The 72,089-nt window shown below is 39.9% G+C and overlaps 2 long non-coding RNA genes and 1 pseudogene across 4 annotated transcripts; 2 read left to right on the top strand and 1 right to left on the bottom strand.

The window, feature by feature from the left end:
• The first annotated feature begins 50,175 nt into the window (after positions 1–50,175).
• LOC145109713 (lignin-forming anionic peroxidase pseudogene) lies at positions 50,176–51,389 on the top strand (annotated as a pseudogene).
• A 7,258-nt stretch (positions 51,390–58,647) lies between these two features.
• On the top strand, positions 58,648–60,630 carry LOC145109712 (uncharacterized). Of its 3 annotated transcripts, none has more exons than XR_013709166.1 (5): positions 58,648–59,195; positions 59,283–59,456; positions 59,780–59,885; positions 60,051–60,087; positions 60,238–60,630. It is a non-coding gene; the product is annotated as an uncharacterized LOC145109712 (long non-coding RNA). The 3 variants fall into 3 exon arrangements; XR_013709167.1 differs by having other exon boundaries at positions 58,649–59,195; positions 59,393–59,456; XR_013709165.1 differs by having other exon boundaries at positions 58,650–59,195; positions 59,351–59,456.
• Positions 60,631–62,834: 2,204 nt separating this feature from the next.
• Positions 62,835–65,135, bottom strand: LOC145109711 (uncharacterized). The gene is made up of 3 exons (XR_013709164.1): positions 64,497–65,135; positions 63,494–63,551; positions 62,835–62,967 (listed from the first exon to the last, which is right to left on the bottom strand). It is a non-coding gene; the product is annotated as an uncharacterized LOC145109711 (long non-coding RNA).
• Between the last annotated feature and the right edge of the window lie 6,954 nt (positions 65,136–72,089).

Raw genomic sequence — 72,089 nt, 5'->3', positions numbered from 1 at the left:
AAGACATAATTCCATTTTATATTAAATTATTTATATTTTGCTGCAAAAATGAAATGATATGTGCTAAAAAGCGTACCAAAGAAAGGAGAGCTATAATATTTTTTCTATTAAGGCTATGTTTGGTGCGTTAGCTGAAAAGCTAGCTGGTAGTTGAAAAGCTAGCTGATAACTGAAAAACTAGCTGATAGTTAAAAAGCTAGCTGCTAGCTGATAAGCTAACCGATAAAAAAAGTGTTTGGTAAAAACTAGTTGATAAGGTAGCTGAAAGATATAAAATTACATAAAATGGTAGTTTCCAAAATAAGTTTTCTATAATTAATTAAGGGTATATTTGGGAAGTTTGTAAAAAAGCTTCTGAAAAGCTACTCCAATTAGCTTTTTAAAAGCTAGCTTATAAGCTAGTTTTTTGGCTTACCAAACACGACAACTCAAAAAAGATCGAAAAATAAGCTAGCTTTTCAGCTAGCTGTGGTGCGCCAAACACAGCCTAAGCTGTGAATACGACCAAAAAAATATCATTGAATTGGATGTTAGTCCGGCGAGGTCCGATGGAGGTCCGACGACAAGTGGCAACTAGTTGTATACTAGGAAATTGAAAAGTTTGCTAAATATAATATAAATATTGCATCTGTAAAAAATGCCTTTAATGAAAGTATTAAAAAAAATTCCTAGAGTTCTTAACCTCTTGGGCTCTCTCTCTCTCTCTCTCTCTCTCTCTCTCTCTCTCTCTCTCTCTCTCTCTCTCTCTCTCTCTCTCTATGTTTGCTTCTTTAATTTATGCATAAGATTAAATGCTCTTTCAATTTACCTACATATTAATGTATATAAAACACATAAACCTGTATCACAAACACACATAAAAACAACAAAATGGATCGTGGTAAATTTGGATGTAACAACTAAAAAAATCTATGTTTGACATTTTAACAAACACATGGTGGGCATAATACAGTGAGATGAAAATGGATAATCTTAATCACTTTGTCCAATTTGTATTGCAATATACGAAGAACAAGATATATATATATATATATATATATATATATATATATATACACACACATACATACATACACACACAGAGAGAGAGAGAGAGAGAGAAATAAAGAAAGAGAGTTGGATATGGGATTGTATCCAACAATCTGTCATACTTAAATTCGTGTGAATCGAGCACCATGTACACCTCAAGAAAATTAGACCCACCTTTTCACCTTGAAAGATCGAGACTGAAATGTTATTTTTTCCTATCCGCCTTTCTTCTCATCTGTACAGATTCAAGTCATAACGTCTTCTTCCTTCCTTATTTGTACCAATGGGTAACTTTAAAAATGTATTCTTCCCCGACGACACTTCGGTTCATCATATTTGGTTTTCTGTAGTTGCGCTGGATTATTCTCTGACATGATCTGTAACATCCCGTTTATTAAATAAATAAATAGATGGGGGTTGATATGAATAGAACCCCTAAAATCATTAATGATTTAGCAAGGTGTTGGTTTCGAGGAGTTAACCGCCATAATTTTAGAAGTTTGGGGGTTAAAAGTGTAAGTCCCAGATTGGTTTTGTAAATATTTATGAAGACAGGGGTTGCATGGTAATTATTGGGACTTAATTTGAAAATATTTTGGAGGCTAAAGGGCTGGCTGGTGATATATGGACTGCAGTTGAAAATAATTTATAGAGAAGGGGCTGATTGGTAATTATTTGGGTTTATTATGAAGAAAATTATAGGAATGGGGGTATAAAGGGTAAATTATGGGATTCATTTGAAAAGGTTCTATGGGGAGGGACTGGTCTTGTAATTGTGCAATAGATGTTGAAATGGTCGGGGTTTATAACCCGCCACCCTTACCATACTAACGCTAACCCTAAAGTGCACCAGCCGCCACTTACAGCTCCAGCCGCCACCATCTATGCCGTCGCCGGACGTCGGGTATTGTCAGGGAGAACCACCGAGGCGATGCTATTATCGGGGAGGACCGATAAAGGATGCTAAGTCGGGTATCGTCGCTGCCATCGACGCCATGCGGCTGTATCATCGAGTGTTGCTGCCGCCACCACCATTGTAGATGACACAAACCAATCACCGGGGATCGCTACGAATCCGACGACGGACAAGACTGATTCCACGGCTGTTGTTGATGTTCTAATCGCCATTATTCTTCTTCTTCTATTCATTCTGCCGCCTGCCGCCTCGTGGGTTTATGAGCTCGTGACGTTTCAGTTATCACCGGAGAATGGTGGCACGGTTCCGGGCTTGCGATGTGGATGCGCTTGCGTGTGAGCGTTCAGTCGATTTGGAGTCGTGAAGAACCATCATGGCAGCCGGCCATGGTGGCTGCCGCCGTCAACACCGCTATTAGCCGCTGCTGCCCGCCATCTCGCGCCATCGCCGCCGCCATACGCCACCAGGTGGGTGGCTGGGTCCTTTGAGCAAACTGGAACATGTGTGTGTGTGTTTATTGCAAGTGAAGCGATGTTTGAGGGTTTATTCAGCCGGAAAGCCACCACCACCGTGAGGTGGTGGCTGCCGCCCTCTACCACTTCCGGCCACCACAAGGGTGACTGTGTGGGTGTGTTTATCCTTTTGTGTGTGGGTTATTTCGAGTTATTGCATGATGTAATTGTAATTAGTGACTAGTTTAATCAAAGAAACTCTTAACCACCACCGTGAAGTGGTGGCTGTCGCCTCATGCCGCTGTGTTGGGTGGTGGTGTGCTTATGCTTGTGGTTAGCTTATTTTTGGATGCTTGGACATAGTGGGGCCAGAATCATAACCAGCACCGTGAGGTGGTGGCCGTCGCTGTGACCCGCCGTTGACCACCACTACCCGAGGTGGTAGTGGGTGGTGCCTGCCTAATGAAACCCTAATTTTAGAATGGGCCTTGAGTTGGGCCTTCTTGTTGGAATTTGGCGATTGGGATATTGTTGGGCCATCCAAGAATAACCATATGGAATAGAATATCTAGATGGGCTTTAGGGTAAGACCCATATGAGGGGTTGGGCCCAATTTGGAAAATTAGGCCATAGATGGGCCATAATTTGGGCCTTGATGATTATGAGATATTAGGCCATAGTGGGCCATTAGTGGACCTTTGTGGACCCTTTTGGTCTTGGGCCTTGGTGGGCTCAATGAGTTGGGTCAGTAGTGGGCCTGGCTTGATGGGCCATCTATAAAGCATAATGTTAAGATATAACCTGGTATAGCTTCTGATTATAGTGTTGGGTTGTTTTGGCTCAGTTCAGGAGTCAGTGAGCTGCAACAGTGACAGTGTAGGGTTTCTCGCATATAAGTCGAGGTGAGTCTTCTCACTGTACTTATCTGTGTGGTAATTTATGTGTGACCATAGGGTCTTGTTCATATTATTGACCGGAAGGTCTTATTTACACTATTGACCGGAAGGTCTTAGTACATTATGGACCGGAGGGTCTCAATACATTATTGACCGGAGGGTCGTATCTATTTATAATGTGATATGTGTTATCGTGCGTACTGTCTTTGTGACTTATGCTGTTATAGTAATCTGTGTATATGTTGATCTTATGTGCTTATACTGAGATATGTGATATCATGCATTCTGTTTTGTAATTTATGCTGTGTATTATCCTTTGCATTATTGGGATAGGACCAGAGGGTCCACCCGAGTTGTGGAACCAGAGGGTTCCAATGAGACACATTGACCGGAGGGTCTTATTCGAGATATAGCCATGAGAGGCTAATTGAGATGTGTGTGGTACTTTGGGGAACTCACTAAGATTCGTGCTTACTATGTTATGTGTTATGTGTTTCAGGTACTTGGTGGGATGTCAAGTCCAACAAGCAAATTACACCCTTTGTTTGCAACTAAAACGTAATATCATGGTAAAAAGGGGTATCGATCCTCGGGGAAATAGTTGTATTCAATCACCAATGCAATCTAATAGAACTAGTGTAAATAAACTAACTAGCTACAATTAAACTAAAAGGGGGGGTGTTGTGATTGCTTGATTACTAAAAGACTTGAATAACTAAAAAGCTTGAAATTAAGCAAGATGATGAGATGCTCAAATATTGGAGAGAATTGGTTAACCAAGGCAATTCAACAAAATGAACATTTGTGTGTTTATCATTAGGATTCAACATGAAGCTTATCATTCATCCCAAATTGGTTATAGCAATAATGAAGCATGATATGCCAAGATTCCTCATAGGTAGTATGGAGGTTGGGGAAGCCCACAACACACCTTCTTAATCAAAATCAAAGATCCAATTGAAGCAATTGAACCCAAGAAGTTGATTAGCCTTAAGAATGAAGGAATCCCCAATTCCTAGAGGATGTCAATGCTTACACATCCATAAAGGAGTTATGATTCATAATCTAGAGATGATTTCTACCATCATAAAGCCCTTGTTATAAGTAAATTCAATGATTCAATGCTAAACCAAAGAAATAAACCAACAATTGCTTATTCAAGTACCAAGCTCATGATCAAAGCATTAAACAAGCATAAGAAATATGAACTAGAATCATAGACATAAGATAAATGATAAATAAACATGAATCCTTCAAAAACCCACAAAAATTCAAAGGTTTTAGCCAAGGCTAACCAAAATAGAGAGTTTAGCCACTCATGGCAATAGAATAACAATCACAAAAGTCTAATTGCATAAAGAAACTACCAATAACTTGAAAAGATGAAAAGAAATGAGTCTCAAGCTCCAAAATCGCCTTATTCTGGTCTCCAATGGTGTAAAATCAAAGTGATAGCTGAAAGATCCAACCCCCAAGGTAAATGGCAAGCCAAAAGACCAAAATGCCCAAAACTGGGCAATTGCGCGGGTACCCGCGCGACGGAAATTCCACCCGCGCAAGTGCTGCTGGAATGCTATTGGCTCATTTTTCCTCCACTAACCATCCCACTACCAAAGATTCCCTTGGTCCCCTCCATATCCCACATGATTCAAATTAGCCAATCATCTTTTAGCTTCAAAAATGGATGCTCCAAGCCCAAATTAACAATCCATGATCCATCTTCACAAGCCCACTTCATCCAAGCCTTTATCTTTTTAAGCACAAATCTCCTTTGGTGGATCCGCCAAGCCCAATAATGCATCGAAAAGCCCACTAAGCCCAACTCTAGTCAAACCGCAACCACAATGAGCTCCAAAACCCTGCAAAATTCCTCATGCAAAATAAAAAGTCCCCGATACGATCCATGATAAAGAAAATAAAGAATATACAATGCAATACTAATAAAAAGAGCTAAAAATCTAAAATAAACTAATAAAAATAAGGAAATAAAATAAGCTATCAGTACTTCTCAGGATCACGGAAAGGCGCCGGCTTGATTGTACACACGAAATGGAGTCCTGTTTCTAAGGATCCTGAATTTTATTCAAACCACTATGAACATGCGTTTTGATAATTTGATATTTTGGTTATTTTGTGACATGTGTTGATGAGATTTATGTGATTTTAAAATGAAAATTTTGCTTGAAAATTTACGGTGTTACAAGTTGGTATCAGAGCCTTGGTTTGAGGGATTCAGATGTGCTCTCGGGTATGTCTGAACTCAAACTGAGGGTTTGAGAAAAAATTTCTAAAAAGAAATGATTTTTCTAAAACGAGTAAGAGTTTTAAGGAGAAAATTAGATGGAGCAGTGTGTACAATCAGCCAGAGCCCGAACGGTGATTTCCCAAAATACCATTATTTGTTTGTATTATGAGATATTTATGAGATATTTATGAGATATTAGAGCTGCATGCTAGATGATAGGCTACATATTTCAGAAATTAGGGCTAGAGTTGCCTGATTCATGATGCCTTAGCCTAGGGGATGCTATTAATTGATATTATCTGCTATTTACTCTGTATGTGCTGAGTAGAAGTACCTAGCAGGAATCTTTTAGAGGGAATTTTAAGTAGAGGAATAATCTAGGAGAGATACCTAGACGAGCATTTGAGGAATCTACTGAGAGAGTAGCTAGAGATCCACGAGAGGTAAGATTTCCTGAGTTCGATGATGCCTTTTGGGTTATGAGAAGAGCGAGTGGAGTGGTATGCTAGAGTGGTTTCATGTGATGGTTATTCGATGCCCGAATGATGTGTGCTTTGTGCTTTATGGAACTCTCGAATCATGGGAGTCAGCTACTAAGCGAATATGACGATATTCAGGAGGTAGATGGCTGGCATCACGAGGAGTTCTTCAGCAGCTGATGGCAGAGAAGGGTGAGAACCTAGAGAGTAATCCTAGTCCGATGAGTACGCTGCTTAGAGGTAAGTATTCGCTAGAGAGCGAGCATTTGTAATAGGAATGGTGATCAAGAAGGTTGAGCAGTTACTTAGAAAATCTGGGACGCTCCGTGTGGAAAGTATGGGTAGATGTGGAAGGTAGTATGGGCCCGTACTACTGAAAGCAGAGGATCCATACTCGAAACAGGGAGAATTCTGGAGGTTCTTGAAGGGTTTTAAGCATTCGAACACTCCTAAAGTGTACATGAAACCCTAGAAACCTTGGATCTATGTGTTACTAAGATACATGCAAATTTGTTTTTCCAAGGTTCTTAACCTAACTAGCATGACATTGGGAACTTTGAAACATAAAAGCTATTAGAAAGAACATACCTTTTTGTTGCTTGGATTCCTTGAGAACTTTGTGAGCCTAGCACCTCAAGTGTGATGCCTCAAATGCTTCACACAACACCACAACACTTGGAATAACTTTGAGACAAGTCCACACTTACGCAAAATCAGCTAGCCCTCTTGTTCTACACATAGTACCGATTTTGGTAGCCTATGGGGTCCTTTTATAGTTGTGTCACAAGTAGGGTTACACCATGTAAACCCTAATTGACATGGCTTTTCATATTCCATGATCCATGGGTTTTAGCCTCCATGGAGCATCCATGGAGCACCTTATGGATTTAGCCTAATCTAATAAACCATGGATCATTAGCCCACTATAAAAGAATGGATGATTTACACAATCAATCCCATATATTTAATTAGACTCCTTTTTTATCACCAAATTAATTCTAAATTAATTCTTGATCAAAACTAATTAAATAATATTATTAATATATTAGAACTTATAATATATTAATAAACCATAAGTGTCTTTTCTCTCATTTAGTCTATCCAAATGTTGCAATGCCATGCAACCCAAATGGACCATGTCAACCGGGTCAAGTACATTCCCAAAATAGTTATGAACTTAGACACCTAATCCAACAGTCTCCCACTTGGATAAGTCTAATAACTATAGCTGCAAGAATGACTTCAGGAACCGATCAGCAATCGTAGCTCTTTCAAAGTCTCGCAGAACTGAGATGATAATGATACAGCATTTAAGATAAGTGATCATATAATCCTCTGTTCTAGATGTCAACCGGACAAATACATGGAACAATGTCGTACTTATTGTCCAGCAGTTTGTTTCCCGATTTCCGATTTGTTTGACATAGAACTTAATTGAACACATCAATTTAGTTCTGAACGGGCCCGTTACATAGGTCACAACAAAATCATCGAGGGGCCCAGATATCGCCTCTAATCCAAGAAGGAACAGATAAACTTCAACTCATATGCTTGTTCTACTACTTGTTGAATTATACACAAAGGCACGTTTTATAACATCGAGTTACCAATGAGTTTTCGTACAATCAATGTATAACCAACTCATAGTCAACAACTCATATCTCTAGGTTTGAAGACTTATATGATATTACCGTCTCACGGTCACTCGAGATAAATTCCATGAAGTGATACAAGTGAGCGTGGGTTGAATCCAATACTCAGAACTTATGAGCACTCATGAATATTGTAGCAACTCTTGCTATGTCCAATACTATAGACATCTACAAGCCAGCTTCATGACAGTCTTGATTCATATCTACTTCCAACATATGACCGACTGTGGAGAATTTGAATAATATGATATGCCATAACATAATTATTCTGGAAGTCAAAACATGCAAAATGAAATGATAGTAAACGATTGACAGAAGATAGCAACACTTTACTTATAAATAAACAACAACTTTTATTTATCATCAAATGTCAATTACACTTTACAAATTTCAAAGCTATCTAATTTCTAAAACTAATATCATCCTTTAGCCCTATGCGCCTCGCATGCTGAAGATGCTTAACCCTGCCCAGTCTCTTCGTGAGGGGATCTGCTGGGTTCTCATCCGATGATACCCTATTTGCCACGAGGAGCCCTTCTTCTATTCGATGTCTGATGAAATGGTATTTTCTGTCGATGTGTATGGATCTTCCGTGATCCCTTGGTTCCTTGGCTAAGGCAACTGCACTTTCACTATCACAGAAAATCTCCATAGGCTCCTTTATAGCTGGTACAACTCCAAGGTCTCCAATAAAGTTCTTTATCCATATAGCCTCCTTTGCTGCCTCGCTTGCCGCTATATACTCTGATTCGCAAGTTGAATCAGCCACTGTCTCCTGCTTGGAACTTTTCCAAGTAATTGCTCCTCCGTTTAAGGTAAAGACCCAGCCTGACTGAGAGCAGAAATTATCCCTATCAGTTTGAAAGCTAGCATCACTATACCCTACTAATCTCAAGTCATCACTCCCACCGAGGGTAAGGACCCAGTCCTTAGTCCTCCGCAGGTACTTGAGAATGCTCTTTACCGCAGTCCAGTGAGCCTTGCCAGGGTTCCCCTAATATATGCTGACCATGCTCAAGACAAAGGCCACATCAGGACGAGTACAAGTCATAGCATACATGATCGAGCCTACAGCGGAAGAATACGGTACTCGACTCATCTCAGTTATCTTAGCCTCTGTACTCGGGCTCTGAGTCTTACTCAATCTGGCGTTACTATGGATCGGTAACTCTCCTTTCTTGGAATTTTGCATGCTTAACCTATTCAGCACCTTATCCATGTAGGTACTCTGACTAAGTCCAATTAGTATCTTACTCTTGTCTCTCAAAATCCTTATCCCTAGGATATAGGCAGCTTCTCCAAGGTCCTTCATAGCGAAACACTTCCCAAGCCAGGACTTCACTTCCTACAGAGTTGGGATGTCATTTCCTATGAGTAGTATGTCATCCACATATAATACCAAAAAGCTAACTATACTCCCACTAGGCTTGAAATATACACAAGATTCATCTTCGCTCCTCGAAAAACCAAACTCTTTGACTTTCTCATCGAAACAAAGATTCCATCTACGAGGTGCTTGTTTCAATCCATAGATGGATTTCTCAAGCTTACACACTCTCTTAGGGTACTCTGTACTGACAAAACCCTCTGGCTGACTCATGTAAACATCCTCAGCCAACCTTCCATTAAGGAAAGCGGTTTTGACATCCATTTTCCATATTTCATAATCATGAAATGCAGCAATAACTAACATAACCCGAATAGACTTAATCTTTGCTACTGGTGAAAAGGTCTCATCATAATCAACTCCCGGAGTTTGAGAAAAGCCCTTTGCAACCAGTCGCGCCTTATAAGTGTGTACATTACCATCCATGTCGGTCTTCTTCTTGAAGATCCATTTGCACCCGACTGTCTTACGACCTGGTACATTGTCAACCAAACTTGATTGTCATACATGGAATGTATTGTTGGGTTATGAGCATTCTAACACTCCTAAGTGTACATGCAACCCTAAATACCTTGGATCTATGTTTTCTCTATTATACATACAATTATTAACATCCAAGGTATTATCCTAATCTAGCATACAAAATAATAAATATAACAAGATAAAATACATACCTCTTTGATGTAGAATGTCTTCATGAAGCTTGAGTGCCTAGTGGCCCAAGTGTGACACCTCAAATGGTTCACACAACACCAAATACACTTGGAATAACTTGAGAGAAACTTGAACACTCCATGAAATCGTCTAGCCCTCACACTCACACATTAGTGCACGATTTCTTAAGCCATGGGATTCTTTTATATGGTGGCTATTAGGGTTACACCATGTAACTCATAACTTTACCCATTCCTTATGCTCCATGAATTTTAACCTCCATGGAGTATCCATGGGTCACCCCATGGACTTAGTCCAACATAAGGAATCTTGGATCACAAGCCCACATATATAAGAATGAATGATTTACACAATCAACCCATATATTTAATTAGTCTCCTTTTGATCACTTAATTAATTCCAAATTAATTCTTGATCAATACTAATTAAATAACCTTATTAATATATTAGAACTTATAATATATTAACCAACCTTAAGTGTTATTTCTCTCATTATAGTCTATCCAAATGCATGATGCCATGCAACCCAAATGGACCATGCCGGGTCGGGTCAAGTCTTACCAATTATAGTTATGGACTTAGACATTAATCCAACAGTCTCCCACTTGGATAAGTCTAAAACTATTATTGCGTATGACTTTAGGAACCGATCAGCAATCGTAGCTCTCAAAAGCTTCTGTCGAACTCTGACCTTGTTGATGAACTCTGACCTTTGTCAATGACTTGTCCATTAGATAAGGGATCATATATTCCTCCATTCTAGATATCATATGGACTGAGACATGGATTATCAATCATTCTCTCTGTCCATTTGTTGTTTCCCGATTTCCGATTCATGATGACTGACTGATTGAACAAATCAAATCAGTCCTGGCTTAGCCAAGCACTCACATGTATCATCTTTAAATCATCGAGGGGCCCACAGATATCGCTTTTATCCCGATGGTAAAAGGAATGGATAAACTTCGACTCATATGGCTTGTTCTACTACTTGTTGAATCATACACAAAGGCACGTTTTATAACATCGAGTTACCAATGCGTTTTCGTGCAATCAATGTATAACCAACTCATAGTAACAACTCATATCTCTAGGTTTGAAGAATATAAGATATTATCGTCTCATGATCACTCGTGATAAAATCCATGAAGTGATTCAAATGAGCGCGGGTTGAATCCAATACTCAGAACTTATAAGCACTCATGAGTGTTGTAGCACCACTTTGTCCACCAACTTGGACCTCTACAAACCAACCCATGATAGTCTTGATTCATATCTACTTCCAACATATGACCGACTGTGGATGGTTTGAATAACTTAATCATTCAGGAAGAGCGACTTAGTTATTCTGGAAGTCAAAACATGCAAAGTGAAACACAAGAATAAATGAATCAAATATGGTATCAAACCCTATGAATATAAATAAACACTTTTATTTATCACCATACTGATTACTCATTATTCATTGTTTCGGTTTTATCAACTTTATACTTGAATTTAAAACAATAGTTGTCCCATGCTCCAAGCATGTACACTATGTTTTCTAAACACTAGTCATGCCATACACCAAGTATGCATACTATGTTTGTCTATGATCTTTACTTTGTAAAATAGATCAATTGAACATCACTCCAATGATCCTCTTTTCACAGTCCCAAATCCTTACTGCAAATGCAAGAATTCCAAATTCATGCCATTTACTGAAATCTGTTAGATTCTAAACTTATATGCATTGATCCTCTTAATGATTATGCACGAAGTCAGAAAGACTTGACAACAATCATTACAGAGCATTCCAAAGGAGATCAGCTCCTTGGAAACATCCTTCTTTCATTAAGTTTCCTAATCTTACACAGATTGAATAATTTCTAACTTTGAAACATTTCCATATTCCATTTTGACTATCACTTCTGAACAAGAGTTGCCTCCTTACAGATTATGTCAATATGGTCCTTCCAGAATTAACATTATACTTCCAACTGTCCTTGAGCAACCAATCTTTGGTAAACCTTAGATTGTCCTCGACAATTGCTTAATCATTTTAGTCATATCCAATTCTAGACCTTTTCCCTTCATAATGCCCCAGGCATTTGGAAAATTTTAGAAAGGATGAATATAGCACATGTAATCGATCCTATATCCGAAGCATATGGGACACGATTCATGATGTCTCACATAAAGACTAAACCAGTCTTTTGCTATAATATTTCCATGTCAATTTGCCAAGTTCTCAAAATTCAGATTATGAAAAGGGATGCCGTAATCATAATCGAATTTTAGAATGCAAATAATGGACCCATATATAGAATTTCCTTATGTTTAGCCATTCCAACATGAAATTCATATATATATCCTTGATTAAATACGATTAAAATCTCAATCTAAGCTTTTAGAATTGAAATGAAGTATAATTTCCTCTCCCTTAATTATAGCAAAACAACTTTTTCAACCCCTGCAACCTCACGAATTGAAACTTTTGTTTTCTATAATTAACATTGCTAACTTGCAACCTTTGTCATAATTATCATGCTCCCACTAACATGATGATTATTAGCATAACACTTATGCTCCCACTAGCTTTTACATGTACTCAGAAATCAGCTGACTTTCTTACCAAAGTTCAGATTTCTGATACTAGATTGTTTTGATAAAACTTTATCAAAATCATACACCTCTCTTAGATAGCTCACATGTGTGTCTAAACAATTTTAGAACTATGAAAAGGGATGTCGTAATCATAGTCTCAATTGTTTAGACCTTTACCACATCTCACAAGTCCATGTTAGTGTGCCGGTAAACCACACACGCTCCACTAACGACTTTGAGAATGCAAATATCACAATTGCTATCTAGCTAAAATCTACTTAGTGAAAGTGTTTCCTCACCATCATTTTCATGAATCGGAGAGAAACCTTATGACACTTAGATTTAATAGTGTATGTGTTCTTATCCATGTGAATTTGTCAAAACCATAATCACAAGACAAGGTTAGTGACAAATCCAAACTCATATTGATTAAACTTGTGCAATCTTAAATTTTTGCCATTTGGCAGCTCAGGTGCCTGCCATTGCTTCCAAGTAGTTGTGCAACCAATTGAGAACTCTCAGAACTCCTATGCAAAGCCAACTTGAATAGGCACAAAAATTTCAACACGATAGGTTATAAACCTCAAGTCGTGTGCTAGTGAAGGACTTTAGGTTTTATTCTTGATTAAGTCTTGAAACTTTCAAGAGCTTTAAGACTCCCACTGTCCTCTTGACATATAAGACTCCCTTGTGAAATATTCAAGAGATAGTGCGGATTCTTTATCAAGACTAACACTTTACACAATTGGCCTAAGTTGGTCTCTGTTTTATCCAAAACATCACAACTTACCAATTTCAAATGTACAAGAGTAGATAACCTTTTACTCTTACATTTGACTAGTGTTAACAAACCCTCTTTAAGATATGTCACTCAAGTTACAATCTTGGAGTATGACTCTAAGAATTGTTTTGGAACGAAGTATGACTCATCTTTTTGATTTAACCATTTCAACAATTCATGACTCCTCTTCTTAGTCATAAGAATGCACTAAGATGACTTTAGAGGACCAATTGTGATATGATATCTTAATCATTAAGATGATCATAAACATGATACTAAAGTACTCTCCCATCTTTTCAGATTTGAGAAACTTTTATCTTTCTGCCATACTTTGATTCTTCTTATTCGTTCTGTCTCACATTGAAACTTCTCTAATGCTACAGACTTATACTTAAACTTATAAGTATAACCATATTTACTGAACTTAAGTAAATCATGACGAATAGTCTTCTTGATCTTTTGTGGTGGACTTGACCAGTGCACAAGAATGTGTACTCGATCCCTTAGTCCTTTCCTTATTCACATAAGGAATTAGTCTTAATTTTCCAAGCTGAAAGTTCTCATTCATCATACTATACAACTTGCATGATTCCAAGTTTCGGTCCAATTGAACCTTGGGTGATGAGAATCTTTCCTTATTTGGTAATATTAGACACTACCACAACCGAAAGAATCAAATCCATTTTTCCAATATTGCTATCAATGGAATCTTATAAGCAACAACTTTTCACAAATGCCATTGTAAGGATACTTAAAATAAATAAAATTAAAACATTTTTCTTTTATTTTAAAACTTTGCGGAAAAACTTATCCTTACAATCCATATGAAAACCTTGTTGTTATCTATTCCTAAGCAATATAAATATCATAACTCTTAAGTAATAGCCCAAAATTCTGATCACCGAACAATGCGATTGAAATCCATCTTCGCGATCAGAATCAGCATGTACTTAATAGAGTTAGACAATGGACTTTACCTGAAGTAGAGCCAAACTTATTGACTTTAACATCCTTAGGTAAATTTGGCAGCTTCGTAACCAATTCCCCTTCCTTTGGCAATAGTTACCTATGGATCCTTGATAATGGGACTATCTCAGACTTCGCCTCTCTCTTTACCATTGGGTCAACAGAGTTGACTATGGCCGATCCCTTTCCATTGGGAAGAGAGAGCTTTACTGGATATCCAATGGCATCATTGTCAATGTCCATAGCGTTTTAGGAAGTTGATCTTAGCAAATAAATAAGATCATTAAGGGTCTTGTCTTAGTCTGTTTCATAGGATTCCCAAAAGAACTCACTATGTGACTTAGAAAGTAGTTGAGCCACCAACTTTCTCAAGACTTTGACACCCAACTCTCCCGGCTTGTCAATATGTGACTACATCTCCAAGATGTGATCACACCTAGACCTTGCCTTGCCAATAGGGCTTGAGTGACCTTAAACTTTTTAGGAACTTGTGGGTTAGGGAGAATAATTGGAGGAGGTGAAAGAAGTATGATATCCATGGGACATCATCTTCATTTAGGAAAGCTTGTTTCAAGAGATTTGGGAAGATCATAAATGTCTAGACCAGACATCTTTTTGGGAGATATTCAAGATAGTTGATTTAAAGTCCTTAATATGACACCCAATATGAAATATTAAGGCTAGGACCCAACAAACTATTTTATAACTTAGAAGAGGGATGCCGTAATCCAAGCTATAAAATATTTGAAGGTAGGTGAATGACGATTCACCAATTTCCACCATGAGAAACGAAATAATTTATTAGGTTTTAATTTGATTTGAAAGTCCTAGATCTTTGAGATTCATTGAACTGTTCAAAGGCATGTTTCAATCTCGAGTGTGCCCTTCAGGTTTTGTGACTGGGATGCCGAGGATCACAAAACAAGGTGTGAATAACCATGCAAATATACTTGGTACCCTTAATATTTACCCCTTAATCAGTGTGCCGGTTAACCACACACGCTCCACCGATACTATGATAAATATTAAGTTACCCTTTGCCTACCTTGTTAAGTCCAGGTTAGTGTGCCGGTTAACCACACACGCTCCACTAACGACTTAAGCAAAGTGCAAAGTGTAATTTCATGGGTTAGCACCAAATTCACATTTTCCTAAGTAACTAAGATTGGGTATTAATAAGAGTTTAGTTACTTAGTATTTATCATTAATACTTTTAATGAAAGGAGAATTATAGTCCTTGTCCTACCCATTCGGCTAACGACCCTCCACCAGTCAAGGAAGCGGTGGGTGAGAGTGGACACCCATTAAACTGCCATTTTATAGGCAGTAACCTTATACCTCCCTTATAGACCGGCTTCGTGAATGAGGCGTACTAACGGTAAGACTGACTTTACTCTTATACATATATATAAATATTATTAACTTATAATATTATAAAGTATAAGGGTTGAATTTTAACTTTTAAAATTCTAAGGGCTAACTTGGAATTAAAGTATTCATAAGTGAAAACTTTTCAAATTCCAAAACTTGAGGGCAAGTTTTGAAACTATTCAAAACTAATTAATTCCATAACTTATGAGTTTAAAGTAGTTTTAATTAAAAAAAAAAAAAAAAAAAAAAAAAAAAAAAAAAAAAACTCTTCAAGTTCCATAACTTGAGGACAAGTTATGGAAGACTTTAAACTAATTAATAAAAAAAATAACTTTTTTTTATTGTAACTTATGGAACTAATTAAGGTTACACTTTTTTTTTAATTTAATGAAGAGACTCTTGAACCTCCATAACTTGAGGACAAGTTATGGAGTCATAAAACAATTTAATTAGAACTAGACTCTTCATTTTGTAACCTTTGCCAACTTTTATGAGTTTTATGATTCTTAAATGTGACTTTTCATATAACTTGAGGACAAGTTACAAAAACACACTTTGGAATCAACTCTTAGATTAAAATGGATTGAAAACAACTATTTCACACAACTTTTCTATTAATCTAAGAACCTCATAAGAACAAGATAATTCAAATCATCAATCTTCAAGAAATTAGCATGAACATACAAACTAATACAAATCTTGAAATTATGACAATTATCTTAGAAATTGGATTAGCATGAACATTACCACATCAAAAACAATATTATAAGTCCAAAAACATCTTAGGGTAATGTTCCTAGTCCAATTCCAGCCAAAACAATCGAATATATGCATCCAACTCGATTTTTCAGCTACTTTTGCAAGTATAACAAGAAAACAAACCTGGGCTCTGATACCACTGTTGGGTTATGAGCATTCTAACACTCCTAAGTGTACATGCAACCCTAAATACCTTGGATCTATGTTTTCTCTATTATACATACAATTATTAACATCCAAGGTATTATCCTAATCTAGCATACAAAATAATAAATATAACAAGATAGAATACATACCTCTTTGATGTAGAATGTCTTCATGAAGCTTGAGTGCCTAGTGCCCCAAGTGTGACACCTCAAATGGTTCACACAACACCAAATACACTTTGAATAACTTGAGAGAAACTTGAACACTCCTTGAAATCGTCTAGCCCTCACACTCACACATTAGTGCACGATTTCTTGAGCCATGGGATTCTTTTATATGGTGGCTATTAGGGTTACACCATGTAACTCATAACTTTACCCATTCCTTATGCTCCATGGATTTTAACCTCCATGGAGTATCCATGGGTCACCCCATGGACTTAGTCCAACATAAGGAATCTTGGATCACAAGCCCACATATATAAGAATGAATGTTTTACACAATCAACCCATATATTTAATTAGTCTCCTTTTGATCACTTAATTAATTCCAAATTAATTCTTGATCAATACTAATTAAATAACCTTATTAATATATTAGAACTTATAATATATTAACCAACCTTAAGTGTTATTTCTCTCATTATAGTCTATCCAAATGCATGATGCCATGCAACCCAAATGGACCATGCCGGGTCGGGTCAAGTCTTACCATTTATAGTTATGGACTTAGACATTAATCCAACATGTATCTCGCTGTCCATAGCCTCTTTCCATTTAGCAGCCTCAGGGCCTGCCATGGCTTCCGTGTAGCTGTTAGGTCCATCCAGACTTACCAGTGTATTATCACTGATAAGTGTATCACCTTCCGAAGTAATATGGAAACCATAGTAATGCTCAGGTGCATTCCTAACTCTTGTGGAACGCCTCAGAGGTACGGACTCGTCAGTCGGATCAACAGGAGTTTCCTCCTCAGGTTGATTGATAGGGTTTGAGGTTCCTTCACCACTTGACTCTTGAATTTCTTCAAGGTCAATTTGCCTCCCACTGTTTCCTTGGCTTATGAACTCTCTCTCTCTCTCTCTCGAAAGACCCCTCTCCTTGCTACAAAGATCACACTATCACTGGGTCTGTAGAAGAGGTAACCAAAGGATTTCTGTGGGTAGCCGATGAAAATACACCTCTCACTTCGAGGTTCGAGCTTATCGTGAGTCTCGCGCCTCACAAATCCTCGCAACCCCAAATCTTGATGTGGTCCAGATTCGGAACTTTTCCAATCCACATATCGTGAGGTGTTTTGACAACCTTTTTGGTAGGGACTAGATTAAGGATATGGGCGGCAGTCTTTAAGGCATACCCCCAAAATGAGATTGGTAGCGAAGCTCGACTCATCATGAAATGAACCATATCCAACAAGGTTCGATTACGCCTATCAGCCACACCATTAAGCTGTGGTGTTCTGGGAGGTGTCAATTGTGAGACAATCCCACATTCCTTAAGATAGTCAAGGAACTCCGTACTAAGATACTCACCACCTCGATCGGATCGAAGCATCTTAATGTTCCTGCCCAGCTGATTCTCCACTTCCTGTTTAAACTCCTTGAACTTTTCAAAGGTTTCTGACTTATGCTTGATTAAGTAGACATATCCATATCTACTATACTCATCAGTAAAAGTCACATAGAAGCGGTTAACATCCCTTGTGGCGGTTCTGAAAGGTCCACACACATCAGTATGTATGAGATCCAACAAACCCTCACCCCTAGCACACGTACCAGTGAAGGGTGACTTTGTCATTTTCCCAAGCAAACAAGATTCACAACTATCATCCGACTTTAGGTCAAATGACTCCAAGACTCCATCCTTTTGGAGTTGGCCTATGCATTTCTTGCTTACATGTCCAAGACGACAATGCCATAAATATGTTTTATCCAAGCTAGTGGAAGAATCAATACACAACACATTATTTCCTAGGTTATCTACAACCGACACAGTTTCATATACACCATCACAAGGTAATGCTTTAAAATAAATAACATTATTAAAGAAATCATTAATACCACCACATTCATTATCAAATGAAAAGGTAAAACCTTGTTTGTACAAACCATGAAAGGAAATAATATTTCTCGCCATTTCAGACGAGTAACAACATTTATTCAAATCTAATGTTAACCCACTACTTAGCAACAAAGAATAAACTCCAATCTTGGTGACAGGTGTAACTTTCCTATTCCCCATGATCAAGTTTATCTTCCCATGCTCCACATTCTCACTTCTTCTTAGTCCCTGCAAATCAGAACATATGTGAATACCACAACCTGTATCAAGGACCCAAGAATAGAATATGGTGAGTTATTAGACAATATAGTGTAAATACATGCATGGTTGGGTTTCACTTTCACATCCTTAACATCTTGCAAGTACTTTGGGTAGTTTCGCTTCCAGTGCACCTTTTCATGGCAATAGAAGCATTCAGCCTCATTAGGGTTGGCAGAAGGAGTGACAGAACCCTTTTTGGTTCCACTTGAAGAGGAGACATCAAGGGACTTTCCCTTGGTACCCTTCGAAGGGCTCTTCCTCTTCTTCCCTTTACCTTTCCCGATAGCCAAAACAGGGGCGTTGGTAGGAGTAGAAGTAGTAACAACCGATTTACCTTTAAGACCACTTTTGGCGGTCTTTAGAAGTCCTTGAAGTTTGCTGAGTGTAACTTCCTTGTTGTTCATGTGATATGTCATTCGGAATTGATCATAATACGAAGGTAAGGAGTGCAAAATGATGTCAATTGCCAACTCCTCGGGGAAGTTCACATTCAATTTCAGCAAACGGTCTACGAATCTTTGCATTTTCTGCATGTGGCCCGTGATGGGTTCACCATCCTTCATCCGGGTTGTTATCATGGAGGAAATGATTTCATATCGCTTTTGACGAGCACTCTGATGGTATCTGTCCATCAAATCCTGGTGCATCTCAAAAGGATAAAAGTCCTCATAGGACTTTTGGAGCTCGGCTATCATTGTGGCCAACATGATACATGCCACCTTAGTGGCATCTCTCTCATGTGTTCGGAATTCAGCGACCTCCTCTGGAGTAGCAGACGACTCATCAAGTTCCTTAAGATCCTTGTCAAGGACATATTCCTTGTCCTCATACTGAGTGACCATCCTGATGTTCCTGATCCAATCCATAAAGTTGGATCCATCGAAGATGACTCTCCCACAAAGGTTCATGAGAGAGAAGGAGCCGGTAGGGTTTGAGCCAGAAGCAGCATTGTTGGAAGACATCTGAAAAAGAAGAAGGACAAGTTTAGATTAGATATAAAGATAGTCCTTAATAAGACACCCAAATGTAATATTAAGGCTAGGACCCAACACAATATTTTATAACTTAGAAGAGGGATGTCGTAATCCAAGCTATAAAATATTTGAAGGTAGGTGAATGACGATTCACCAATTTCCACCATGAAAAACGAAATAAATTATTAGGTTTTAATTGGTTTTGAAACTCCTAAATTCTTTTGAGATTCATTGAACTTTTCAATGGCATGTTTAATCTCGATTGTGCCCTTCAGGTTTTGTGACTAGGATACCGAGGATCACAAAACAAGGTGTGAATTAACCATGCAAATTACTTGGTACTCTTAATGTTTATCACCTAACCGATGTGTCGGTTAACCACACGCGCTCCACCGATCTATGATAAACCTTAAGCCACCCTTTGCCTACCTTGTTAAGTCCAGGTTAGTGTGCCGGTTAACCACCCACGCTCCACTAACGACTTAAGCAAAGTGCAAAGTGTAATTTCATGGGTTAGCACCTTATTCACATTTTCCTAAAGTAACTAAGATTGAGAATTTATAAAACATTTAGTTACTTTATAATCATCATACTTTTAATGAGGATTTAAATTCATTGTCTTACCCGTTCGGCTAACGACCCTCCACCAGTCAAGGAAGCGGTGGGTGAGAGTGGACACCCATTAAACTGCCATTTTATAGGCAACAACCTTATACCCCCCTTATAGACCGACTTCGTGAATGAGGCCTGCTAACGGTAAAACGACTTGTTCTTATATATATATATATATATATATATATATATATATATATATATATATATATATATATATATATATATATATATATTATTAACTTATAATATTATAAAGTATAAGGGTTGAATTTTAACTTTTAAAATTCTAGGGGTTGGACCTAAAGTTTTTTAAGGTGACTTTACATGTTTCAAAACTTGAGGGCAAGTTTTGTAACTTTCAAAAATTTTCAACTTTCATAACTTATGAGTTAATGGTTTATTAAAATGAGAGGCTTTTCATTTTATGTAACCTATGTGTTCATTAATGGACTTTAAAAGGAAGACTTTTGGTAATCCATAACTTGAGGACAGATTATGGATTCCATTAAAACACATCATGATCAAGAATTAGACTAACAAAATAATTCCTATGATCTTCTAAACTCATAAGTGTATGAACATTCATATCAAAAATTTCAAGAATCATAAATAACAGATACAAAACTTGAAATTTTGATAATAGTCATTGTAAATGGATTAGCATAACCATTACACCATCTAAAACAAGTTTTATAAGACCAAAACAGTTTAGGGTAATGTTTCTAGTCCATTTCCAGCAGCAAAACTCAAAAATCTGCATCCAGGGCCTCCTACTCGTCGAGTGCAAGAACCTACTCGACGAGTAGGATGAATTATCACATGGACTCGTCGAGCCCCCCCCCCCCCCCATGGACTCGGCGAGTTCATGCCGCAGAATGCAGAAAACTTGAGTTTTTTCAACAATTTGCATCAAGTATCAAGAAAACAAGCCTAGAATCTGATACCACTGAAGGGTTTTGAGCATTCTAACACTCCTAAAGTGTACATGCAACCCTAAAACCTTGGATCTATGTTTTACTAAGATACATGCAAATTTGTTTTTCCAAGGTTCTTAACCTAACTAGCATGGCATGGGGAACTTTGAAACATAAAAGCTAGTAGAAAGAACATACCTTTTTGTTGCTTGGATTCCTTAAGAACTTTGTGAGCCTAGCACCTCAAGTGTGATGCCTCAAATGTTTCATACAACACCACAACACTTGGAATAACTTTGAGAGAAGTTCACACTTACTCAAAATCGGCTAGCCCTCTTGTTCTACACATAGTACCGATTTTGGTAGCCCATGGGGTCCTTTTATAGTTGTGTCACAAGTAGGGTTACACCATGTAAACCCTAATTGACATGGCTTTTCATATTCCATGATCCATGGGTTTTAGCCTCCATGGAGCATCCATGGAGCACCTTATGGATTTAGCCTAATCCAATAAACCATGGATCATTAGCCCACTATAAAAGAACAGATGATTTACACAATCAACCCCATATATTTAATTAGTCTCCTTTTTTATCACCAAATTAATTCTAAATTAATTCTTGATCAAAACTAATTAAATAATATTATTAATATATTAGAACTTATAATATATTAATAAACCATAAGTGTCTTTTCTCTCATTTAGTCTATCCAAATGTTGCAATGCCATGCAACCCAAATGGACCATGTCAACCGGGTCAAGTACATTTCAGAAATAGTTATGAACTTAGACACCTAATACAATAGTTCTAAGTAGCCGGACGAGGAGAAATAAAATGGTTCGGGTACCATGAGGGCCAGAGGGCCATGTCGGTTGAGCTTAAATGGAGTATGCCATGGGTGGGAAAATTTGAGTTTAGATCTCGAGGGTTTTGACTGGTGAAGTGCCATTTGAAGTCGCAAGACTCAAATAGGGGTGGAGATGATGCATCATGGACGATTGCAGTCTGAGTTGAGTGGCCGGGCGATGGCCTGTGATGTCAAGGTTCTATTTTTAGGATTATATTATTCCTTTTTCCCATTTTTAGAGGATGGGTGAGTGAGTAATCTGATGTCAGAGATTAGAAGAAGACCCTGTGGGGCACCAGGGAGTTGCGATATTGGCACCAAGAGTATTTTGTTGTATGAGAGCATTGAGTTACATTCTTATGCTGGGAAGGGTCGTCAGTGAGTGCTGTGACTAGCGAGGGCTCGAGTATGCCTTGTTTGAGTCTAGTAAGTTGTATCCCAGCAACTGTTTTAGAAAACGAGAGGAGTATATCGAGTTGCCGGCTTTCGTGGCTGCAGCGGATTGACTGTGAGAGTGAAGTCTCCCGTGCTATGTCTATTCTTGTAGTAGGGTGATGATTGAGGATTCAGAGAATGAAGTGTGTGATAGACCATTATTTCCAGAGAAGGAGGAAGTGTTATTCTAGGACCGTCGGAATAATGGCATGTGCAGCCGGAAGAGATTTTGGGTGACTGGATAAAGTCACATTGGGAAGTTCTGAGGATTTCATCTGAGATTCAGAATATATGGAGTTGCTTGGTCTTTCTTTGGGAGATCATCAAGTGTTATGTAGTACGTTCCAAGAGTCCAGTGTGGTGTATCTAGTGAAACAGTCTGTGGAGTAGACTGTTGATATGTCATTTGGTGATGGTTGAACCCTGAGTGAGGGAGAACTAGGTATCCTATCGAGAGGATCAACAATCTGTTCAAGTTGCGGTTAGAAGATTTGGTTATGGGGATCTGCGGTACAGACATATGAGACTTGGGTTTATTGGTGGACGAGGTAAGGTGCAGAGCGAGGTGATGCATATTGTATGTGTTTAGGAAAGAACGAGTGTATCCACGGAGAGTAGCCGTTGGTCAGGGGTCTTATTGTCGTCAGGGACTCTTCGGGTTTGCAATGGTTGAGTTTGAGGCAGTTGGTTCGTTGAGGTCCAGTTTCAATTGTTGGGATTTGCTAGTTCGATGTATAGATTGTTATCTATACTCCGGGATGAGCAACATTTGATTTGTCAATTAGTTTCGCATGGGTTTTGATCAATAAGAGGACGGGGTTTCGGATGATCGTCAACGTGATCTCAATCATTGACAATTTCTCCGTGTTTTAATTTGTGAGTGGAGTATTTCGAGGTTATGAGTTGTACGAGAAGAAGATCAATGGTCGTAACAAGACATTATGAGATTCTGTGATGGTGTATCGCGGTATCCGAGTATGATGCCGTGAGTGGAAGATTAGAGGTTGAGGCAAGCGAGTGTGAGATTCTGTGATGGTGTATCGCAGCATCTGAGTATGATGTGTGAGAGTTAGACGACAGAGGTCGGAAATGATGTGTGACTACAGATCGGTTGTAATATAACTTGGAGTAAAGCGAATTTAGTGGTTGCATATACATGTGGTTGGCTGAGATAGCTCTGTTGGATTGAACGACTGGGGTTATGCTCGGGCTTGTGGCCATGCCGTTCAAGTTGTCGGGCGTGTAAGGGATGGTGAGGAAAGATTTCGAGGACAAAATCTAATTTAAGTGGGGGAGAGTTGTAACATCCCGTTTATTAAATAAATAAATAGATGGGGGTTGATATGAATAGAAGCCCTAAAATCATTAATGATTTAGCAAGGTGTTGGTTTCGAGGAGTTAACCGCCATAATTTTAGAAGTTTGGGGGTTAAAAGTGTAAGTCCCAAATTGGTTTTGTAAATATTTATGAAGACAGGGGCTGCATGGTAATTATTGGGACTTAATTTGAAAAGATTTTGGAGGCTAAAGGGCTGGTTGGTAATATATGGACTGCAGTTGAAAATAATTTAAAGAGAAGGGGCTGATTGGTAATTATTTGGGTTTATTATGAAGAGAATTATAGGAATAGGGGTATAAAGGGTAAATTATGGGATTCATTTGAAAATGTTCTATGGGGAGGGACCGGTCTTGTAATTGTGCAATAGATGTTGAAATGGTCGGGGTTTATAACCCGCCACCCTCACCATACTAACCCTAACCCTAAAGTGCACCAGCTGCCACTTATAGCTCCAGCCGCCACCATCTATGTCGTCGCTGAATGCCGGGTATTGTCAGGGAGAACCACCGAGGCGATGCTGGTATCGGGGAGGACCGATAAAGGGTGCTAAGTCGGGTCTCGTCGCTGCCATCGCCGCCATGCGACTGTATCATCGAGTGTTGCTGCCGCCACCACCATTGTAGAGGACACAAACCAACCACCGGGGATCTCTACGACTCCGACGACGGACAAGACTGATTCCATGGCTGTTGTTGCTGTTCTAATCGCCATTATTCTTCTTCTTCTATTCATTCCGCCGCCTGCCGCCTCGTGGGTTTATGAGCTCGTGACATTTCTGTTATCACCAGAGAATGGTGGCACGGTTTCGGGATTGCGATATGGATGCGCTTGCGTGTGAGCGTTCAGTCGAGTTGGAGTCGTGAAGAACCACCATGGCAGCCGACCATGGTGGTTGCCGCCGTCAACACCGCTATTAGTCGCTACTGCCCACCAGGTGGGTGGCTGGGTCCTTTGAGCAAACTGGAACATATGTGTGTGTTTATTGCAAGTGAAGCGATGTTTGAGGGTTTATTCAGCCGGAAAGCCACCACCACCACCGTGAGGTGGTGGCTGCCGCCCTCTACCACTTCCGGCCACCACAAGGGTGACTGTGTAGGTGTGTTTATCCTTTTGTGTGTAGGTTATTTCGAGTTATTGCATGATGTAATTGTAATTAGTGACTAGTTTAATCAAAGAAACTCTTAACCACCACCGTGAGGTGGTGGATGCCGCCTCCTGCCGCTGTGTTGGGTGGCGGTGTGCTTATGCTTGTGGTTAGCTTGTTTTTGGATGCTTGGACATAGTGGGGCTAGAATCATAACCAACACCGTGAGGTGGTGGCCGTCGCTGTGACCCGCCGTTAACCACCACTACCCGAGGTGGTAGTGGGTGGTGCATGCCTAATGAAACCCTAATTTTAGAATGAGCCTTGAGTTGGGCCTTCTTGTTGGAATTTGGCGATTGGGATATTGTTGGGCCATCCAAGAATAACCATATGGACTAGAATATCTAGATGGGCTTTAGGGTAAGGCCTATATGAGGGGTTGGGCCCAATTTGGAAAATTGGGCCATAGATGGGCCATAATTTGGGCCTTGATGATTATGAGATATTAGGCCATAGTGGGCCATTAGTGGACCTTTGTGGACCCTTTTTGTCTTGGGCCTTGGTGGGCTCAATGAGTTGGGTCAGTAGTGGGCCTGGCTTGATGGGCCATCTATAGAGCATAGTGTTAAGATATAACCTGGTATAACTTCTGATTATAGTGTATGGTTGTTTTGGCTCAGTTCAGGAGTCAGTGAGCTGCAGCAGTGACAGTGTAGGGTTTCTCGCATACAAGTCGAGGTGAGTCTTCTCACTATACTTATCTGTGTGGTAATTTATGTGTGACCAGAGGGTCTTGTTCGTATTATTGACCGGAGGGTCTTATTTACACTATTGACCGGAGGGTCTTAGTACATTATGGACCGGAGGGTCTCATTACATTATTGACCGGAGGGTCGTATCTGTTTATAATGTGATATGTGTTATTGTGCGTACTATCTTTGTGACTTATGTTGTTATAGTAATCTGTGTATATGTTGATCTTATGTGCTTATACTGAGATATGTGATATCATGCATTCTGTTTTGTGATTTATGTTGTGTATTATCCTCTGAATTGTTGGGATAGGACCAGAGGGTCCACCCGAGTTATGAAACCAGAGGGTTTGTAACACCCCGTTATTTTCTATCTTGTACAACCATTCAATTCAATCAAAAGTCTGACTTGTTTCTGCTATCTTTTAGCACTGTTAAGGGTCTGTTTGAGAGTTTCTGAGCCTAGTGTAATGTATGAATGGATGCTAGGATGAGTTAGCCTGTGATCAGGAGGACTAAATCGAACCAGAAAACCACTCACAAGGTATTCACGGCCGCAATCTAGGTTCACGGCCGTGAACCACCTCCTATATATTATATGATGCTCATTTTTCTTCTCATTTCTCCTCCTCTCAACCGTGAACACCCCATTCTCTCTCAAAAAGCTTTGACCGTGAACACTCCAAAGCTCCAAAAACGTAAGTGTTTCAACCTTAAACTTATTATACTTGAAAGGTTACTAGATCATAGCCTTGATTCTTCATGATTCATCACCACCTTCATGAACTTGAAGAGATCACGGCCGTGAACCCTTCATAAGGGCCGTGAACCCTTCATAGAATCATAAGGGCCGTGAACATCTCATGAGGCCGTGAACCTCATGAGGTCGTGAACTCCAATGGGCCGTGAACCATGCATCCATTTGGGCCGTGAACACTTCCCTTTGGCCGTAAACTCCCTTTTGATCAATCACATGTGATTTTAACACTTCATTCCAAGTGTTTCCTAGTCCCTAAGGTTGTTTCCTTGCATGTTAGTTGTTATAAACACTAATTACATGCCTATATATGCCATTATATGTCATTTAGGACTCGTTTGTGTCTCGGGAATTCATTTGTGGAACTTCTCATCCTTACGCGAACCTTCAATTGAATCACCCACATAAGGTGAGTTCATACCCCTTTAATCTACCTTTTAAATGTTTTTAAATGCTTTTAAGGGGGGGGGGGGGAATACAAGTTGAACACTATCTAAATTGTGTTAATAATTGTATGTGATATCAATCACACAAAGGATTTCCTTATACTTTTAAGGATTACCAAATACTTCTAAAATGACTTATAGTCATACTAAATCTTTAAAGTCATGTAAACTCTTTTTGAAATACTGTTAAAACTCTTTTAATATTGTTAAACTCTTTGAAAAAGGTCTTATAAACTATTTCATATTATAATTGTCAAAATCATGTTCATATATATATATATATATATATATATATATATATATATATATATATATATATATATAATAAGACTTAAAGGGCTTAGGACTAATAAGTTGCCTTATCTCCTTTTCCTTGTTTGGATGTGGTTTAAGGTGAGGTTATTTGTACGAGGGTCATTTTCTTCTTAATTATATACATTATACATATGGGAATATAAAAGGTTACTTCAGTCGGTATCATTACCTTTGTATCATACTGAGCAAAAGGATACATTCAGGAGAGATCATGCTAATCAGGTAGAACGTATAAATTATAATAGGTATAACTTCTGAAACAATCGAGAAATCTATTTTCCTAGATAAGTATACGAGGTCTAAACTACTTTATCAAGAAAAGGATATAATTTGATCTTTACTCAAAGTAAAATGTGATGGTACGTATTCAAGACATAACAATACTTGCTATGTTACATTCTTGTAACCAGAGTCTCCTGGAGGGAGAGCGGGCATTGTGTGTATAGATCTATACGGGACTGACAGTCCCACATCCCGACTGCTAGCTACAGTCAGGCAGACCAGCCATGGGGTGACAAATGTCACATATTCAGTTTCGACACCAGTAGGTCTTCGTGTTCATTCTAGTCCAGCATGGTTACAACTGTATCACATTTTAAACCCTAATTAACCAGGTTAATATTAGGGTAGTTATTCACCAGTAGTTTATTCTTTTTAAGAAATACTACTGTAGTATTCACTTTCCATAATCAAAACGGAAAGGTTTTATGGGGATTTAAAACTACTTATCAGAACGGTTTTATGGGGAATTAAAACTACTTGTCAGAACGGTTTTATGGGGATTTATAACCACTTTTCACCAACTAGAAGGAAGACATCCTTCTTATAATTTTATAGATAGTTAAAATTATGTTAAACTCTATTATAAGTACAGTAACACTTAAATAGAACGGTTTTATGGGATTAAAACTACTTATCAGTTGTAAGGCAGAAAATATAAAATTTTCTGGAACGTCATCATTCTGTAACACCATAAATTTCAAAACAATTTTTCACTTTTAAAGATATAATTTCATTCATAAATATTCTCAAATCCCAATGCATCACATATCAAATCCATAAAACACATCCCAATATCAAAATGTATAAAACTCCAATAGTGTGTACTGATCATGCCGGCGCTTTCCCGTGATCCTCACGGGTACCTGAAACACATAACACAAAACACTGTAAGCATAAATGCTTAGTGAGTTCCCCAAAATACCACATATAACGCATATTAGCCACTCGAGGCTATAACTCTGTGGACCCTCTGGTCCTAACTCTGTGGACCCTCTGGTCCTAACTCTGTGGACCTTCCGGTCCTAACTCTGTGAACTCTGGAATACACACAACATATATCACATAGAAATAATGCAGTGCAACACATCACATACATAGTGATACTCTGTCACATAACTCTAATTACCACTCATGGTAAAGTATAGTGAGAAGACTCACCTCGGATAACTCGGTAACCCTCGGATTCGGAAATACTGATCTAGCCTCCGCCTAATCACATAAAATAGTTACTCTAATCAATGCGACTTTCAAAGTCTAGGCTAAGCCTTCTCTTAGTACTCTCAGAAGGGTAAAAGACCATTTTACCCCTCTCATGGCTCAAAGACCCTAATATTGACCAAACCCTAAAAGTCAACAGTCAAACTTTGACCTAGACTCGTCGAGTGCACTCGTGTGACTCGGCGAGTACATGCATGTCCTCTTCGTCCCTGGTCCTCACTCGACTCGCTGAGTCAACCCCACACTCAACGGGTTATCACAGGTAGGGCTGTAAACGAACTGAACGTTCAACGAACCGTTCGTGAACTGTTCGGCGGGAAGTTCGTTTACAGCCCTAATCACAGGTCGCGAATCGCGGGGCAACCAGACTGAACTCGTCGAGTCCACTTATGGACTCGGCGAGTTCCTCCCATGACATCACTCATCTGACCTCATGAGGTTAGATCTGCTTCTCTAATCTATAGATCTGACTTCCCCATGACCAATAAACACGTAAAGGTCGAATCTTGCTACACATGCAATGCTCCCAAGGCTTATTTTGGCGAAATCCCTTCTAACATGACCACCTATGTCCATTTCCTCCATAGAACCACAAAAAGCAGCATGGTTCAGGCTCTCTGGACCTCAAAAGGTCCAGATCTAGAGTTTAGCACTCAATGGGACACTATACACAACTAAACAAACCATAAAAGGGTATAGAAAACCCTAAATTCAATGCCCTTAAGCAAAACAGGAGGATATGATCGAATAGCTACCTCAAACTTGAATATATAAGCTGAAAACCCACTGAAATGCAATCCTCTCGACCTCCCCTTGCTGGAAACACTTTCTCCTTTGCAAAATCACTCCAAAAATGATCAAGAAGACTCAAACTCTCTCACAACTCGCTCACAATCGCTAGGGTATCTCTCTCTGGACTGGTAGCCGCAAATGGAGGCCATAAAGACCTTTAAATAGGGCTCAGGCCCTGGGATTTAGGGTTTCATTTTACAGCGCGGACTCGCCGAGTCCACGCATCGACTCGTCGAGTCCTTCATTAAATCGGGCAAGAATTCGCGATCCTACTCGGCGAGTCTGAGCGCCTACTCGCCGAGTCCCTCCCTAAAACACAAGATAAATACTTAAAATAAGATACCTAGGAATCCGGATGTGACAATTCCCCCCCACTAGAATCAGACTTCGCCCTCGAAGTCTTGCTCTGCAAACAACTCTAGATGCTGCTCCCGCATCTCCAACTCCGGCTCCCAAGTCAGCTCGGACCCTCTCCGATGTTGCCACTGGACCTGCACCAGGGGCACCTCCTCGTTCCTCATAACCTTGATCTTCCGATCCACAATCGCCACTGGCCTCGAAACATAATTCAGGTTCGCATTCACCTGAATATCTTCCAGCGGCACCACCACCGACTCGTCGGCTATACACTTCCTCAACCGAGACACGTGGAAGGTGTCATGAATCTGGCTCAACTCCGCAGGTAGCTCCAGCCGATATGCTACCCTGCCCACCCTCGCGGTCACCCTGAACGGCCCAATATACCGGGGCCCCAGCTTTCCCCTCTTCCTGAATCGAATCACTCCTTTCCAAGGAGACACTTTCAGGAGTACGAAGTCTCCCACCTGGAACTCAAGCTCGGATCGTTGCATATCCGCATAACTCTTCTGGCGACTCTGAGCCGTCAACAACCTCTGTCTAACCTGCTGTATCTGCTCGGTCGTCTGAAGCACTATCTCAGTGCTGCCCATCACGCGCTGTCCTACCTCTCCCCAGCAAATGGGAGTCCGACATCTCCTCCCGTATAACAACTCGAAGGGAGGCATACCAATACTCGAATGGTGGCTGTTGTTATAAGAAAATTCAGCCAACGGCAGATACGTGTCCCAACTTCCCCCGAAGTCCAACACACATGCTCGGAGCATGTCCTCGAGCGTCTGAATCGTCCGCTCACTCTGACCGTCCGTCTGTGGGTGGTAAGCGGTACTGAAATGCAGCCTCGTACCCAACTCCTCATGGAACTTCTTCCAGAACCTGGAAGTGAAACGCACATCTCGGTCTGACACAATCGAGATCGGTACTCCGTGCCGCGAAACCACCTCCCGTACATACAACTCTGCCAATCTCTCTGCAGAAGATCTCTCACTGATAGCAAGGAAGTGATCGCTCTTCGTCAGCCGGTCGACAATCACCCAAATCGCATCGACACCCCTCGTGGTCCTTGGCAATTTGGTGATAAAATCCATGGAAATCTGTTCCCACTTCCACTGGGGAATCTCAAGTGGCTGCAACTTGCCGTGCGGACGCTGGTGCTCAGCCTTAACCCTGCGGCAGGTCAAGCACCTCTCAACAAACCATGCTACATCCCTCTTCATACAGGGCCACCAGTAATCTTTCTTCAGATCCAAATACATCTTAGTGGCCCCGGGATGGATCGAGAACCTCGATCGGTGCGCCTCCTCCATCAAGGTGGTGCGCGACCCGCCTGCATACGGCACCCAAATCCGACCCTGAAAGGTCATAAGCCCACGACTATCGGTAACGAACTCAGGTACCTATCCAATCACCCGCTCTCTCTTGTGTTTCTCCGGTCTCACGGCCTCTGTCTGGGCCTCCCGAATGGTATCCAACATCGGAGTCATCACTGTCAGCCGCATACAAGTGTCTCGAATCGGGGCACTCTCCGCCCTACGGCTCAGGGCATCAGCTACAACATTAGCCTTGCCCGGGTGGTACAGGATCTCACAATCGTAATCCTTTACCACGTCCAACCATCTCCTCTGGCGCATATTCAGGTTGGGCTGATCCATCAAATACTTCAAACTCTTGGGGTCCGTGTATATGGTACACCGAACCCCATACAAATAATGGCGCCAAATCTTGAGGGCGAACACCACCGCCCCCAACTCCAAATCGTGGGTGTTTACCTCGTCTCATGAGGCTTCAACTGCCTCGATGCGTATGCTATCACGTGCCCTCTCTGCATAAGCACTGCACCCAACCCCGATATAGACGCATCACAATACACTACGAAATCCTCCATTCCCTCCGGAAGAGCTAACACCGGGGCTTCGCATAACCTCTGGCGAAGTGTCTCAAAAGAGGTCTGCTGCTCTGGACCCCAAGCAAAAGCAGCACCCTTCCGGGTCATTCTAGTGAGGGGAACGACAATCTTGGAGATATCCTGAATAAATCTCCGATAGTAGCCAGCCAACCCCAGAAAACTCCTGATCTCGGTGGGGGATCTCGGCACCTTCCAGCTCATCACCGCCTCAATCTTGGCCGGATCGACCAATATCCCATTCTGGTTGACGAGGTGTCCTAAGAACTGGACCTCTCGTAACCAGAAATCGCACTTGGAGAATTTGGCGTAAAGCCTCTTAGAACTCCGAGGATCTCCCACAAATGCTCCTCATGCTGCTCTCTGGATCTCGAATACACCAATATGTCATCGATGAACACGGTCACCGAACGATCCAACATCGGCCTGCATACTCGGTTCATGAGGTCCATGAACGCTGCCGGTGCGTTGGTGAGCCCGGAAGGCATCACCACGAACTCGTAATGTCCATAGCGAGTTCTGAACGCCGTCTTCTGGATATCCTCATCACGCACTCTCATCTGATGATATCCCGACCTCAGATCAATCTTGGAGAACCAAGACGCTCCCTGCAACTGATCGAATAAATCGTCGATCCTCGGTAATGGGTAACGGTTCTTGACCGTTAATTTGTTCAACTCCCGGTAATCAATGCACATCCGGTGTGAACCATCCTTTTTCTTGACAAAAAGGATCGGCGCTCCCCACGGCGAGCTACTCGGTCGAATAAACCCCTTCCCCAGCAGCTCCTGAAGCTGCGATGATAACTCCTGCATCTCTGGCGGCGCAAGGCGATAAGGCGCCTTGGCGATAGGTGCTGCCCCCGGAACCAAATCGATGCGGAACTCCACCTGCCTCTCGGGAGGCACACCCGACAACTCCTCGGGGAACACATCCGGGAACTCATGCACTATCGGGACCTCATCAACCGACCTCGGTTTCTCTGCAGCTACTCTTGTATCCACCACATAAGCCACAAACCCACTACAGCCCTGCTGTAGACTCTGCCTCGCTCTAGCGGCCGAACAAAATGTTGACCCAAAACGGGTACCCTCGCCATAAACCGTAAGAACCTCCCCACTAGGGTCTCGTATGGTTACCAATTGTCTCTCACAGTCGATAACCGCTCCAAACCTGCTCAACCAGTCCATGCTCACGATGACGCAGACATCACCCATCGCAATCAGGACCAAATCAATCGGAAACTCAATGCCGAAGATATCGAGTACACATCCTCGAATCACATCAGTAGCATACACCGCTCTCTCGTCAGCTATGGAAACTCGCAAAGGTCGACCCAACGCCTCCCGACAGATACTGATGTGCTGACTAAAGGCTAACGACACAAAAGACCGACTCGCACCCGAGTCAAATAGCACCAAAGCAGGTACAGAAGTCACTAGAAATGTACCTACGTATATCACAATATAAGCATAACACCATAAACTCAAAGTAAATAGATGAAAGAACACATACCAGCCACAACATCTGGCGTTGCGCGGACCTCCTCCGCTGTCAACTGGAAGGCTCTCCCGCGAGCCTTTGGCGCCTCGGCCTTCACTGGCCGACTCTCTGTAGCTCGAACAGCAGCAGGGGCAGATACCGGTGATGCTCCCTGGGATGACCCCCGCAACTGAGGACACTCGGCCTTCCGATGTCCGATCTGGTTGCAGTGAAAACAGACTGCAAACCCCTTGGGGCAATCCTTGGCCATGTGCCCTTCCTTGCCACACTTGTAGCAAGACCCTACTCTACAAACTCCCTCATGATCCTTGCCGCACTTGCCACAAGTGCGGCCCTACTGGTTCCCTGATCTCGAATCGGCGGGCTTGGCCCGCTTGGATGCCGGCTGGGACTGTGCCGGTCGCCGATCCCTCCCTTGAGACTCCGCTTCCTCCCCGGCCTGAGTCTCGAGCTCAATCTCCCTCTTCCGGGAATTTGCCTGAAGCTCGGCAAATGTCCGGTACGTCGAGTTCGTCATGAACTCGCGGATGTCTCTCCTTAAAATGCTCAAATATCGACTCATGCGTGCCTGCTCGGAAGACACGTGCTCAGGGCAGAACATCGCCCTCTCATAGAACATCCTGGTAATCACTGTAACAGACTCGGTACCCTGCTTGAGGGTCAAGAACTCCTGGGCCAAACGTTCCCTTTCCACCGGGGGAACGTACTCATCACGAAACATAGCGGTGAACCTCTCCCAGGTCACCGCGGCAAGCTCTGCAGAAGAGTAGTGCGCTGTCACAAACTTCCACCAGTCCTTCGCTCCCAAGCGAAGCTGGTTCAGCACGAACCGAACTCTCAGATGCTCCGGACAAGAACACGTATAGAAACATCCCTCAATATCTGAAATCCATCTCATCGCGGCGATCGGATCTTGCGTCCCATCAAACTCTGGTGGCTTCGTGTTGCTGAACTCTCGGTACAGCAACGAGTCACCCCCCTGCGGTCTCGCAGCAGCAACGGCTGCGGTGGCCGCAGCAACAGCAACATCAGTAAGAGCAGCGCACCGCTCATCAAAAGATTCGATCAGCGTGGTCTTGATAGACCCGAATATCTCTGGTATCTCAGCTCGAATGGCCGCAGCCACTTCCTCGTGAATCAACCTACAGATCTCCTCATCACTGGTACCACTGCCTCCTGGGTGGTGGCGCGTCACAACCATGATGTCTCTGAAATACAACACAAAAGAAATCAGAGACTCGCTCGAGTATACTCACACTCGATACCCAACCCTACTTGCTCTTTAGTACCCTAAGGATTCTTACTTGGACTGCTCACCGATCCGGTGTTTCCAGTAGTACGGGCCCTTATACTACCTTCCACAGCGCATCGGTATTCACCCCAAGTCCTCCTCCTAGGATCCCAGGTCACAAGTACTCTATATCTCACTAAACTCGGGCTACTCTCCGGTAGACCACTCATAAGCTCCTCGCTGCTACCTACTTACTCTCGAAGTATCTCATAGTAGCAATAACTCCTAGGCTAAGGCATCACAAATCAGGCCCACTCTAGTCCTAACCATGAATACCTAGCCTACTTTAGCATGCATAACATATCACATAATATCTCATAACACATAATATAAGGGTATTTTGGGAAATCACCGTTCGGGCGTTGGCTGATCGTACACACTGCTCTGCTCTGCTCTTTTCAAAATCTTTTTACTCTTTTAGAAAAATTTTGTTTTATTTCAAAAGATTCCTCAAATCCTCAGTTTGAGTTCAAATGCGCTCGAAGGTGCATCCGAATCCCTCAAACCAAGGCTCTGATACCAACTTGTAACACCATAAATTTCAAAACAATTTTTCACTTTTAAAGATATAATTTCATTCATAAATATTCTCAAATCCCAATGTATCACATATCAAATCCATAAAACACATCCCAAGATCAAAATGTATAAAACTCCAATAGTGTGTACTGATCATGCTGGCGCCTTCCCGCGATCATCCGAATCCCCCAAAATACCACATATAACGCATATTAGCCACTCGAGGCTATAACTCTGTGGACCCTCTGGTCCTAACTCTGTGGACCCTCTGGTCCTAACTCTGTGGACCTTCCGGTCCTAACTCTGTGAACTCTGGAATACACACAGCATATATCACATAGAAATAATGCAGTGCAACACATCACATACATAGCATACAAGATACTCTGTCACATAACTCTAATTACCACTCAAGGTAAAGTATAGTGAGAAGACTCACCTCGGATAACTCGGTAACCCTCGGATTCGGAAATACTGATCTAGCCTCCGCCTAATCACATAAAATAGTTACTCTAATCAATACGACTTTCAAAGTCTAGGCTAAGCCTTCTCTTAGTACTCTCAGAAGGGTAAAAGACCATTGTACCCCTCTCATGGCTCAAAGACCCTAATATTGACCAAACCCTAAAAGTCAACAGTCAAACTTTGACCTAGACTCGTCGAGTGCACTCGTGTGACTCGGCGAGTACATGCATGTCCTCTTCGTCCCTGGTCCTCACTCGACTCGCTGAGTCAACCCCACACTCAACGGGTTATCACAGGTAGGGCTGTAAACGAACTGAACGTTCAACGAACCGTTCGTGAACTGTTCGGCGGGAAGTTCGTTTATGTTCGTTTATTTAATAAATGAACGAACATGAACACAAATTCTAGTTCGTTTAGTTAAACGAACGAACATGAACAATGGTCTCGTTCGTTCATTTACGTTCGTGAACGTTCGTTTATGTTGTTTGTTTACGTTCGTTTATGTTCGTTCGTTTAAGTTTTTTTATGTTCATATATTTTCAATTGTTTTTTTATTACATTATTATATTATAGTTCGTTTATGTTCATATATGTTCAATTGTGTTTGTTTATCTTTGTTCGTTCGTTTATGTTCGTTTAGCATGTTCACGAACATAAACGAACGAACATGAACAAGACAATTTGTTAAACAAACGAACATGAACAAGAAAACTCCGTTCGTGTTCGTTTGATTGTTCGGCTAATTTAAACGAACGAACATGAACAAGGCTTTGTTCGTGTTCGTTCGGTTCGTTTACAGCCCTAATCACAGGTCGCGAATCGCGGGGCAACCCGACTCGACTCGTCGAGTCCACTTATGGACTCGACTCGTCGAGTCCACTTATGGACTCGACGAGTTCCTCCCACGACATCACTCATCTGACCTCCTGAGGTCAGATCTGCTTCTCTAATCTATAGATCTGACTTCCCCATGACCAATAAACACGTAAAGGTCGAATCTTGCTACACATGCAATGCTCCCAAGGCTTATTTTGGCGAAATCCCTTCTAACATGACCACCTATGTCCATTTCCTCCATAGAACCACAAAAAGCAGCATGGTTCAGGCTCTTTGGACCTCAAAAGGTCCAGATCTAGAGTTTAGCACTCAATGGGACACTATACACAACTAAACAAACCATAAAAGGGTATATAAAACCCTAAATTCAATGCCCTTAAGCAAAACAGGAGGATATGATCGAATAGCTACCTCAAACTTGAAGATCCAAGCTGAAAACCCACTGAAATGCAATCCTCTTGACCTCCCCTTGCTGGAAACACTTTCTCCTTTGCAAAATCACACCAAAAATGATCAAGAAGACTCAAACTCTCTCACAACTCGCTCACAATCGCTAGGGTATCTCTCTCTGGACTGGTAGCCGCAAATTGAGGCCATAAAGACCTTTAAATAGGGCTTAGACCCTGGGATTTAGGGTTTCATTTTACAGCGCGGACTCGCCGAGTCCACGCATCGACTCGTCGAGTCCTTCATTAAATCGGGCAAGAATTCGCGATCCTACTCGGCGAGTCTGAGCGCCAACTCGCCGAGTCCCTCCCTAAAACCCAAGATAAATACTTAAAATAAGTGCCTAGGAATCCGGATGTTACACATTCGTTCTCTTAAAACTAGTATAACATAAAGGACCTTAAATGGTTAACTTTATAATTTGTAACGATGTAAATTTTTAAAACAATTTTTCATTCTTCAACATAATAAAAACTCATATAATATTCTCAAATCTCATGTATCAAATGTCATCATAATAAAACATATCCCAGAATCTCAATACATAATCTCCTGCCAGTGTGTACAAATCATGCCGACGCCTTCCCGCGATCTCTGCTGGTACCTGAAACACATATCACATAACACAGTAAGCATAAATGCTTAGTGAGTTCCCCAAAATATCACATACAACACATAAGCCACTCGAGGCTATAACTTGGTATGACCCTCCGGTCAATGTGTCTCAACGGGACCCTCCAGTCCCGTAGCTCGTTGGACCCTCCAGTCCGGTCTAGCTCGTTGGACCCTCCGGTCCGGTCTAAATCGTTGGACCCTCCGGTCCGACCTAAATCGTTGGACCCTCCGGTCCGGTCTAAATCGTTGGACCCTCCGGTCCGGTCTATATAACACATAGCATACATATATCATAATGCACATAAACTCAAACATACACATAACACATAAGACCCTCCGGTCTGCACATAGATACCACTCTAGGTAATGTATAGTGAGAAGACTCACCTCGGGTAATCTCGGAAAGTCTCGAACTCGAATATCTGATCTAGCCTCCGCCTAATCACATAAAGTAATTATCTCTAATTAATACCGCTCTCAAAGGCTAGACTAATCCCTCCCTATATTCTCTCAGAAGGGGAAAAGACCATTTTACCCCTCCAATGGTCCAATGTCCAAATGTTGACCAAACCCTAAAAGTCAACCCCAGTCAACGGTCCAACTTTGACCAGACTCGTCGAGTGCACTCGGGTGACTCGGCGAGTCCATACGTGTCCTCTGAATCCTCCTAAGGCCTCACTCGACTCGTCGAGTTAACCTTTCTCTCAACGGTTACCACTTATCACAAATCGTGGTGCAACACGATCCGACTCGTCGAGTCCGCTCATGGGCTCGGCGAGTTTCTTCCATGAGAATGCTCAAACGACCTTCTGAGGTCAGATCTGTTTCTCTAATCTATAGATCTGGCCTTCTAACACTCAAAAGTTACGTAAAGGTCCAAACTTTATGCTCATGCAACACTCATATGGCTCTATATGATGATTTAGCCCTAATATGACAACCATGATCCAAAACCCACAAAGGGACTGCATAAAGCTGGATGTTTGGGGCTCTCTCGACCTCTCAAGGTCCAGATCTAAGGTCTATTTCACATTGGGACCTCTCAAGCTCTTATTCCAACTCAAGAAAGGGTAAAGAAACCCTTGAATCAAGAAGCCTACACAATAAAGAAGAAAAGGGGCGAATTGCTACCTCAAAGTGAATCCTCCTTGCTTGAAAGTTTGAGAACAACAACCTCCCTTGGTCCTTCTTGCTGGATCACTTCTCCTCCTTAGCAAAATCACAACAAATGGATCAATATGGCTCTCTCTCTCACTACACACGCTCAAATATGTTAGGGTTCTTTCTTCTAGGAAGGTAGCCGCAACTGAAGGCTATAAATGCCTTAAATAGGGCTCAGGCCCAAAGATTTAGGGTTTCTGCCAACAGCGCGGACTCGTCGACTCGCCTCACCGACTCGTCGAGTCCATTCGATAATCCGAGTCATCAATCGCGATCCTACTCGACGAGTCTAGGCGCCAACTCGTCGAGTCCCTCTTCTCAACTCAAAATAAATATTTAAATTATGATACCTGGAGATCCGGATGTTACATAATTCCTTAGTTTATACACCAGAGTTATACATAATTAATATCGAACTGACAGTTAAATGTGTAAATCTGCCCTAAGCCCACAACCAAACAAGGAACAGGAAGTAAGGCGGAAATCACACATTCCACTGTAATTATAGAGGGAACTATTATGGTTATCATATTGTCACGTCAGAAAATATAGGATTTTCTGGAGGAACCAGTTAACTTTTCCAAGAACTTAGAGTATACTTCATATAACTAAAATACTTATGAACTCACCAGCTTAAATGCTGATCTACTCTTTCAAAATAACTTGTATTCTCAGGAATCCAGTAGACAGGTACACTTTCGAAGCTTTTGAGAAGACTGCCTAGTACTATACTGCGACTCTTGTCTTCTACTGTATCTACTTTAATGTTTGAATTTGTAATGTTTAAACACTTATGTAAAACTTATACTTATTAATGCAATGGTTGTTTGTACTTTGATTACTATAATGCATGTGTTGTGATACTTACATGACGTCCTCCGCCCCCGAACGTTTCTGCCGTTCTGGTTTAGGGGTGTGACAGGGTTCCACTGAGACACATTGACTGGAGGGTCTTATTCGAGATATAGCCATGAGAGGCTAATGAGATGTGTGTGTTACTTTGGGGAACTAACTAAGCTTCGTGCTTACTGTGTTATGTGTTATGTGTTATAGGTACTTCTCAGTATCACGGAAAGGCGCCGGCTTGATTGTACACACGAAATGGAGTCCTGTTTCTGAGGATCCTGGATTTTTTTATAGTTTTGTCTATTTTATATTAATCTAGTTTATGGATTATTATGTTATAGTTAACGACAATAAAATGGTTATTTTAAATAATATATATTTGTTAAAATTTTAGTTAGATAATTGTTTTATGCACAATACACAGACATCCAGCTAGTATTATGGATATATTGTTGAATCGGTTCTTCCTTTTTATGCAATCATGTTTCTAGTTGTTTGCTCTAGAATCAAACTAGGATTGCACTACCAATAAATGGCAAGTTCGTTTGGGGAAATCTTTGCATTGGTGTTGGCTTTGGCGTGTAAATAATAGAATCGGTAGAGAACATGAGGAGTTTAATAAAAATGTGGAGCCTACTGAAATCACGTAATGACATGCTCATGAGACGATTGGTTTCAGACCTGGGGTCAACAATTATCTTCACTCTTAAGTCTTTAAGAATAGTTATTGACAACAAATTATTTCATTAGAGTAGGTAAACTTGACTTGGAATGGTTAGGATCCGTTCAAGGTGAATGTAACAACGTAATTTTTCAAACCAATTTTTCATTTTTAAATCACATAAAACTCATATATTATATATCATAAAAATTATAAGTGTCTCAAGTCAACATAAATCCATAACAAAAGTCAAATCCCAGAATCCCCGATATAATCTCGAACATATGTGTACAATCATGCCGGTGCCTTCCCGCGATCCTCTGAGGTACCTGAAACACATAACACATAACACGGTAAGCACGAAGCTTAGTGAGTTACCCAAAATACCACATACAACGATTAGCCACTCGAGGCTATAACTCTATATGACCCTCTGGTCAGTGTGTCTCAGTGGGACCCTCTAACCCCACAACTCTGGTGGACCTTCCGGTCCTAACTCTGTGGACCCTCTGGTCCTAACTCTGTGGACCTACCGGTCCTAACTCTGTAAACTCTGAATAACACATAGCATAAATCACACAGACATAATGCAGTAATATCACAGTACTCAAATAAACATATAATACCCTCTGGTCACAAATACATACCACTCTAGGTAAAGTATAGTGAGAAGACTCACCTTGAAGTGAGCAGGCTAATACACTTCGTACACGAATCACCGATCTAGCCTCCGCCTAATACATGCGATGATTATCTCTAATTAGACCGTAATTATAATAAACTCATTCTAACCCCTTTCTAACTCTTGGTAAGGGCAAAAGACCCTTCTACCCCTCCATGGTCTCTATTACTCATATTTGGTCAAAACTCCAAGAGTCAACAGAAGCCAAACTTGAGTCAACAGTCCATGTTGACTCAACTAGTCGAGTGCACCGGGAAGACTCCTTGAGTCCCCTTGTTCCCTCAGGGACCTTATGAAGACCAACTCTACTCGTCGAGTAGGCCCGCCAACTCGTCGAGTCACAGCGTGCTCAGACTTATCGGGACAAACCCTAAGCGACTCGTCGAGTAAGTTCATGGACTCGACGAGTTCATCCAGTCCATATTCCCATTCAGACGTTTTAGGGCAGATCCATCACTCCAAACTCTATATCTAGACTCCCTATGCTCGAATGTCACGTAAAGCTTCGATCTTTACGTTCATGCATATCATATTTGCTCCAATATGCCATTACAAACTCTAAAGAAGGTTGAATGCTCATGAGCTTGCCCCTAGCTCAATAAAGCTGGACCCTTTGGGCCCTCAAGGCCTCCTATAGTCCAGATATGAGGTCCTAACCTCAAACCATGCTCAAATAACTCAATGACACAAGATGATTGGAAGAAAACCCTAAAAGCTCCCAAAATGGGATCTAACAAACAAGAGGTCAAGATGAGAGCTTTATACCTCTGAATAACAGCTAATGACAGAAGAATGGAAGATCCACAACCTCCTCTTGATTAGATTCACCAACTCTTCCAATCTTTCCTCCAAAAAACTCAAGAATGCTCAAGATGGCCTCTCTCTCTCTCTCTCTCTATGCACGAATAGGGCAGGTTAGGGTTTATCTCTGGGGAAGTGGCCGCAAAGGAGGCTATAAGTGCCTTTAAATAGGTCTCACACCCGGGGATCTAAGGTTTTCACTCCCAGCGCCTACTCGGCGAGTCTACTCCCGAACTCGTCGAGTAGATCATTAAACCCACGTGGCCATCCCGTCTCTACTCGACGAGTTATAGCACCAACTCGTCGAGTAGGTCAATGAACCTCAAAAATAAATACTTAAAATAACATACCTGGGAATCTGGAAGTTACAATTCTCCCCCACTAGAATCAGACTTCGTCGTCGAAGTCATGCTCCGCAAACAACTCTGGATGCTGCTCCCGCATCTCTGACTCCGGCTCCCAAGTCAAATCGGACCCTCTCCGATGCTTCCACTGGACCTGAACCTGAGGCACTTCCTTATTCCTCAGAACCTTCACCTTTCGATCCAAGATCGCAGTCGGCCTCTAAATATAATTCAGACTCGCATCAACCTGAATGTCCTCCAGCGGTACCACTGCCGTTTCGTCGGCTACACACTTCCTCAACTGGGACACGTGGAAGGTGTTATAGATCTGACTCAACTCTGCAGGTAGCTCCAAACGATACGCTACCCTACCTACTCTGGCGGTCACCCTAAAAGGACCGATGTATCGGGACCCAAGCTTGCCCCGTTTTCTGAATCAGATCACCCCTTTCCAAGGGGATACCTTCAGAAGGACAAAGTATCCAACCTGAAACTCGAGCTCGGACCGTCGCCTGTCTGCGTAACTCTTCTGGCGACTCTGGGTCGTCAGTAACCTCTGCCTGACCTGCTGAATCTGCTCGGTCGTCTTGAGCACTATCTCAGTGCTACCCATCACTCGATGTCCCACCTCTCCCCAACAGATAAAGGTCCGACACCTCCTCCCGTATAAAAGCTCAAAGGAAGGCATGCCAATACTCGAATGGTGGCTGTTGTTGTAAGAAAACTCAGCCAAAGGCAGGTATGTGTCCCAACTCCCACCGAAATCCATAACACATGCTCGAAGCATGTCCTCGAGCGTCTGGATCGTCCGCTCACTCTGTCCATCTGTCTGTGGGTGGTAGGCTGTACTGAAGTGCAGTCGCGTACCTAACTCCTCATGAAACTTCTTCCAGAACCTGCAAGTAAAACGCACATCCCGATCTGACACTATCGAGATCGGCACCCCGTGCCGAGATACCACCTCTCTCACGTAAATATCGGCCAATTTCTCTGCAGAGGAGCTCTCATTAATAGCAAGAAAATGAGCACTCTTCGTCAATCGGTCCACAATCACCCAAATCGTGTCAACTCCACGCGCAGTCCTAGGTAACTTGGTGATGAAGTCCATAGAGATTTGTTCCCACTTCCACTGGGGAATCTCCAAAAGCTGCAATGGACCGTGTGGACGCTGATGCTCTGCCTTGACCCGACGGCAGGTCAAGCACCTCTCGACTACCCACGCAACATCCCTCTTCATGCAAGGCCACCAGTAATCTCTCTTCAGGTCCAAATACATCTTAGTGGCCCCGGGATGGATCGAGAATCTCGATCTGTGCGCCTCCTCCATCAGTATACGCCGAGCTCCGCCTGTATAGGGCACCCAAAACTGCCCTCGGAAGGTCACAAGTCCTCGGCTATCCGTCACAAACTCGGATACCTGTCCAATCACCCGCTCCCTCTTGTGGTTCTCCGGTCTTACGGCCTCCGCCTGGGCCTCTCGTATGGTATCCAAAACTGGAGTCATCAATGTCATCCTCATACACACATCTCGGATCGGGGCACTCTCTGATCTGCGGCTCAGGGCGTCGGCTACCATGTTAGCCTTGCCCGGGTGATACAATATCTCACAATCATAGTCTTTCACTACATCCAACCACCTCCTCTGACGCATATTCAGGTTGGGCTGATCCATAAGATACTTCAGGCTCTTGTGGTCCGTGTATATCGTACACCGAACCCCGTACAAATAGTGGCGCTAGATCTTGAGGGCGAACACCACCGCCCCCAACTCTAAATCGTGGGTGGGATACCTCGTCTCATGAGGCTTCAACTGCCTCGAAGCGTACGCTATCACGTGCCCTCTCTGTATTAGCACCGCACCCAACCCAGATATAGATGCATCACAATAAACAACGAAGTCCTCCATCCCCTCGGGAAGAGCTAACACTGGGGCTTCGCATAGATTCTGGCGAAGAGTCTCAAATGAGGTATGCTGCTCGGGACCCCAAGAAAAAGTAATGCCCTTCCGAGTTAACCTGGTGAGGGGGACGACAATCTTGGAGAAATCTCTGATGAATCTCGGGTAGTAGCCGGCCAAACCCGGAAAACTCCTGATCTCGGTAGGGGATCTCGGTACCTCCCATCTCATAACTGGCTCAATCTTGGCCGGATCGACCAATATCCCATTCTGGTTAACGAGGTGTCCCAGGAACTGGACCTTTCGTAACCAAAAATCGCACTTGGAAAATTTGGCGTAAAGCCTCTCCGGTCTCAATATCCCTAAAATCTCTCTCAAATGCTCCCCGTGCTGCTCTCTGGATCTCGAATACACCAAAATATCGTCGATGAATACGATCACTGACCGATCCAACATAGGCCTACACACCCTGTTCATGAGATCCATGAACGCTGTCGGTGCGTTGGTGAGTCCGAAAGGCATCACCACGAACTCGTAGTGCCCATAACGAGTCCTAAAAGCCATCTTCTGGATATCCTCCTCGCGGACTCTCATCTGATGATATACAGACCTCAAATCGATCTTGGAAAACCAAGATGCACCCTGCAACCGATCGAACAGATCGTCGATCCTCGGAAGTGGATAACGGTTCTTGACCGTCAGCTTGTTCAACTCCCGGTAATCAATGCACATCCGGTGTGAATCATCCTTTTTCTTGACAAAAAGGATCGGTGCTCCCCAAGGTGAGCTACTTGGTCGAATAAAACCCTTCCCCAACAGCTCCTGAAGCTGCGAGGATAACTCCTGCATCTCGAGCGGCGCAAGGAGATAAGGAGCCTTGGCAATAGGCGGCGCTCCTAGAACTAAATCAATCCGGAACTCCACCTGCCTCTCGGGAGGCACCCCTGGTAACTCCTCGGGAAAAACATTCGGAAACTTACTCACTATCGGAACCTCAACAATGGAACTCGGTCTCTCAGCAGTAGCCCGCGTATCCATCACATACGCCAGATAACCCATGCAACTCTGCTGTAAACTCTGTTTCGCTCGGGCGGCAGATCAAAAAGCTGATCCAGATCGGGTACCCTCGCCATATACTGTTAGCACTCCCCCACTGGGGTCTCGTATGGTCACCAACTGACGCTCACAGTCGATTACTGCTCCGTACCGGCTCAACCAGTCCATGCCCACAATGATACAGACGTCACCCATCGCGATCGGCTCCGGATCTATCGGAAACTCAACACCAAAAATCTCGAGTACACATCTTCTTATCACATCAGTGGCAAACACTGCACGCTCATCGGCTATAGAAACTCTCAGAGGTCGACTCAACGACTCACGTCTGATACTGATGTGGTGACTAAATGCTAATGATACGAACGATCGACTCGCACCCGAGTCAAATAACACTAAGGCAGGTACAGAACTCACCAGAAAAGTACCCACACATATCACTATCTAAGCACAATTAACTAAAATATAATAACAAAAGAATACATACCGGCCACAACATCGGGTGCTGCGCGGACCTCCTCCGCTGTCAGCTGAAAGGCTCTCCCGCGGGCCTTCGGTGCTTCGGCCTTAGCTGGCAAACTCTCTGTAGCTCGAATAGCAGCGGGTACAGCTCCCTGCGCTGATCCCTGAAGCAGCTGCGGGCACTCGGCCTTCCGATGGCCAGTCTGGTTGCAGTGAAAGCAAACTGCAAATCCCTTGGGGCAGTCCTTCGCCATGTGCCCTTCCTTGCCACACTTGTAGCAAGACCCTGCTCGACATATCCCCTCACGACCCTTGCCGCACTTTCCACAAGTGCGGCCCTTCTGACCTCCTGATCTCGAATCAGCGGGCTTCGCTCGCTTGGCTGCCGGCTGAGACTGTGCCGGCCGCCGATCCCTCCCTTGAGACTCCGCCTCCTCCTTGGCCTGAGTCTCTACCTCGATCTCCCTGTTCCGGGCATTTGCCTGAAGCTCAGCAAATGACCGGCAGGACAAGTTCGCCACGAACTCACGAATATCCCTCCTCAGAATGCTCAAATACCGACTTATAAGTGCCTGCTCGGTAGACACGTGCTCAGGGCAGAACAACGCCCTCTCATGAAACATCCTCGTAATCACTGTCACAGACTCTGTCCTCTGCTTGAGGGACAGGAACTCCTGGGCCAACCGTTCCCTCTCCACCGGGGGAACATACTTATCTCTGAACATCGTAGTGAACCTCTCCCAAGTCACGGCAGTGTGCTCTGTAGGAGTAAAATAAGCTGTCACAAACTTCCACCAATCCTTCGCTCCCAAGCGAAGCTGGTTCAGTGCGAACCGTACCCTCAAGTGCTCTGGGCAAGAATAAGTGTAGAAACACCCCTCGATATCAGAAATCCATCTCATAGCAGTAATCGGATCCTGCGTCCCATCAAACTCTGGTGGCTTCGTGTTGCTGAACTCCCGGAACAACAACGAGTCACCTCCCTGTGGCCTAGCAGCAGCAACAGCTGCGGTGGCGGCAGCAGCAACAGCCTGAGTGACAGCAGCGTATCGCTCATCAAATGTCTCAATCAGGGTGGTCTTGATAGACCCAAACATCTCGGAAATCTCTGGTCGAATGGCTGCGGCTACCTCCTCATGAATCATCCTCCGGATCTCATCGTCACTGGTATCACTGGTACCACTGCCCCCTGGGTTGTGGCGCGTACCCACCATGATGTCTCTGTAATACAACATAAAAGTAATCAGAGACTCGCTCGAGTATACTCACACTCGATCACTCCCCCTACTAGTTCCCTGACATCCCAAGGATTCTTACTTGGACTGCTCTCCGACCCAATGCTTCTAGTAGTACGGGCCCAATACTACCTTCCACACCGCATCGATAATCACCCCAAGTCCTCCTCCTAGGATTTCAGATACCAAGTACTCTATATCTCGCCGACCCCAAAATACTCTCATAAGCTCATTCCTGCTACATACTCGTTCTCAAAACAAATCACAGGTAGCAGAAACTCCTAGGCTAAGGCATCACAAATCAGGCCACTCTAGTCCTAAAATATGAAATACCTAGCCTACTCTCTAGCATGCATAAAATATCTCATAATATCTCATAAATATCTCATAACACAGAAAGTAAGGGTATTTTGGGAAATCACCGTTCGGGCTATGACTGATTGTACACATCGCTCCTTCTCGTTTTTCTCTTAGAACTCTTGCTTGTTTTAGAAAAATCGTTTCTCTTGGGAAAATTCTCTCAAATCCTCAGTTTGAGTCCAGACATACCCGAAGGTGCATCCGAATCCCTCAAACTAAGGCTCTGATACCAACTTGTAACAACGTAATTTTTCAAACCAATTTTTCATTTTTAAATCACATAAAACTCATATATTATATATCATAAAAATTATAAGTGTCCCAAGTTAACATAAATCCATAACAAAAGTCAAATCCCAGAATCCCCGATATAATCTCGCACAGATGTGTACAATCATGGCGGTGCCTTCCCGCGATCCTCTGAGGTACCTGAAACACATAACACATAACACGGTAAGCACGAAGCTTAGTGAGTTCCCCAAAATACCACATACAACGATTAGCCACTCGAGGCTATAACTCTATATGACCCTCTGGTCAATGTGTCTCAGTGGGACCCTCCAGTCCCACAACTCTGTGGACCCTCTGGTCCTAACTCTGTGGACCCACCGGTCCTAACTCTGTAAACTCTGAATAACACATAGCATAAATCACACAGACATAATGCAGTAATATCACAGTACTCAAATAAACATATAATACCCTCTGGTCACAAATACATACCACTCTAGGTAAAGTATAGTGAGAAGACTCACCTTGAAGTGAGCAGGCTAATACACTTCGTACACGAATCACCGATCTAGCCTCCGCCTAATACATGCGATGATTACTCTAATTAGACCGTAATTATAATAAACTCATTCTAACCCCTTTCTAACTCTTGGTAAGGGCAAAAGACCCTTCTACCCCTCCATGGTCTATATTACTCATATTTGGTCAAAACTCCAAGAGTCAACAGAAGTCAAACTTGAGTCAACAGTCCATGTTGACTCAACTCGTCGAGTGCACCGGGAAGACTCCTCGAGTCCCCTCGTGCCCTCAGGGACCTTATGAATACCAACTCTACTCGTCGAGTAGGCCCGCCAACTCGTCGAGTCACAACGTGCTCAGACTTATCGGGACAAACCCTAAGCGACTCGTCGAGTAAGTTCATGGACTCGACGAGTTCATCCAGTCCATATTCCCATTCAGACGTTTTAGGGCAGATCCATCACTCCAAACTCTAGATCTAGACTCCCTATGCTCGAATGTCACGTAAAGCTTCGATCTTTACGTTCATGCATATCATATTTGCTCCAATATGCCATTACAAACTCTAAAGAAGGTTGAATGCTCATGAGCTTGCCCCTAGCTCAATAAAGCTGGACTCTTTGGGCCCTCAAGGCCTCCTATAGTCCAGATCTGAGGTCCTAACCTCAAACCATGCTCAAATAACTCAAGGACACAAGATGATTGGAAGAAAACCCTAAAATCTCCCAAAATGGGATCTAACAAACAAGAGGTCAAGATGAGAGCTTTATACCTCTGAATAACAGCTAATGACAGAAGAATGGAAGATCCACAACCTCCTCTTGATTAGATTCACCAACTCTTCCAATCTTTCCTCCAAAAAACTCAAGAATGCTCAAGATGGCCTCTCTCTCTCTCTCTCTCTATGCACGAACAGGGCAAGTTAGGGTTTCTCTCTGGGGGAAGTGGCCGCAAAGGAGGCTATAAGTGCCTTTAAATAGGTCTCAAACCCGGGGATCTAGAGGTTTCACTCCCAGCGCCTACTCGGCGAGTCTACTCCCGGACTCGTCGAGTAGATCATTAAACCCACGTGGCCATCCCGTCTCTACTCGGCGAGTTATAGCACCAACTCGTCGAGTAGGTCAATGAACCTCAAAAATAAATACTTAAAATAACATACCTGGGAATTCGGATGTTACAGTGAATAGTTTCGTTTGGAGACTAGACGTATCTTTAAGGACTTCCTATAAAGTGTAATCCCATCAAGCGATGGATTATTATTGATTTGATGTGTAATTTATCAGAAGAATCTATATAAAGATTATTTGGTGATTGATTGTACTTTTGTTGATGAACTATGGAAATAGATTTCAACATGGAGTAACATTTTAAATGGGATCGAAAAGAAATGAAGTAGATGCTAAATGTAGCATTATCGAATTTTCCACATAAGTGGGAATCCAAAATTGCACTATTGTAGATCCTTGATGGCTAGGTACAAAATAATGTTCAATACTAAGAATAATTAAATGTATGTATAATGCATTAAACTCCATAGAGTTTAATGAATTGTTACATCGTTATTTTATTTTTCATGCAACTTTATTATATCTTTTTTCTATAATGTATTGAACTTTATAAAAACATATTTAAAAAATAAATTATTTTATGTTAAATAAAAGTTTATTTTTTCACTGGAAAGTCAAGTCATTGGCTCCATATTAAACGCTAACATGACATGTCAATGAATTTAATCAACTAAGAGATTGCTTTTTAACTTAAAAAGCCATTTTTGAAAAAAATACTTTTTGATTTATAGTTTTTTCCAAAAGAAAATTTTAAAATATGTTTGGATAACTTTTAAGAGACAAAAGCCTAAAATCCAAAAGTCACCAAAAATCATAATTTCTTGACTTTTAAAACAACTTATTTTTTTTCTCGGTAAAAAAATCAATCTAAAATCACTTTTGGAATTACCAAATACTTTTTTAGACTTTCTTTTTTGAAAAAACAAGTCCAAAAAATCACTTTTGAAAAGTAACCAAAAACCCTAAATGACTAATGTACATATTCCTCCCACTCAACTAATCTTTTTAAAAATGGTACCTTAACTATTTCATTTTGTCTATGGTAGTTTCTATTATAAATAAACTTTTTGTTTTAAAGAATATACAAATATAAATACATGATGTCAACGCGGTATATACATAGTGTAAAAAATATGATTCATGGCCTCAACAAAATTAACCAAGTAAATATGGACAACGGAAACGTCAAAGAGGCTCTCCTTGACATTAGTTATAATATACATGCATGGTGTTATATTTACAACCCATATGCATTCAAATATTTCAACCTAGTAGTTATTTAAATGCCGATTATAACTAAGCACGCTCATGAACAAAAATAAATATATGCATCCACTATAAGGTGAACAAGTCAAGATCTGCTCACTGCTCTTTATGCATCTATCGTTTAGCTAGCAAACAAACACAAGTTACGCGGTTTAGCACAACACTATAAATCTCTGCGACATCCCTTTTATTTCAATTCATCTCTCACTTTTCATCAATGGCTCCCCGACATATTTCTACAACCATCTTCTTTCTACTCTTTCTCTCAGTTACTAATAATAAACCCTGCAATGCACAGTTGTCTTCTAACTTCTATAACGCTACATGTCCCAATGCACTCAGTACAATAAGGACCACCATCAGGACAGCCATCTCTCGCGAACGTCGCATGGCAGCTTCCCTCCTTCGCCTCCATTTCCATGACTGCTTCGTTCAGGGTTGCGACGCATCAATCTTGTTGGAGGATGGGCCTTCGATAGTAGGAGAAAGGAATGCGTTGCCAAATAAGGGTTCTGTAAGAGGTTACGAAGTGATTGACGCTGCCAAGTCGGAGGTTGAGAAACTATGTCCCGGAGTTGTATCTTGTGCAGACATACTGACGGTGGCTGCCCGTGATGCGTCAGAAATGGTTGGTGGTCCGTCGTGGTCGGTGAAGCTCGGAAGAAGAGATTCCACCACCGCTAGCCTTGTTCTAGCGGAGACCAGTCTTCCTAGCTTTAAAGCTCCTCTTGATTCACTTATTTCCACCTTTAAAGATAACGGACTTAGCGCCAGGGACATGGTTGCTTTATCAGGAGCTCATACAATTGGACAAGCTCAATGCTTCTTGTTTCGTGACAGAATATACAGCAATGGATCAGATATTGATGCTGGCTTCGCTAGCACACGTAGACGTGGTTGCCCTATAAACGATGGAAACGGAAATCTTGCACCACTAGATTTAGTGACTCCCAATTCGTTTGATTACAACTACTTCAAGAATTTGATACAAAAGAAGGGTCTTCTTGAATCGGATCAGGTGCTTTACAGTGGTGGGTCCACAGACAGTATAGTATCTGAATATAGCAACAATCCCTCCAAGTTCAAGTCGGATTTTGCAGTAGCCATGGTGAAGATGAGTGAGATCAGGCCATTAACGGGTGAAGCAGGAGTGATAAGGAGGATTTGTGGTGCTCTTTCCTAGTGCCTTGCTAATGTTCGTCATATCGGGAGAGAATTGATTTGAGTTCCATTTTTTGATTTCTAGAAAATTATACTTGTCATCACATCTTTTTTCGTTTATATTTTATTCACTAAAGTGTAAAATCTTATAAGCCCACTTTCGAGTATTCTGGAGGGGTAACCGGCCGGTAATTAATATTTAATTTTTTATCACCACGTTTAAGGAGATTTTTAGTTATTAAAATGTTACACGATCAATGCAAATGAAAACCTTAAAGTCTCGAATACTTTGTTTTCAATTGTCGATACAAACAACAAATATTGGAAATTCTTTCGACCACAAATTCTAAGGATAATTAATCGGCAATGTTGAATAAATCATTGGCAATTCGTTCGTGATATATGTGAGGTTTTTTTAGAAGAAAGAGAAAGGCCGGGTAAATTGTTTAAAAGTCAATATGTTTTAAAAAAATGACTTTTGACACTGTATTATTAATTAAATTTTACGAAAATAAGTATGTTTAAAAAATGATTTTAAACTGTGTTATTGATTGTTAAAATTTACTAACCAAGTTTATAATTTTTTGCAATGTTGACAACTTGACCAGTAAAACAAGTTTCCCGCTAACGTGACGCGTATGAGTGACAAGTTTAGAATAAAAAACCATATGGTTTATTAGTTTTTCTATAGGAAATTTGTATACAAATTCAAAAAAAAAATTTCTATATAAATTTTAGATAAATTAAACAAATTAGGTGGGTCATTGGACCCACATTGAGCATATCAGTCTTTGGTGACATAATACTATTTGATTGTGTGACGCTGATATAATATGATGATTAGTCCAAATTGAAAAATATGGCACGTAAAACAATAACTTTTCACATTTTTTCAAGTTTGACATTGAGTTTTTATTTTTATTTCTTCAATTTTGACACTTCATTTTTTTATTCCATATTGAACATATTTGTTTTCAATTTTGTTCAATATTGACTATTTCCATTTTGAAACCGTGTGTATATATATATATATATATATATATATATATATATATATATATATATATATATATATATATATATATATATATATATATATATATATATATATGAATAAGTTCTTTTGAGGACAATAGTTAAAGTGAGGATGTGAGGACAATTTATAGCCTATCATTTTATTATTATCCAACTAATCAATTTTAATTATTTAATAATTATACTGGGGGAATTTTAGACATTACCAAATAATATTAATATTATCAGTCAATTAACATTCCGAAAATCATGCACCATATCTTGAAACTTTTCATACCCATATCCTCATCAACCATATCACGTACTCCATCATCACATACAGTAGTCGATTCTCTATTATCCCATTATTCGTGTCATTCTCCAAATGAACACTCGGTAGTCCAATCATCACAGTAATACTCAATCTTCCAATCGTCACGATAACGATATAGTCTCGATTATGGATATTTTCAATCATCATAATCAACAACAGTTGGTCGTCTTACACAATAATGATCCAATGATTACAGAATACTCATCAAATAGTCATGATTTTTCTGTAAATGGTGAATACGTTGATGATAATGATGAGTTTCGAAGTATTTCTGATGATGATAATGATGAGTTTCGTAGTATTGGTGAAGATTTAGATGATGAAGTCAAAGATCAAGGTAGGTTTTACTTTTATTTTTATATTAAATCTTTATCTAATCCTAATCATAATAAACACATCAAGGGTATTTCGACAAGTACAATATGAGATTGTAAGGTCTGTTTATTCATGTTCTCAATACTCGGTTACCAATCCTGATGGTGTTTATGAGATTGTTGTCGGAGAATATAAGAACAACCAATCTTCTAGCAGGAATGTTGAGCTGATCGAATTAGACAGTGACAATGATGACCAATTTGATGATCTACCAAATGATGTTTAATTCAAGGTATTTTTAAGCAAATTTTTATTCACATTCTATATCTTTTAAAATTACTAGGTGACATTTAATAAAAAAGAAGAAACATTCTCGTGTGAATGTATGAAGTTTGAGCATTTTGGGGTGTTATGTTACCACATTTTTTGTGTTATGAAGACTTTCAGGTTCATTGACATTCCTTCTAAGTATATACTTAGACGATGGCGGAAGGACATCATTCCAACTGAAATGCTTAGAAAATGTTTTCGTTATGGCGATTCTCACTACTAGAATATTTGCTTTTAGCTACCAAAAAATACCAACAAAAATATTTTGTAGGTAATTTCCATCAAATTTCCAACAAACTTGCAACAAAAGAGGAATACAACAAAATTCCAACAATATAGCGACGGATATAAAACAACAAAAAGTTTGTTGGAAAAGCGTCGGAAATTTCCGACAGAAAACCAACGAAATATTAATTGATATTTAAAATTACCCTTTCGTAGGAAATCTGTAGGAAATATAATTACCGGGAAATGAAAATCTTCCCCCCCCCCCCCCCTTTTCTTTTTGCATTATCCCCATTTTCTTTTAAATATTGTTGTTATTATTATTATTTTATATTATTATTATAATAAATATAACAATTAATTATTATTTCATAATATAATTAATATAAATATAATAATAACTATTTTTTTATTATTAATATAAATATAATAATAACTACTTTTTATTATTATTAATATAAATATAATAATTATTGTTACTATTATTTTTATTATTATTCTTATTATTTTTCTAATTATATTTATTAAAAATTAGATTTACTATTATTATATTTATCAAAAATTAGACCCTAAGTGTAGAAAAGTAAGTATAGAAATGAGAGATCATGAAAAGTGATGAGACTCTAAGTATATAATCTATCAATGGATTAATTGCAGTTATAGAAATAGAAATGAAATGGTTTGTGTACCAGAATGTGTTTTGGCATGTAAGCATATGAGATATCAGTATGTGGACCATATGAATTGTGTTTTGGCATACGTTCATGCCAAGATGATGATACTATGTTATGATTGAGACTTTAATACTAGAGAGGGTCGATTAAGACTTTAATACGCAACTCCATAATTGTTTAATTAATAACCCATGATCCTCACAACAAAACTCTTTATCTGGTGTGTATAATCAAGCCGGCGCCTTCCCGCGATCCTGAGTGTGAGGATCTGGGTTGTCGATTAAGGATTTATTTGTCTTGGTTTTAGTCGGCTTGAGGGGATTGATTAGGGCAAGAGTTACAGTGTTGTTGTGCTTCTCCGATTCTATGAGTGTGAGGTGAGTCTTATCACTCTACTATGTAGGTTGCTAGATTGTCTTTGTGACTCTTGCATGAAAGACTATGGTTGGATCACAACACTTGTATGAAAGACTGTGGTTGGTTCACAACACTTGTATGAAAGACTGTGGTGGATCACAACATTTGTATGAAAGATTGTGGTTAGATCACAACACTTGTATGAATGACTGTGGTTGGAACATCGAAGAAAGGCTACGGTTGGGTTGTAGTCTGGAAGTGATTATAAGACATGGTTGGATCATAGCATTCACATAAGATTGAAATACACCCTAGGGCTAGGCCCACTGATTTGTATGGTATGTTGTATTTTGGGGAACTCACTAAGCTTTGTGCTTATGTTTATGTTTAAAATGTTTTTTTATGTACTTCTGGTTTCAAAAAGGAAGGTCATGGCTTGATCGCTTCTATGAGTACTAAATGGATACAAGTTACATAAAACTCAGAGTAAACAGACAATCGATTGTGTGAATCTGCCCTAAGCCCACAACCAAACAAAGAACAGGAAATGAGGCGGAAGTCACACATCTCATTGTTTGTTAGATCTTCGTTCTATATAACCCTGGCGTATTCATTTGGTACTCACGGAGTTAACTATAATAGTTCCTTTATATTTGATGAAAGCATTCTTTAAGAAAAATCCTTATTTCCTTTAGTAAAAATGGTAACCACAATAGTTCCTTCTATAATCACTTAGTTTATACTGGCTGTATATAATCTAATATCGAACGGATAGTTAATTGTGTGAATCTACCCTTATTTCAGATGAGTGAGTTATTATAATTACTTTTAAATGTTTTCCCCAAGTTTTAATCTTATATAAATACAAATTAAAATTTTAAAGTAATTACTTTATTTCGAAGACGTACCGCTGCTCGTTGGTGATTCTGGGGTAGATTCTTCTGCGGTGATCATCAGAATTCGTCCGTCCGCTCCTGAGTTCTTCGTTATCGGGCAGTCCCTCTGTCTCACCACAGCCATAACAGGCCTGGTTTACTTCTACTCCGAGGACTTGGGAGATCGGTTGAGCTAGTGTCATGCAGAACCGGGCGGTGTGCCCCTTCATGTGGCAATTCAGACATTGCATTTCCCGACATACTCCGGTGTGGTGGTAGTTACAGCCATCACACTTCGGGAGAGTCCTAGCATATCGACTGGCAGGTGCTGGAGTAACAGGTGTTGTGGCTAGGGATGAGCATAAGCGGGTACCCGCCTCATTTGGCAAGAACCGGAACCGGCGGTTCCTAAAAAGTTAGAACCGGAACCGGAACCGCTCTAGGCAGTTCTTAAATGTTTGGAACCAGTCCCGGAACCGGCGGTTCCGGTTCCGGGAGCGGGTAACCTGATTACATTAATTTGTTATCTTTTGTCGATAAAACCGCAATTTAGTTCAATCCAAATTAAATCCATTCGGACCAAAGACGGACAAAATCAGACCAATATATTCTAAACCGGTCTAAGTAACACACATATTTATATAAAATAATATATATATATATATATATATATATATATATATATATATATATATATATATATATATAAACCGGTTCCGGCGGGTACCCAGCGGGTAGCGGTTCCGAAAAAACGAGAACCGGAACCGGAACCGCTTAAGGCGGTTCCATAACTTTAGGAACCGGAACCGGAACCCCTTAAGGCGGTTCCAGTTCCAAAACCAGCAGTTCCGAGGCGGTTCCGGTTCCAAAAGCGGGTACCCGGTTCCGATGCTCATCCCTAGTTGTGGCGGCGTATATAGTACCCATTTGTTGCTCCTGCGGGGTTTCCTGTGTTGTTCGCTCTTTCCTCTTTTTCCCCGACTTTCGTTTATAGTCCCGTCCCTTTGATGGCTCGGGAACGGAGACTACCACGCCATGGCGGACTCTGTGGTCAACAATCCTCTCGAATCCTCCAAGTCACCTACTCCACTGGTGCACCAAGTATCCGCTAAACAACAATACGATATCTACCGAAGCAACTCCTAGGTTCCCAACTTCACCCTGCCATCAGCTGCTGAAGAACTCCCCATGATGTCAGCCATCCACCTCCTGGATATCGTCATATCCACTTAGTGCCTGACTCCCATCACTCAGGAGTTCCACAAAGCACAAAGCAAGCAGCATTCATGCAGTAGCACTCCGATCCAAAGGACTATCATAGAATATTCAACCCACATATCGCAAATCGCGCTATCCACCTCCGTCCATCCTCACTGTCAGCTGCCTTATGCATGCAAATTATACACAGAACAGGATCTAATAGACTGTCGAATAATAGACTCTACCCTATAAGATCCTAACCGTATACAATTTTAAAAGCATACACATAGCAGTTACTAATACAAGTAATCATTCTCATCCTAGCATGGCATCAAATATTCCCAAGGCTACAAGCACCACATATCAGGCCAATCTATCGCTGACTACTCAGCACTAGCATGCAAGTCTACCAGCTCATACAACATATAAAAGCATCTCTCATAGCCCTAACTAGCATGCGATTCATAGATTCATAATCAAATCATAACAGATAACAAATGTGGGTATTATGGGGAAACTTACTTGAGCTCGGCTGATTGCATGCACCACACCCTTCTCCGAATTCCGGCCAAACGAACACATACCCACGTTACCTACACTGAAACATACCCAAAGATACACACACACGCGCACAGAACAGTAACAACACTACCCACCTAGCGGCGCACAGCGGTGACAGTGGGCTGAGCTTGCAAATGGCAGCAGCGCTGGCAGTCGACGGCAGTCGTGACGATTGGCAGCAACTGGTGGCGAGACATCTGCATGGAGGCGACGACTACATCGAAACCCAACAGCATCCGATTCAACCGTCCCTCCCACGACTACACTATCAGTTCTAACTTCCGTCTTTTCCGGCGAAGAGAGTAGTGGTTGTGGCGCGTCGGCAGGAAGAAGGAAAAGAACTTGTCTTCGTCGTCGGCGGTGCAGCAACGGTGGCGACCCTTTGTCTTCGACGGCGACAATGGTCTGTCGTGGTTTGCGTCCTCGAGTTCGTCGGTGACCGGAGTAGCGAAGGTTCACGCTATGGCGTGGAGATGGCGGATGCAAAGGCATGAAAGAAGATGGTGGCGGCTGGGAATAGTGAAGTAGGGTTAGGGTTTACATGTGGTATTAGGCTTATATACCCAGATCCTTTAAGATCTATCCCATAATCACATAAATGGCCCCTCCTTCCATTATTCTTTCCAAATAAAGTCTGAAATTTACCTTTTTAACCCAGCCTCCTGAATTCCTTTACAAATTAAGTCTAATACTTACCAAATAGCCCCCTAGCCTCCAAAATCTTTTCAAAATAAATCCTAAAATTACTTTTTAACCCCCAAATAATCCGATTTATAACATTTGGCTCCCCCAAACCAACACCCCACTAAATAATATGGATTTAGGGCGACTATTCGTTCATCAATTTTATCTATTTATTTATTTAACAAACAGGATGTTACAACTCAAGAATGGCTCACAACTCACAAGACACTCTAGGGTTTCGTGGATTAGGGTTTAGGACTTGGAGGCTGGAAATGAGGCTAATAGGTGGGGATTAAGATGCTTAAATAGGGTGCAAAACCCCAGAATTAGGGTTTCACTCTGACAGACCTACTCGCCGAGTCGAGGGCTCTTGACTCGTCGAGTAGGTGGCTGAAATCCCACGTCCAAAACTCATTTCTACTCGACGAGTCTGGGGCTTCCAACTCGTCGAGTAGCTTTATAAAAATGAATAATTTGTAAATAAATACGTACCAGAAACTGGGCGTTACAATTGATTTATTTAAAATGAAATTTTTACTTATTATTTTTGGGACGTTACACATGAGCATCGTTGATGATCATCTTCCATAACCATCTTCCATGAGCATCATCAACGAACATCATCCATGAGCATCATCCATGAGCATCTTCTATGAGCATCATCCAAGAGTGGCTCATAAAGGGATATCATTGCTCATCAAAGGAAGACATGTGGCATACCTTGATCATGGAGTGGCGACCTCCATGGCACATCCACTTCTAGATGGCGCATATTCATCAACATATATAAATTCCATTTGCATGATTAATTGTCATTTATATTTATAATTGTAATTTAATTAATAGTTTTTTATATAAAAAGTTGTTGATTTACGTTTTTTTATTCCTCATATCTATTATATTGGTTTTCTTTTTTACTTATTGTTTTATATAATTTTTTTCTAAAATTTTGTCGGAAATTTGTTGGTAGTTTCCTACGACATTCCGACGGAACTTCAAAATTTCATCTCGCTCCAAAATTTAGATTTAGTCCCTTTTCCCCCAAAAAATTTGCTAGGTTTTAGATTTCCATTGCACGCCCGCCTCCCACTTCTTCCAACTCCCGCCTGGAGGTGTCAAAAAAACCCCCCAAATCCCACAGACCCAAGCTCCAACCGTCGTCTAGGGTTTGGAATTGGGCGACTTGGGAACTTACCTTCGTCATTCCTCGATCTCTCATGTCGGCATAGTTATTGCCATATACCAAAAATGACCCCTACATAATTCGTCATAATTCCTTCGCATCTCAGTAACAACGTTCATCTTCGACTCCCTCTTTTTGTTCATCATGGACCCCCTGTTGTAATCATCATCATCCCGTCGCATCTCATGAACCATATTCCAATGAAACACACCATTTCAATCTCTCTCTCTCTCTCACGATTTTGAAACCCTAACCTGATTTTGTATTCACGAATTGGGATTGAAATAGGAAACTCCCAATTTCTTTGAACACTCTCTAGTCCAGGTTAGTTGATATATATATACTTTGTTTTTTTTTTTTTTCGTAGAACCTAGTTGGACTGGTAATTTACCATGTTTATGCTTTTGATAGGTTTAACGGTTGCAAAACATATTGGTTGAATGGATATTAAATATTATGCTTCTTCATGATTTATACAGTGTAAATGATAGTTGCCAAACTGTCCAATATGATTGTTGCAGAATGCCGATGGTGTTTGATTTACACATGAAATTTGAGGCCAAATTGTGCAGTTGTCATGTACTCGTAAGTAATTTTATATTTTTATCTATCTTAAAAGTGTGTTGCTGCTGTTACAAAAAGTGATAACTAATAAGCAAGTATCAAACCATAGTTCTCATGGATACAAAGCACTTTGTAATGGAATGTGGTGAAGTAGATGCAATAATATCATCTGTACATAATTAAGAAATCTGCAAAGTTAGATATACATTTATATTTAGAAAAAAATATGCATGTTATCTAGCTATATAGCATATTGTAAAAGTAGATGCAAAATTTTAATTTCTATACTAAAGTGGATTTGGCAATCTCATGGTGATATTTTTTATAATAATGTATTTACACAGCCCAAAAATGATGTTCATAATGGGAGCTGGTGAAGTGTCTACTGCTAGAGAAGCACTTAAGCAAAAGCCATTGAAAAAGTAATCATGTGTGTGTGATATTCATCAGGTTTGTCAACTGTTCATCCTATTTTAATTACTATTTTAATTACGTCACATGCAAAACTAATTTAACACTTTATGCAACTTACAACTATTAACAATTGTAGTACCTCACATGTTTACGCAAAACAGATTGGTAAAATTCATTATTCTGCTTATTTTAATATTGCAGGAGGTGGTTGTCTTCTGCTATGAACATCTTACTGCAAGTAAGTAAGCCTACTGTAACAAAAGTCTTGACCTCTAGATGCATTGATTACTTTTATTGAATAATCTTTTTTGTATGTTGCTATAATGGATAAAACATGTTGATATTATATTGTTTGTTTGTTAATTATATATGCTTTTTTTTGGTTAAGGAGTTTGAGCAGTTGCTAGGTGTGACAACCCCGACAGAAGTTAATATTGAAAATCATGGCCCAATTAGGAACAAAGGAAGTGGACTTCGAAAAATACTGAAAGGTTCAAATGAGGTTTCAAAGAAAAAGTCATCTAATGAACCAAGATCTTGTAAGTACCGCAGTGGTCCACGTCGCGATTAGAGAAACTGTCCCGTTAGGAAGGAAGATGAGGAGACAAACTTTGCCAAAACGAGACCTTGCAAGCACAAAGCTGTTGTTTGACTATTTTAATTTCATTGTTTCTTACTTTATTATCTTCGTAGACATTTACAACATTTTAGTTTGGATTTCAACATTTACCACTTTTTTTCGAATAATAGTTTACTTAATAAATTCATAACTTTTTATTTATTTGCATTTTATTGTTAATATGATTATCAACATATCAGGCTTCAATGACAACTTAAAATACTATATTGTACATCAATACACACCAATTCCTATGGTGAAATGTGTTTCATCATTACATCAATGCACACCAATTTCTATGGTAAATTGTCTTTCATCCACACCAATTTCTATGGTAAATTATGTCCTTATTACAAATTATATTTTTCTTTCTATTTGATGCACGTAATATCTCATGGTAAAAGGTGTTTACCTATTCAAACTAAATCTTAGTTTTCATTCCAAATATTCTTTTTAAGAATAATTATAATACTATTTAACAATACTTAGAATACAAGACATACAAAAATCTTGAGGATCATTATTTTACCCAAGTCCTAAATCTGATTACAAAAAAAAAAAAAAAAAAAAAACAAAACGCATTCATACTACCGTATTCTATCATATAAAACCTTTTCAGAATCATTGATTAACTAGGTGTGAGACCCGTGTACTACACGGGTTTATTAAAAATAAAAATTTAAATATCAATATTTAAACATTAAATATTTTATAAAATAACACTTTTACATAACATAATGTAATCTTTTGGAACATTTATAAAAGAAATCAAATATTTTTTAAGGATTTATGAGACTTTATTATCAAATTAATAGAATGATTCTCTTTCCTTTTATAAAACTCGTTAGAATTTTGTGGAATTTTATTTTAAAAAATGGAAATTCCCAAAAAATGACAAGTGGAAAATAATAATTCTAAAACTCCCACAAAATTACATGTGACAAAACTCTTGAGAATTTGACAAGTGGCAAAAAAAAACATTCACTTATTAGAGATGATAATTGACAATACTTAAAATTCAAGGCAAACAAAAACCTGATATTTTACCAACCAAAAAAACTTCTTCATACTAACATATGGATAATGTAAACTGAAGAATCATTGTCTTATGAGAAATTTCCAACAAAACCATCATTGATTAATAATTGACAATACTTAAAATTCAAGGCAAACAAAAACTTGATATTTTTACCAACCAAAAAAACTTCTTCATACTAATATATGAATCATGTAAACCGAAGAATCATTGTCTTATGGGAAATCTCCATATAAACCTCAAGAAATATTTGGTTTTAACCTTAGACGAGTTTTAGGTTCAGTAAAGCCCAAAGTTTGCATAAATATTTACATTTCTGTCCAATTAGCCGGTTACCAGGGTTGTAACTTGTAACCGGTTGCCTGCACATAAGGCACTCCACTGTGGCGGTGATATGCATCGTTTGGCTGACATGGTGCTTACTAGGCGTTGCCACCGCCTTTGCTTATTTAAAACAAATAAATAGAAGATGAAGGAAATTGGATTCGAACTCCAGACGTCCGACCCAAGCCACTTTCCACTAGGCTGCAACTCATTTTGTGTAACTTGTCCTCCACATTTGAATATAATGTGTAACTTATATTATTATTATTATATTACTATTATTATTTTATTATTATTATCACTTTTATTATTATTACTTAGGTTTTCCATCTCACTGGGGACAATTTTATGTATACATGTCTGAATACAATCATATAACCTCTATACAACAACAAAATTAAATATAAATAGATTAAATTTGCTGGAAGAATCAAACACAATACCTCTAATTCCAAAAATAAACGCCTTACCACTAAGCCAAGTTAAACACATTATTCTAAATCGACTATAAATGTATATAATGATATTGAAAATCGTATGTATATATTTAAACAAATAAATAAGATTATATATATATATATATATATATATATATATATATATATATATATATATATATATATAAGAAAATGTATAAATACATATTATAAAAACTTATTTATACATTAATTTTTTTTTATTTGAATTTATATAATTAAAAATACTTTTAAAATATATTTATTGATTTAAAAACGCTTATCATTTTCATACATAAAAAACGTTTTTATGCCCTCTATTAATGATAAATACGATAAATATATAAATACTTTTAAAAATATTTATTTATTTAAAAACGCATTTGTTATGCTTTACAAAAAAAAAACATTTTTATATTTAAAATTATATGTATACATTCATAATAATAATAATAATAATAATAATAATAATAATAATAATAATAACAATTGTAACGACCCGAAAATCAGAGGTAAATATTTCATTTTTATTATAGCTAAAACATTGATACCATTTATTTCAAACATGTCAAATCCTCATTAAGTAAAACATTCATCAGAGTTCGCCCCAAAATCATTCATTTCGGAATCATAGGTGTGTGCACTGCGATCAATCCGAGCCCTCCTTTTCCAAATCGATGATACCTGAAACCAAAACTGTAAACCGTAAGCACAAAGCTTAGTGAGTTCCCCAGATCATACCCCACACAATCCACATAACCATATAATCCACATTAGCTATAACAGCTACATAAACCATATTAATCAGATAGCTATATCAAACACATATCCATATCAATCACATAGTCATGCATATAAACATATACGGATGCCGTGGGCTCCCCCCAAGGTCTTACTCCAGGATGACATGGGCTCCCCCCATGGTCTTACACCTAAGTGTCATGGGCTCCCCCATGGTCTTTAATAGGAAAGCCATGGGCTCCCCCACATGGTCTTACATCCATGTGCCATGGGCTCCCCCTATGGTATTTACCTGAAAAGACATGGGCTCCCCCACATGGTCTTACATCCAAGTGCCATGGGCTCCCCCCATGGTCTTTCATGCAAATATCACATAAACAAAAAAGCACTACATCAACTAGTGGACCACATATCATAAAATGGGCCGGCCTTGGTGCCTTAGACCCATTGGTATGGTGAGGAGACTCACCTGGCACTGCTGAAGTCCCGCGGATGAAACTCTAGTTGCTGGTTAACAGGCTCCCGAACTGTCAACATCAACAATACCCAATTAATAATTGAGTTCCAAGCCCAAGGTCCAAATCACACTCCAAAGGCCCAAAAGCCAAGTAATGGTCCAAAGCCCAACATATGGCCTAATTTTCCAAATTGGGCCCAAACCTTTACATGGTCATAATTAAAGGCCCAACTACTTAGTCCAGTCCAAACATTTGGCATTTCCAATGGCCCAATATCATATAATCATTAGGGCCCAAACTATGGTCCATCTACGGCCCAATTTTCCAAATTGGGCCCAAACCCTCATATGGGCCTTACCCTAAAGCCCATTAATAACCCAATTACCAAAGCCCAATAAAAATGCCCAACTCAAGGCCCAATTAAAATTAAGGTTTCTTACATGAAATGATGATTAAGGTTAAATGTTCCTACTTAGCCCATTAAGGACTTAATCCATTAAGTTCAATATTGCTTAGATTAATTTTTGCCAGTGATTATTATTTAATATTTCAAGTTATCAAATAATTCCCGTGTGCCGAGTAATTCCCCAAATTAGGGTTTCATTGCATTAGGGGTTTCCAAACCCTAATTAGGGTTTCCAACCCATATTAGCCCAATAGGCCAAATAACTAAGTCCTTAAGCCCATTAGGGTTTTCCTTAGGTCAATTAGGGTCCATTAGACCCATTAGGGTTTTCACTAGGCCCATAAGTCTCATGTTTGGGCTTTTAGGTCCAATAGGGCTTCATTGGGCCCATTACGGTTTCACTGGGCCCATTAGGGTTTCAAGCACCCCAAGCGATTCAAACTCAACAAGGCAAGCACACCGCCACCTGACACGGCGGCCAGTGGCGGCAGGAGGCGGCAGCCACCACCCTACGGTGGTGGTTTGATTTTCCTTTCATTATTTCAATTTTTACAATTTACAATGAACTCACGAAATAAACACACACACTATACTAAATAAACACACACCCGCAACCACCGTCGTGGTGGCCGACGGTGGCACGTGGCGGCAGCCACCACCTCACGGTGGTGGCAGTGGCGGTCCTCGGCTTTCCGGCTTGACAAACACACGCAACACACATTTTGAAGAGTAGTTCACACACCAGCCACCCACCTGGTGGCTCCCGACGGCGGCAACAGCGAATCTGAGATGGCATGATTTCTTTTGGTTTCCAACCAAGCAACCACACAAACCCACAGCCCTTGCTCGTAAAGAGAACCCAACACCCACCTGAGGTGGGCGGCGACGGCAGCAGCAACACAGGCGGCAACAGCGACGGTGCTTCAGTGGCGATTCAGCATCAAGCAGTGGCTAGCGGAGGAAGAGAATAAGAAGAATGGTGGCAGCGGACTTCGACCAAGACAGCGGCTCCTCCCCAGCTCACTTCTCCGACAAGCAGGTCGCGGCGTCCGGCGAAAGACGCGTCTCCGCGCGGCAGCAACTGCAGCGACAGGCGGCTGGTTGATCGTGTCCCATGCCGGCGACGGAAGTCATGGCGGAACTGGATAGTCGACAGCTTCCATTGGCGGCAGCGACGTTGGCAGGAATCGACGGTCGTTTGGCAGCCATGGGTGAACATAAACGGGCGGTGACGGCTGAAAGGGTGATACCCGGCGGCTGAAGCAGCAAGTTGGGGTTAGGGTTACGCAAAGCATATATACCAGGTCCATTACATAACTTTTCCATAATTACAATTTTGGTCCCTCCCCATGGGATCTTTTCAAATTAAATCTAATATTTATCCTTTTGTCCCCGATTCCATAATTCCCTTTCATATTGAGTCCTAATTGTTACCAAGCAGCCCATGTCTTCAATATTACTTCCAAATTAAGTCCGGAATTTACTCTTTAGCCCTCGGCATTCTAAATTCTTCTCAATTTAAGTCCAATGATCAAACTTCAGCTATGTTAACACTTTTAACCCCCAATCTTTAAAATTGTGACATCTAGCTCCTTGAAACCAACACCTTGCAATATAATCATTGATTTTAAGGCTACTAAACGTTCATTAATTCATTTATTTATTTATTAAATAAACGGGGTGTTACAACAACAACAACAACAATAATAATAATAATAATAATAATAATAATAATTCCAATTATATTCTTTCATCAATATACATTATATACATAATATGCGGACTAAGGAATAATGAAACATAATGTTGTCTAGCCCAGTGGTAAAGGTCTTCCTTTGTTGATGAAAGGTTTGGTGTTCGAGTCTCGACACCTTCAATTCCTTCTCTAAACTACCTATCATACATACTTATAAAGCTAACATTTTTTCTTGAATCTCATGCATTTGAAACCCCATTTTTTAACTTCCTCAAATCACATTCATTTGAAACCCCATTTTTTAACTAATGCAACTCAAAAGTTTTCTTAATTATGATTTAACACTCAAAAGTTTTATAACTTATATTATGTTTAATTAGCATTTAGTGAAAAGTTTACTATAAAAAAGCCAATCTTTTGGGAAGACATGCATACAAATCATATACAAATTTCAGAAAGAAATCAAACTTAAAGGTTTTTGTGTTGGGTTGACGTCTTATGACCACTTTTGGAGATATGCTATTTTATTAGAGCTTTTAATTTGCAACTTTGTTATACTAATTCGTTTTTATATTTTCTTTGTTTTTGGATTATTGTAATACAGTCGTTGTATATTGTGGTTTAATCGTTAATATATTGATCATATGTTATATAAGGTGATGTCGAAAATATTTAATTAAATATTTTAAATATGTTTTTTTGTTTTGTAATTGTACCATTTCAAAAAGATAATTAATTAAAACTCATACATATGTTATACTTTCCATCTCTCTCTCTCTCTCTCTCTATATATATATATATATATATATATATATATATATATAGAGTCAAGATCAAATAAGAAGGAAATTTATATATATATATATATATATATATATATATATATATATATATATATATATATTATAATAGAGGTCAAAACACTTCAACCAAAATTCATTTAAAATCTAATATTTTAAATGCTTTTTAATAATGATTGTAAAAATTTCAACATGTGTTACTTAATTGATTGATTAATAAAAATATTAATGTTTTGAAAATTCTAACTGTTAAACTTATATTATTTAATTTGTTAGTTAACTAAAATATTTTTCCTACATAAAGATAACATTTTTATGTTGGGTTACTCATATTTGTTTATGTAATTAGAAAACAAGGTGTACATAGAATGACTACTTCAATTTCATATAGGAATCGATACCACTAGAGAGGTATATTGTCTTTAACCGGTGGTAGAAGATCCACATATCCTTTTTAATTATTTATATTAATGCTTAGTAATATCTATTTTATATTCCTATTCACCTTAATCTTTTAGGTACAAATTAAGGAAGATGATTTTCGGCACACCAACATAAAGTTAAACGTACGCTTTGCAAAATATGTAATTAAAATTAAATATCATATTTACTAATCGAATTATTTTAAAACTCTTGATGACATTTATGTATAATGATATATTTTGTATGACTTCATTCTTAATTTCAATGTTTAATATTTGAAAGTTTATATATGAAACCTTCGATGTTTTGGTGTAATATAAATAGTGTAATACAAAGTTTATTAGTTCAATATTGTTTATTAATAGCTCATTCAAAACAACTTATTTCTTATTTTATCCAAAAAATATTATCGAACATAATAATAGTAGATTATATTAATGTTATACAAAAACTTATAATACATATTACATATTATAAAAGTAAAAGTAAAGTTTATAATGTATGAACTATATTAGATAGTATTAAAATATAAGTTGATAGATTTTTATGTTATTTGATAATTCGGTTAATGACCAAAACATGACTAAAAAGTAAATTTCAACATATTTTTATTTTTTCCCATAATTATTTTAACCACTTAAATACATTCTTGCGCAACGCGCGGGGTTACGCCTAGTTTTTAAATAAAAGCGGCGAGATGTGGACCCACAGTGCCGCCGACGTGGCGCCATGTCAGACTAGATCCTACATGGATCCCCCACTTAGACATGTTACCGGCTTGACCTCCTAAAAGTGATAAATGAACAAATTTGACAAAATTTCATGCATTATTGAACTTAAAACTTCTCAAAGGGTAAAACCAAACATTTCGTGAAAACTTAAGGGCTTTTATGTCATTTGTCGTTGTCTTATAATTAGCAATACTTAAAAGCCAAGCAAAGGATCTGTTATCTCACAAGTTGGCATTGTCTTAAAATCTAACCCACCATTTGGTAGTCCAAACATATAATGCACTGTATCTTTGGTAATGGGAACTTATTCGTACACAATATTTTTTCTCCGCACACAACAATTTGTGCTTTAAAGTGTTGTATTGTACAACTCTATAATGCATAAATTGTTGTGTATGACAAAAAACTGTTGTGTATGAATCACTTCCCTTTGGTAATCTTCACTTCACCATTTCTCAACCTGATTGCACATGTGCTGCTTACGAAATTGTCAACAAGGCAATAACATAGTTTCCTTGGCAATGAATACATATCCATGCCTATGAATGCACCAAACCCTATATCATTTACCATTTTTCTTTGGTCTTTTGATAGGCTTTTAAGCGCAAGATACAACGAATTTGGTGACATACGTGTAGTTAACCTTCTAAGTTTTGTAACATTTTTTACCTCCTTCTCATTTGGTACTTCTAAATTGATGTTTTATCATTCTTTCCTTTTACCCACCTTAGTTATCTCATTTGGTACTTCTAAATTGATGTTTTTATCATTTTTTTGCCTTTGTTCTTCTTTCATTAACTTCGTATCTAATCTTATCATTCTTTACCTTCATCCTTCTTTCATTAACTTCATCATCAATTTTTTCCACAGCATTGTTATTCTTGGTAGCTTTTTTTTCTTATATTCAGTTACATCTTCTAACTGCTCTATCTATTATGATTTCTTAAACAATTTCTTCCACTGTGAACCTTTCTCTTTTTTATCTCATCAACCATGTAGGAATCCAGAATAGCAACACTTGATGATCCTGTAAAAGTTAATACACAATAAAATTATTAATTGTACTACATAAACATAACAAACTTTAATAATAAGAACCATGATTCTTTTAAATTTCTTATACAAGTCATTTCAATTCGTTTTGTAGCAACAACATAAATTTAACTTGATAATTAAAACTAATTTTTCACAAATTGCTTGTATTATATAACTATTCCCTTATAGAATATGATCAGTAGAAAAATTTTACTCAATAACCATAACAAAAAAAAAAATTACTAACGGTAATACATAAACATAACAAATGTTTATACCAAACTACATGATTCTTTATAAGTTTCTTATATCTGTGGTATCAGTCATGTTTTAGCAACAAAAAAAACTCTTAACTTGTTATACCAATATAATTAAACTTATTCTTCACAAAATGGTTGTATTCAATAAATATTTCCTTGTAGAATATGATTAATAGAGTACTCTTACTCACTAAACATCACACACAAAAAAACCCAAAAATCGTTTTTTTAAACCCTAACATACAATCAAATAGGAAGTATTACAAACTTTAGTTATTATTTACCTACACATGCAAACTAGAATACAATGTCATTATATACTTATATTAATCAACTATGTTTCATAAACAAAAAAAACCCTAACTTTCTATATGAATATAACATCATCGTTCACAAAATGCTTTGATTCAAAATCTCTTCCTTGTTGAATATGATCGACATTGTAGTTTAACTCAGTAAACATAAAAAAACCCCACAAAATGTCATGTTTATAAAAACACTAACTCACAATCAACTTAGAAGTAATACATACCTTAATGTTAACAAAATCATCTTCATCAAGATCGATTGCAGTACTTTCGGTGTTTGAAAACTTCGACAACTACGCCATTGCCTTCATTCTCGAAGCGCTTCGTAGAGTTCTCATTCGCGGTTCCTTTTATGCTGCTAACATATTTATACTGGAATGCAATCGATCGGATTATCTTGAGAGGGTTTTTGATTCTCAGAAAATCTATGAAATTTTTTTGATAAATCCTTTAGAACTACAAAATGATTTTGCAGGAGAAGATCAGGGGACATGATCGAAATTGATTGAGAAGCCAGCTAAGTTGCCTTTTGAATTCCATATGCAACTTTACTATTTTAGCCCTCTTCGGATTTTGTAGTATTAAATTCCATTTTGAAATTATTTTAAAAATAGAAAAACTTAATATTATTAATAACATTTAATTGATTAATCTAATGGCTAATAGTTGTCCTCACATACTCATTTTAGGGGGTGTCTTCATTTGAACCATCCTTTATATATATTGAAACATCTCAAAAATACAGACCAAAAATTTCGTTTTTAATTATTAATAAAACCATAGTTATCCAAAACACATGTCATAATATCTCAAACATCATATCAGTGTATATCAAAATATCAGAGTATAAACATCCCAGTCTAAAACAAATGGTGTGTGCGCTGCAATCATCCCGAGCCCTTCCCCTTGCTACCGAAAGTACCTGAAACCAAAACTGAAAACTGTAAGCACGAAGCTTAGTGAGTCTCCCCAAACTACCACATACCATACACATAACATGCAACTAGGAGATACGGGCCCCGCCCACACTCCGCTAACTGGGAGATACGGGCCCCGTCCACACTCCGCTGACTCTGAGATACGGGCCCCGCCCACACTCAGCTACTACGAGATACGGGCCCCACCCACACTCGGCTGCTATGAGATACGGGCCCCGCCCACACTCAGCTGCTATGAGATACGGGCCCCTCCCACACTCATCTACTAGACATACATACAAGTATCACACAGACAACAAGTATAACTAATTCTATCAATCAGGCATATATCCATAATCAGACTAAGCTATGAGATACGGGCCCCACCCACACTCAGCTAACTAGGAGGTACGGGCCTCGACCACACTCAACTACTAACATAATCATACTGCGGGCCGACCTTGGTGCCGCAGACCCGTTCCTACTGATGAAAACTCACCTCGAATGCTAGCTATGAAATCTCGTCTGAGGAATCTTTGACGGCTGCTCCAACGACTCCCCGACTATCAATGTCACAATCACACTTAATAAAAATTTGATAATCCTTCTCAGGGTAAAATGACCATTTTACCCCTGGTCAAAGTCAACATCCTGGTCAAAGTCAAAGTCAAGGTCAACTCCTAGTCAATCCAACACGTCGAGTTATCTCCCAACTCGGCGAGTTCCTGTACTACTCAGACTCGTGGTCAACCGAGTCAACTCGTCGAGTCCCTTCATAGACTCGTCGAGTTCAACCTGGCTTACAATCGGGACAACCCGACTTCAACTCGTCGAGTCCGTTACTGAACTCGCCGAGTTCTCCTGTCTGTTTGGGCTATCTTAACAGATTAAGCCGCTACACTTCAGATCTAAGCTTCATACTTCACATAACCCCTGAAAAAGTCTTTTTAAGGGTAAAGTTTCTGACTTTACCCCTTAATACCCCTTCTTAAAGGGTGTAGCTCAAACCCTAATTCCTTGGGACCTAGAACTTGGTCCTTAAGCCCTCCATACACCAAACTAAAGCTTACAACCTCAGATCTAAACCCCCAACACTACTTGGGCACATAAAGTTCCCACCTTTTCCCCACATGCATGGCCCTTTGGGCTAAAAAGGCCAAAATGATATTCTATGGCTTGCATGAGGGCTCCAATGGCATAAAGTTTGCACTTTTATGTAATAACAGCCCCTCTAGGTCCTAGATCTGGAAGATTATCCACTTGGGTCGTCCATTCTCCAAAGGTTATCATTCTTGGTCCAAAACCTTTATAAAAGGGAAAGGAAGAGATATAATGAACTAGAGGTCAAGATAGAAACTTGATTACCAGAAAATGTAGCCAAAGAAGTGTAGTTTCTGGATCTACTCTCTTCCTATTGAGCCTTCTAACTCCTCCTTCTTCTTCAAGCTTCAAGAGCACAAAAGATTTCTTACAAATGGTTCACACACTCACAAGATGCTCTAGGGTTTTGTGGATTAGGGTTTGGGACAAGGAGGCTGTAAATGAGGCCAATGGGTGGGGATTAAGATGCTTAAATAGGGTGCAAAACCCCGAAATTAGGGTTTCACTCTGTCAGGCCTACTCTCCGAGTCGAGGGCTCTTGACTCATCGAGTAGGTGGTTGAATCCCACGTCCAAGACTAACTTCTACTCGACGAGTCTGGGGCTTCCAACTCGTCGAGTAGCCTTTCAAACAAGAATAATTTGTAAATAAATGCGTACCAGAGTCCGGGCGTAACATATATATATATATATATATATATATATATATATATATATATATATATATATATATATATATTTAAATATACTAGGTTTAAACCCATGGAAACCACGGTTGAGAAAAAAAAAACATTATTGATAATTCTAAGTCGTAATGACTAATAAAAGATTTATACATTAAAATAAAAGTTGGATGACTATGAATGCCATTTACATGAAAGTAAAATGTTATAAGTCACAATAAATGAAAAATGTTATAACTGACCTACAA

Source organism: Lactuca virosa, chromosome 4, assembly GCF_052849685.1.
Source record: "Lactuca virosa cultivar CGN04683 chromosome 4, Lactuca_virosa_CGN04683_v6, whole genome shotgun sequence".
Taxonomy (NCBI): Eukaryota; Viridiplantae; Streptophyta; class Magnoliopsida; order Asterales; family Asteraceae; genus Lactuca; species Lactuca virosa.
This window is presented reverse-complemented; position numbering and strand designations above follow the sequence as displayed.